The 72089-nt window shown below is 38.8% G+C and overlaps 1 protein-coding gene across 4 annotated transcripts; it reads right to left on the bottom strand.

Annotated features, from left to right (window-relative positions):
* Positions 1 to 11767: 11767 nt before the first annotated feature.
* On the bottom strand, positions 11768 to 55141 carry YTHDF3 (YTH N6-methyladenosine RNA binding protein F3). 4 transcript variants are annotated; one of them, XM_073331025.1, is made up of 6 exons: positions 54852 to 55141; positions 53314 to 53338; positions 44723 to 44808; positions 40216 to 41811; positions 27381 to 27524; positions 11768 to 12738 (listed from the first exon to the last, which is right to left on the bottom strand). In XM_073331025.1, the coding sequence occupies exons 1-5, from the start codon at positions 54873 to 54875 to the stop codon at positions 27462 to 27464; spliced, it is 1794 nt and encodes a 597-aa protein (XP_073187126.1). In that variant the 5' UTR covers positions 54876 to 55141; the 3' UTR covers positions 11768 to 12738; positions 27381 to 27461. The 4 variants fall into 4 exon arrangements, with proteins under 4 accessions (XP_073187126.1, XP_073187129.1, XP_073187127.1 ...); XM_073331028.1 differs by lacking the exon at positions 53314 to 53338; XM_073331026.1 differs by lacking the exon at positions 27381 to 27524 and having other exon boundaries at positions 54852 to 55139.
* Positions 55142 to 72089: the final 16948 nt, after the last annotated feature.

The raw sequence follows: 72089 nt of genomic DNA on the forward strand, positions 1-72089 counted from the left end.
TAAATACTGTTGTAAGCAGCACAAAGATAAACAAGGTTGCCACACATGCACTGCTGATGAGCCTCACTTCCAATAAATGCCTTTTATACCCAGTTAACTCATCCTTGTATAAACTATTTCATGATCCATTTTCCTTATGCAATTATTCTAAGGGTTAATAAGACCAGCAGGGGAACATGAGGAATTGAATTGGAAAGAGGAAAAAAGCTTTGTTGTAAACTAGGAAGAGGGACAGAAGCTAAGTTTACACCCATTGGTAGTGAGAAATTATTGCAAACTCCTGCCCAAGTAAGATTCTGTACATGTGTAAGGGGCTGCAAGATGCAGGTTTATGGTTAGAAGAAATGTCCATCACTATTTTTGCTGTGCTTTTTAAAACAATAAAAAAGCATTTGAATGGCAGTAGCTCATAGCAGCATCAGACATGGATCAGGGCTCAGCTGGGCTAGGCACTGTACAAACATAACAAAGATGGTCCCTGCCCTGAAGAGTTTATAATCCAAGGTATGTTTAGCACTTGACTAATGTAATCATTTAAATTAATGCACAGAGAAAGTACACATTCATAAGTGATGAGGAAAAGGGGTTAGCTTAATGTTCATTGACTAGTTTAGAGAAATTCATATTCAACTAAATAATGAGTAAAACTTCTTTATGGAAAGGCTCTCAAGCTGGTAAATAGCAATGGATTTAGTATTTTTATACATTACATGTATATTTTGTAAGAATTTTCTATAGTTTAATCATTGTGAGAGTCAATATATTTGAAAGGGTTCTGTCAAGTTAATTAAAAAAAATGTTTCTGGGTTACACCTTAGAAGTAAACATTGTGAAGTTTCTCCCCCAGCCCCACTCACCGGTTTCTCAGCTTGGGCAATAGAAACTAGTCAGCTTCTTTTTATTTATAGTCCCAATTTAAATTTTTAGGATCTCATGCATTTACACAATCCTATCAAAACTGTTGCAAAATATTAGTTTAACTGCAATTTAAATTTTAGAACAATGCAAACATTTCTATTTTTCTTGATTTTGCAGAAATTTATTTGTGCATAGAATAAGTTTTGGTCCATATTTCACCACACACTATTGCTTTAAACAACTATATCACTGATTATACAGGCTACATACTGTAATGAGATTAAACAGTCTTTATTATATATTTATGAACATTTGTGGTGTTACTTATCAATTAAATGAACATAATAATTTGATTAATTTTGCCTTTTTCCTTGTTCAACTGCCCATGAAAACATCAGAAAATTCTCAAATCTATTAATTTATGATGATCTCGTTCTGTAGATTCTATTGATTACAAATATCACAAATATACAGACACCAATCCTGGCTTCATGAGGTCTGACTGCACAGAGTTGCAGAAATAAGAGCACAGATTGCAATATTAACTGTTTGCACTGTTGGCTATTTATGGAAATTAATTTAGAAAATTTACACTACTACTTGGACGTCACGAACATTTGTGCATTCAAGTGAATGATGTGCATTTTGTGATATTCAAATGAGTAAAGTTTGGCCATTCAAATGTTTGCAGGAACAAATACATTTTAAAAACTTTTGAGTCTACATTGCCTTTAAAATTTAAAAAATGAATATTGGGGCAATTTTCCACTATTTGCACACTGCTGCATTAAGATATAGTTCACATTGAATAACTTGACAGTACAGTATATAGTACAATAAGTGCAAATGTAATCCCTGTTCTGTTGCATCTGTTCTGACCATTTCAGTGACATAACACATTATTCCAGTGCTCTTTTTGGACACTGGTCAAATTTGGTCCCAAGTTTTGGATTTGTAAATACTGTATCTTTACACATGCCCCCCAGAAATGCAAGCTAAAAACCGTGTGATGTGCTGGATCAGATGAAAATATACTCATTCAGAATCAGATCTCTCAATTACCATTTTCTTTTAATCAAATAGATGAAGTCCTTACTCTCCCACTTTTGCTTCATAACAATGGGTCTCTATTACTTTGCTCTTCTCATTGAGCTGAGAATTATGGCTAGCTGAAGAGAATGTGCATAATATTGTGCTGTGGTCAGCTCCCTGGGAGTCCTTCCCTCAGTACAGAGTTTTGTTTTTTGAAGCAAAATTAATCCTCTTCAGTAATTAAGAGGTCTCTCTTGCAGAGAGAAAGGGTAATGTGACTAAGACCCCAAACTGGAACACAGAAGACCTGGGTTCAGTTTCTGGGTTTGTCTGTAGAACAGGAATAATACTCTACTCCCACTCTGTCTCTTGTCTAAATTAAAAGATACTCATTTCAAGTCCACAAATTGCATTGGCTTGAAGAGCTAGCTCAGTTACCACCCCAGCCCTAGGAACTGAAGGCAATTGCCCTCTGTATGTTCCATCATTGACTCACGTTCAGCTGTCCTCCTGCTCTTTTGAAGAGAACCAACTTAGGTCAAAAATTCACATTTCCCAAGCAGATGCTGCCTCATTTTAGGCAACCCGGGACATGACAAACTATCATCATGATAGGTTTCAAGTAGCAGCCGTGTTAGTCAGTATCCACAAAAAGAAGAGGAGAACTTGCGGCACCTTAGAGACCAACACATTTATTTGAGCATAAGCTTTCGTGAGCTACAGCATGAAGTGAGCTGTAGCTCACGAAAGCTTATGCTCAAATAAATGTGTAAGTCTCTAAGGTGCCACAAGTCCTCCTTTTCTTATCGTCATAACACCCATTTTTGTTATTCTCAAACATCCTGTTTTTCTTGATCTTTTTAAACTATTAATAGTGATTCTTCATGGGAAAAACTCAAGGGAAAATTAAGCTCCTCCCCCTACTGACATCACTGTTATCAGTAGACCAAGCAAATATGAATAGCATTCCTATTGCACTCTCTTTTACTTATACATTACTACATGGTCTTAGTTAAAGGTGTTGTCTCCCACCACAGTGTTTGGTGGAGAAGAAAAACAGACAAAACTCAGATTATAGCCAGTGATTAAGCGTCCATGGAGTTTGTGATGTCACCTCACAGAAAACCAAGGTACATAAATGGCTGAGTGCAAAAGGCTACATGTCCAAAAGGCAAGCTTCAAGAGGAAAAGAAAAGGAAATGTTAAAAAAAATTGTTAGGACTCAAAATATTATATGCTAACATCTGAGGGCTGATCAAGAAATTCTGAAAGTTTTAAGGAGCTCTCTCACCAAACTACATATTAGGACGGGGATGGATGCACGTGCGCGCACACACCTTTTTATCCCAAAAACATATGTACCAGTTACGCTATCCATACTTGATACATGTGATTTGTGATAAAAGGGCCAAGTTGCACGTGTCCCCTAATACACAGTGCACAAGATTTAAGGGTCTATCTCAGCAAAGACTGAAGAAAAAAAATTGATTCCAATTTTTTTGCATGCATCTTGTTGATTGGATTCTCTGATTATTTTGTCAGTTGTTTCCACATAGGCTGTACTGTAGCTGGACAATGGTAGTAGTCTCTCAAGAGCTAGTATTTCATGTTCCTAGCATTAAAAATAATCCTAGCATTAGGTCATTTCTCAAAGGTCCATTACACAGTAACCAGTTACTACCGCCCATTAGGATTATTTTGTAAGTCACTGGCAGTGTTGTATCAAAAGCTTATTTAAAGTTATCATTTTTGCTCTTCCTCCTGCCTGCCTTAAGTTTCTGTCTCTGGGTGACTGGGGTGTGGGGTATGGAGGGGTGTGTGTGGAGGGAAGTTTATAAGATAAAAAATGGGAAAAAAAGCTTAGAACCCTGATCTCTCCTCTTCCAATTTGAGCATTCATTCTAGTTTTTTGCTTCTCTATTTTTGTAGCTTTCAGTTCAGCTATTACTTGATTGAATTATAAACAACTTGGCTCCAGACTGAAGTAAAGTGTCCACAAAATGCATAGTAAAAGATTGCATGGTACATAGGGAGAGAATTTTCTTATTTTTTATCCTAGCCTTGGATGGTTACTTTTCTGTTCCTTGCAGGTGCACTAATCATAAAATTCCATCAGTTTTTCTTCCTTCTTGGACCCACAACCTGCTCCAACCTGATAATCAGACAGCTGATTGTTGATTTTTACTTGGCATAAGTTTGACCAATGCAACTGCAAGGAAGAGGAGAAAAATTAAAAGCCGAGAAACAAAAAAGGTTAAAAAAAATCATGAGTGCCCTTTCATATGAGGGAGATCAGATGCATATAGAAATAAATTTATTGGGTATATATGTTATCTGAAATCATTCAACATTAGTGCCAATTTTAAAAAGTTTACTCTACGGAAAGCTACCAATGTCCAAAAGAAGTTCCACCAGGGAGTCTCTAATATAAACAACGCAGGAGTGTGGTAACTGTTTAAAGGGAAAGAACAATGAGCATGTTTTTTTAAACAAAGGCACAGACCCAGAAATGTACCATAATGAAAGCTAACTAAAACCTGCAATTCTTACACAACTGTCATGCAGTCAAGGTGTGGTCAAACTACAGTTTAGCAAAGAAACTTACAATTTTTTTTTAAATACCAGTAATACAGCAGAAGTTACCCAAGCGTACACCAATATCTTATTTCTAATTGATTTAGTATTAAACAAGGCACAGCTGATGACAGAATTGTGTCTGGTGAACTATATGAAACAAGAAAGCATATTGGTCTTGTTAACTATTAAGATGAATATCAACCCTTAGTACCTGAACTAATTTATCAGACAAATGCCTAGTAATATGACCAATGTAATCCTGGGATATTAGAATAATCATTGACCTTAAGACTTAATGAAGGACTTTAGTAAACTGTGATATCTACAAATACAGATTAGAGACTCATTAAGGGCCAAATGATGAATGCAAATAATCTTCAAGGCTTTTGTACAAATAAGGTTAATTTGAAAAATATAAAAAAGAGATAGGCACTTTAAGTAGCCTGAATTGCATGATGCTGATTCAAGCCCAGAAGGGACAATATCTTATTAACAGTGAAAGAAATCTCTGTAAAACTGAAGTTAAAAGTGACCAAATTAGGAATTTACAGTACAGGTACTAAGTACCTGCATACCTGCTCATCAATCATACCAGTTCTTTACTCAGAAGGAATTCCCAGCATCCATAAGTGAATTATAGAACCATTAAAGAGTGTCTCACAGTATATCACTCTCCGCTACCATTACTCTCCTTTGTACTATAACGTTTTTGGTTTTCTGTTATTCCAGTATCTCATCCTCTTCCTGTTCCTGTCCCAGCCTTTGATTTTGTAACTCAGGTTTTCCAAGAAGCTATCAATACTCACTAGTAATCTACAAAGTCAGACACTGTATTTATTAATATTAATATTCAAAATAAGCATAGATTTAAAGAACTTAAAAGTTTCTCTGCGTCATTCTGCTGGCCATTCAGCACGATCACATTAACTTCTTCCTAGTAAACATTGGAGGAAAATTAATATAACTTAAAGATCTTGCATTACCATTAAATCTGAATTTGAATGGAACACAATTCAAGTTAATAGCAATTTTTAACTTGAAGAAATTAAATGCACAATTTTACACATTTACAGAAAAAACAGCACTATCACGAGACCCAATGAGTATGTCATGAGAAAGAAGCTGTGAACCAGTTCAGCCTGTGGAAAGCAAATTGGCAAGGAAACCTGAAATCGGAAAAATCACACTAAGAATGTAATAGCAACAGCCTTCTAAAGGAGTAGGATCGATTTAACACATATTCCAGACATGTAACACAAACATTCATCTGAATTATAACCAACTTATTTAACAATTCAGTAGCGGTTAGGAGATTCCAACCTTTTTTCTTCCATATCTAAAAACACTAAACATAACTATGTTGCTGCTTCTCGGAGCAGCTGCAATACTCAGATGGTATTGAACAGCAACAGCATATACAAATGTCTGCAAAGCAGATGTTTTATACAGTAGGGAAACTAGAAACTAAAATCCTCCTTCTCCTGCCCTTTTGCTGAAATGCTAATCGCTAAGGTTTGTAAACGGACTCAGCCTCCAAACTCCATTTTTGTTTGTTCAGAACTATTTGGGTTGAAACTTCATAAAAGGTGTTTAAAAAAAAAAAAAAAAGCAGTTAAAGAAATTCCCTGCAGCTATTTTCAAAACAAAGAAGGAAAAAGACTTACGTACTGACAATTCAATATTAAAATATAAGACTTCACAGGTAGTTTGTCCCTCAATGAGGAAGAGTTGCAGTGAATCTGAAGAACACTTAAGTTCCAAATTAAACAATTAAATTAGTTCAGGCAATGTGAAGTAACTGTTTCCCATTGCACAATTGCCTACAGAGCTATAGAATTGCACAGAAAGTTATGCAAGTGTTAACGTTTCCTAGATATGCCAGTGTGCCTACCAAGTGGGTGAATTTAAAACCAACCAAGTTGCAGAGTTCCACAGTGCTGCAGCTCAGGTCTTCCCTCCTCCTCCTTTTTATTTATGTTGCTGAAAGGATACAAAATATGCCACTAATGCAACATTATGGCTATGTCTACACTTACAGCTGTGCCACTGTAGCAAGTGTAGAAGCTTCCTAATGCAACAGAAAGGTTTTTTCTGTTGATGTAATTAAACCATCTCTTCAAGAGGCAGTAGCTAGGTCAACAGAGGTATTCTTCCATTAACCCAGCTGCATCTGCAACGGGGTCTTGGCTGACCTAAATATAGCACTTAAGGCATGAAATTTTTCACAGTCCTGGGCAACATAGCTAGGTCTAGCTAATTTTTAAGTGTACACCAGGCCAAAGACTGCAGTTGCAGACACACACAAAGGAGGGTATGTAAACATTAAAAGTTCTAATCCTAGCATTAACTTACACACATCCATATTAAAAGGGACAACCAAAATTACACAATTCAATTTGGGTTTGGGAAAAAATTGTGTCCCCAAACCTCATCGTAAAAACCACCATCTTCCTTTTTTTAAAGAAAAGCCAATGGAATTATATCCTTTCCCACCTTCCACATCAAAACAGTGGAGTGCCTGTTGAAACAGATGGACACTGTATGGTAATTTACACATGAGCCTGAGTTTATACACACAAGTTATGACAGGAATGCTTCTCTACCCACCTATCAGAAAACAAGTCCTGGGGAAAAAAGGAGGTGCTTCTGTACTGCTATGGATCTGGAAAAAAGCAGATTACACCAGGATCCCTCCACAAAAGGAATATGCAAAGAGCAGCTGGTAATCTTACCACACATCATGAATATAGCAGATGGTAACCAGAGTTGTGCTTCTCTCATCAGATCCTAAACGAGGAGCAAACAAGGATATGAAGAGGAGCCCTCCTGCTCAGGAGTCCCCATTATCTGAAAGTGGGGGGGGGGGGAATGAGAAGCCTCTTACTGTCCCCTTCTTGCACATCTTATCTGGAAGAGGACCCACTTAACCTTGGGGATCCTCTTTGAATTAAATGCTTGAAGCCCCAGCCTGGGTGCTTCCGGTATGGTTGTGGCATGAGTGGCTTCTGATCGGGACAGGGGGAAAATCGGGTGAAGGAGAAATCCAATTAGTTTCTTGTTTGACTTTAGAGTAGTGATTAATGGCTGGGAGGAGGGTAATTCAAATTCTGGAAATATGAACACTTGGAGTTATTAATAAAATGTATTACTGTCCCAATGTTAGAGTGGAGTAGGGCCCCATTATGCTAGGCACTGTAGCATGTCACCAATATAAATCTGTTTCAGCATTTATATAATCTGGATAAAAAACAAACTATTCTCAAGGGCTGAAAACTGATACAGATTTGACAAATCTGTTTTGTTTCTGATATAGATTTAGCCAAAGTTCTCTCCTTATCCACGTTGTTCAAATGCATTTTTGGTGTAATTTATGTATAAAAACGTATAGCCTGTATAGCAATATAGGTTTCAGAGTAACAGCCGTGTTAGTCTGTATTCGCAAAAAGAAAAGGAGGACTTGTGGCACCTTAGAGACTAACCAATTTATTAGAGCATGTAGCTCACGAAAGCTTATGCTCTAATAAATTGGTTAGTCTCTAAGGTGCCACAAGTCCTCCTTTTCTTATAGCAATATAGGAATTTTAAAAGAAGCCAAAAACATTTATCTAAAATTCCTTATAACTCAATTTTCCTCTTTTTTGGAATCTGATGATAAAGCAAATGTTGATATAAGGGAACACAATATAGTTCTATAAATCTGATAAAATTGAAATAGTCAGTCACGTCAACAGGTTCTCTTTATTGAAACCCTCACAAGGATTAAAAAAGGACCAAATGGTGAGTTTTCATGTCAAACAGAAGAAGCTCTCACCTAATTAACTGCAGTCTAATCCACATGAAGGAACAAACAAAATTCAAACACCCATGTTCTACTACGAATGAAGTTAAAGAACCATTCTCCCTTAATCTTTTCCTTAATTTTTACCAGAAAAATAGATAAAGGATCTTTACATGGCAAAAGAATACACAAATGTTACTGAAAACAAGTGTCTCTCATTTCCTTAAAATGAAAATGGCAGTTGAAATGATGGAACTGCTTATATTATTTTTCTAAAATTTTTCTAACAACCATTACCCCCCCATGAACAATGTTATGTATTTGAATGCCTCTTCAATATCAAGTATCCATTTTAAAAAGTCAATGCTTCAAAAAACAAACCCCTTCCCCTCCCCTCCCCCCCACACAGGCCAGTTCTGCATTAGGTTTTCAAACTGTTAGCAAGATCTGGAGAACCATTTAAACATCTTTCTTGCTGCAGAGATATTAATTACTTTGAAAGCCTAGCCTAGACAGGACCAAAATAAGGCAGCTAGCACTGCATTGGAATTTACAAGGCAGTATTTATTTAACTAAATTTCTGCTGGGAAAGATCAACCAGCATCCATACATAGAGAAACATGGTACATTTATTTTTGAATCATTTTTAACATTTGAAATGAGAATTTCCAACTATAAAAAAAGTAACTTCACGAAGGGACTTTACAGGTAAGACTCGGTGAAAATGTCTCATCTTTATTATTTCAGTTATCTGCATTAGACCAACTCAATTTTTTGTTTGGTGCCACAGACCTGAGCTTTGAGATAAATTCTTTTTCCAATGAATTTTGGAAAAATTGCAGTCATGAATTCAGCAGGATGTCAGTGCTACAAGATCAAGCAGGAAGAAGAGATTAGCTCTAAAAGGAGCAAACTTGTTTAAATGCAAAAATGTAATAAGTTACCAAAGGATATGCGGAAACCTAATGAGCTGAAATTTGCCTAAGTAAGACTAGGTGAGAGTCTGTCCCAGTACAGAAGTCCCTCAAAGAAAAATAGTACCCATATTTTGTTAGGCCAGCAGCCTGGGAATTCAAGTGACAAGATGCATTTCTCATTAAAAAAATTACAGTCAAGCTGCACTCAAAAGCTAAAGAATGGCAGAATTATGGCTACCCATGCAAACTTAATATGTCCCTCTTGTATGTATATATTATGACAGTCTTTAGTTACACGATCACTTACTAGATTTTCTACCAGGAGCCTGACTTGATTTATCCTGGGTAACTATTTCAATATTTCATTCTCATTTTGTGTGTGACCTTGTGCCTTACCTACTGCACACCATCCAAACCCTGCACTGACTACAGAATTAGTATTTTCTTCATGGGCTTTTCTATGACACTCATCACGCATCTGAAAACTTATTTTAACAATACTCCAGTGAGATAGGGGATGACAAGTCCTACCTTTGTATAGATTAACTTCTGTGCATCATTTCAAGGCCAAAAATGTCAAGTATTCACGAATTTTGTATGTGCCCAATACCACTCAGGATCTGATTTTATAGAGTATTTAGTATTTTACAGCATTTTCTATATTTAACGTATATTGATTTCAATTTTAGGTGTGAATGCTCAGGTCTCAATTTGGGCACCCAGAAAAGTTAAAACACAGTTAGCGGCCACCTCTGAAAAGTTTGTCTTAAGTGACTTGCCTAGCATCATACAGGAACTCTATAGCAACTACCTTAGCCAGAAGATCATTCTGTCTCATCCTGCAATCCCATGTCATTTTCTTCACATCTTTTAACTTCTGGAACAAATAAGGCATAGCCTCATTTACTACATACAACCTGCTTCATTCTGTGCATTGAATTAGGCTGGGTTCTTGTGGGAAAAAACAGTATGTGATCATATAATTAAAGACTAACAAGGTATATATACATGGAATCTGAATTAAGAGTACACAAACAAACTTGATTCTGGCATTTCCTAATTTTCGAATGCTTGACTTGCAAACTTAACATTCTTTCACTGTAGTCCCCCTGTAATATCGAACATTGTTTTAAAAAGCAAAAGGAAAAACAAATTCCATGGTGTGGAAACATGTTGATGCCCACATGGGTCACCAGCAGGATTAGACCCTTTACACTCACAGCATCAATATCTGCCACTTAAGCAAATAAACTAGCTGGTAGGAGTGGTAGGCTATTTTCCTCTGTAGTCTAGCCAGTAGGGACAGGTTTCAGAGTAACAGCCGTGTTAGTCTGTATTCGCAAAAAGAAAAGGAGTACTTGTGGCACCTTAGAGACTAACCAATTTATTTGAGCATAAGCTTTCGTGAGCTACAGCTCACTTCATCGGATGCATACTGTGGAAAGTGTAGAAGATCTTTTTAGTGTATATAAAAAGATCTTCTACACTTTCCACAGTATGCATCCGATGAAGTGAGCTGTAGCTCACGAAAGCTTATGCTCAAATAAATTGGTTAGTCTCTAAGGTGCCACAAGTACTCCTTTTCTTTTAGCCAGTAGAGAGAGACACAAAACATTCTGCCACTATTTTATAGCTATTTGCTATACAATAAAGGAATGCTGGGAGTCCGGGACTCAGGGTTCCAAATCTAGGTCCTGAAGGGAATTGTGCTCAGTGGTTATAGACCCTTCTACCACAGTCCCCTAGCTTGTAACTCCATGCGACAAACACAGCTTGCCCCTTTCTGTCCAACCCCTTTGTTCCTGGCCCCTCCCCGTACCCCACAGCATTTGAATCAAGCTGCTTCCTTCTCTACACTGCCAGGTGCTATTACCTTTTGAACTTTCAGAATACTGGGACAAGCTAACATTTGTATTCGTAACGCTTTATATCCCATGCTCCAGGGTACTGAATTAAATCTCCACCGAGGGACTGTAAAATGTTTTAAATCAATGGACAAAGAATACTGTATATTCATTGTGTGTGTTGAAGAGAAAAAAGTAGTGCATATATAGTAAAATAGCCTATATTTAAAAAAGCTGTGCTTGTCCCTAAATGTCAGAACTTAGCTGACTAGAAGCTGTTGTAAATGCAAGAGATTCCAAACACAATGTAAACATTTGTGTTGGATAATAAGACACACCAAAGGCATTCAAATCTGCAGTATTGCTATTTTAAGCTTTAACATATCTGTCTTCTACACTGCTGTTCTAAAAAAAGGAAACTATCTCTGGAATTTGTACAGACTGTTCAGTATTTCATGCAGTTCATACAGCCGCTTGATATTTTTGATCATACAAATTCTTCCATCAGGTAAAATTCATGTTACTAAGAAACAGGTTATTGTAAAAAATAATTTTCAATACGTAAATTAAAAATTTAGCACAGAAGTATTCAGATTAATATAGTATCTTAAACACTTTGTTAGAGAGCTCTAGCCAGTAACAGGTACACATGGATGTGAACACAGACTTGATCCACTGATCAGTCTTTTTCCAAAAGTATTTTGAAGAGAGAATGCCTGAATACTGTGATAATAGGAGGAAAAAAGCTGAGAAACAGTATATGCTTGCTAAACAAGAATTATGTTTATTTAGCTAGTGAATCACCTAGAGGAGTAAATTTTCACTTCCATGATAGCAATCTGTCAGGCTTGCAAACACCCAGAAATAGGAATTAAAGGTTTTAAATGTAGTTATAAAGGTCATAAAAAGTCTGATTTAGACTGAGGTACATTTACTCAAAACTGAGATTCATTGAGTGGTAGCAAACAAACAGTTCCTCAGACAAATGCACTTTTTTCGGTATACATATTACAGAAAAAATAAAGAAGTGTGCATTAACCGGTGCTGTCCACCAAGCTGCATATTAATATTCTCTTACACCAAACAGTTTGAAACAAGGGAAATGTCATTCTAATATAATTTCATGTTACGTTTTATTTGGCTAAACTGCATCTTAAAGTTGCTTTGCCATATTAAAAGTTTACTACAATAATTTTCACATGAACATTTAGACTTGAGTTTTACTCCAGGACTAAATATGGCATGATTTTGCTTTTAATCTGTTGAATAGCTAAAAACTGACAATTAAAAAAAAAACTACAACAAAGAAAAAATAAGTTGAAGCAATGTGAATCTCACATCATGGAATCACTTCTAATGGTTAATTGTTAGTATTTAACAAATTCAAAGAGTTAATGAATCCTTGCATTCCTTCCGGCTCCTGTGCCTTAGCTAGGATGCATAAATACAAAAGACAGCAGATACTGGTAAAAGCTTCAGGACAGAAAGTGCTTGACGAAGTTACAGTTCTCAAGTGTGTTTGGTGAGAGAGTATAAGGGCAGATGCACTGATGAGAACCATTACAAGAAGAGTCAATTTCGTGTTAAAGTGTTCGAAGATGTCACCTTAAGCAGAAAAAAAGCTTTAATAACGTCGTCTTAGACATATTAGGCATTTCCAGAGTCTACATCATTAGTGTTGTAATTCTAGCAGGACATCTCCACATAGTTATTGTTTGTTTCTATTTCTCTCCTGCAAAAAAAGGAAATAAAGTTAAAATAAGCATTTTCACATTACATTCTTATATTCCCCCCTCATTAGAACAGTAATAATGTCACTTGTTAAGCATATCAACTTCCTTAAAGAATGCAGCATGTTTTAAAGGAAATCAAATCCATGTTCTGTATGTATTCAGGCAAGTGGAATGTTAAGTTCAGGATAACTTTTTTAAAGTACAGTGGAAATTAAAAGGCAAATCTGTTTAAATGACAATTAGCTGTTGAAAGGAACAGAACACCTCCCATGGTACATTAGGCACCATAGTGGAGAAATATTTGCTTCCACTAAAAAGACATTCCACTGAATGAAATGAACACAGTTGGGGGGGGGGGGGGTTGAGGGAGAGAGGCAGGCGCTATTCAGCATTCATGCAAGAAAAAAAAATTACCCTAAATTTGCTATCTACATTGTCAGCAAAATACTAATTAAATATATAATCCAGAGTGTTTTACGTTTCCTTGAAGCTTTTTATTCCTTACAGTTCTGGAGTCTGGAATGTTACTGAGGTGATAGTCACCAGAGATTTCATCCAAAACCCATCAAAGTCAATGTGAGTCTATTAACTTCACTGTGCTTTGGCTGAATTCTGTGCCACTACTGCTGCACATACTGTACACCGCGCCCCATGAAAACAGCTGTCACAAGTAAGGTCCACATGCACCAATAAATGTAGATAAGAAGGAATTAACAGTAGAGAATGTTGGGACAAAACCTCTCTCCCAATTGTTTTTGCTATTAACGGGCAAAAAGGTGACTGGGAGAGAAGTGATTGTGCAAAATACTGTCTGAGATCAGTCTTGTTTGAATTAGAAGAAAACCATCTGCTTAATTTCATCCCCTTAAGGGAAGGATTAAGTTCCAACAGAGGCAATATCAGATACAGAACTGATTTAAAATTATTAAAGCTAATGTTAAAATTATGTAATACACAGGTTGAGAAAAGAGAGTCTGTACATCTGAGTATAGTGCTTAGATTATCCACATTTGTTTTTAAAAAAAGCCATGATAAATAGAGTACATAATGAGCAATAACCCCAATTTAGGTGAATATATTTAAGAATACAGTTTAGGTATTAGTAGCCAAGTATTCGAGTACATCACTCATGAGAAGCTGTAGATAGATTTGGTTGTGGAAATCAAAATATATCAATGAGTGGAGATTGTATTTTCTAAATGGACAACCTACCCTAATTCTCAATTACTAAAGGACAAGCTATCAGGGAAGTATTTCAGTTACTTTTATTACACTAGATGTTAGCAAGAAGTTATCACTAACAGGACCAAAATGAAGGAGATGCTATCCATTTAAAAGTTTAAAAATAGCTATTTGTGCAATATCTTGATACCAACTGAAAATGTGAGACAAATCTGGAAAAGCTGTATGGGCAATATAAAACTACCAGGAAAACATCTCAATATCTGATAGCTTAACTTGTTCTGCATTGTTCTGAATCTCTACCAGTTTATGACCAAAACTCTCCTTCCTCTCCTGGACTGGTAATAGAAGGAACATATTTCATGTTCTCTATTTCTAACATTGTCCATGTCATGCTTTAATACATATAAACAGACATATATACAACACATATACTGATTCCCTTGGAAAGAAAGCTGTTAGAACTGCCAATAGGGAAGTTCTATTGTTTCAAATATGTATTTCTTAGTGTGATGGGGTTGAATGAAGATTTCTTTTTACCTGGAGAGCAGAAGCAGCAATTGTTTTCTATGACTGACATATCTGAGTGTTTGCATATACACCTATGTTTTTTATAAGTGCATTACATAGTATAATAATTCAGTGATATGTAGTGAAAGTATTTTCAACATTTTAAATACTCTTCTGGAAAAGTCCACATACAGAAAGGCTTCTGCTGTAGTCACAGGTAATTTTCATTACAATTAAAAAGGGGACTAGATTGACTTTGCTACATGTTTCTGGTATTCAACAAAAAAGTAGCATGATGCTAGGATGAGATAAAGAACCTTTTACATCTGAAGAATGATTGTCACGTAACATGCTGAAGCTACACAGTGTTCCCTCACTGTTCATATTAGGCAGGAAAGATTCTGAATGAATGCTTCCAGGAAGACAGACTACAAGAAAGAAGGTACACAGTAGCCATATATGACTGAAGCTGTTCTTATTAAAAGTTCAGAGTATGGCTGAGGCCATAAACTGTTCTTTGTTGCAACACCTTTGCAGCAGCTCACAATGGTGGACAGTTATACCCTCACCACTCAAAATACAACCACTACACACACTGGGCCAGATTCTGACCTCCAAATTGCCTGCTTCACACTGCTTTGACAGTGCAGATTATTTGTATTACAATAGTGCCTGGAGTCCTTAAACAGGATCCCACTATGCTGGATGTGACACACAAAAAACCTACCCCAAAGAGCCTACAATCTAAACAAGCCTATTTTAAATAGTAGGAAAGGTATTTCTTGGTTTTCCATTTTTTCATCATTTTATTAGGACCGACTTTTTATAGCAAAAGAGTATTTCATTGCACTAAAACCTTCAAAGGAAAGGATTTTTTAAAATGGGAAATTGATGAACCATTCATGTGCATTTCTCAGATGGCTGAAGACTCTTGACCTTTGGCCTCATTTTCTCACTGTAAAGGCATGCAAAAATAGCCTACTAATGCACATTTTGTCACAGCTTATTGCTGTATCAGTAGCAGACCTCCTCCACTGAAAGATGCAATATTGTAATGTGAAGCAATGAAAAAGAGCACAAGACCAAAGGATTTCAATTTAGGAAAGGTTTTGTTTTTAAACAATACTGCATTTCTGAAATACTTTACATTATACTTGCAAATGTTGTGAAGAAAGAGCTAACTCATGGAAGTAACCTCAAGTATATATTTGCTATGAAGTGTCTCCCAGTCCTACCCAACCCCTAACATATTAACCATAGAGACCATCCTGATGCTTATTTGCATTTTTATACATAGCTTCTGGACTCAAAACACTTAAATCAAACATCGCCCTTCATGTCCAAGAACTTTTTTCTTAAGAATAACCTAAAAAGTAATGTCATCCTGATGATATCTGTTGCTTTAAGAGACTGAAGTTAGGCATCTTCCAAACTTGTAAGTCTCAGGAAAATCAGTCTTCAATTCCATCAGAAAACTAAAAAGAGGATGTTGTCTTTAAAAACCCTCCTTCTCCACGCCCATACTACCTGCATATTTTCAATTCCTGAATGTATGCATGCACTCCACACAGAGAGAAACAAACTTTACATTTTTGCTGCCTCGTAGATTTTAAATTTTGATATCTCGTTATGAAGTGCATAGAAGAATGTGTCTCAAATGCGTCTGAAATGGTCTTTAGTACAACAAGATGAAAGAAAGAACAGAAAGACGTTTGTACACTATACTGCTTTCCCCCCCGCAAAAAAACACAAAGTAAAATTCCATTTAATATCAATTGCCTTCTCCCATCTTGACGGCCAGGCAGGAGGCAGAATCAAAATTTATATCCAGGTCCAAGGACAGTGTTTTGGTTCTCAAAGAGTGAAGACAGACCAAACAATACAACACCTTTATCCCAGGCTTTCCACAATTAGAACAGAGCATCTTCCTTGGGATCATTTTCCAGTGTACAGTCTGAACTCCCTCCCAGTTCCCATTCATCTACATTCTTTTCTTTACTTCTCAAATTCTATCAGAATCCTTGCCATATCTCGCCTTGATACTCCAGGATAGGAAGTTCCTTCAATCAATTCAAGTTCTTTACCAAGGGACAACAATGCAGTCTGTTTCACTTTAGAATTTATCGCAAGCAGTGATGTTACTGGGCTTTGGGTGGAGTTTATTAACAGCATATGGAGAGTAATTAGCATTTGAATTAAAGCTACAGGAGAATGCAACAGCTGGTTAATGATAACTGCTAGCTATAGACCACATGGTGAGCAGATTTTGCTACACATACTAACGAAATAAAATCCCTTAAAGGGGATGAACCTGGAAAACACCCAGGCTTTGGAAATGCATGCATCAATCCAGAATATGCAAACATGTGGAACTGATAATATACCAACTTATGTTCAGCTCTTCCATATTGCCTTATATTTCATGCAATTTCAGTTCTTTCTAAATTCAGGTACCAACTGAAGGACCACCAGATGAAAAATGCTCTACAGGAAATTACCCTCAGAATTATGAATTCAATGATGTACCAAGAAGTCATTTTAGCTTCCCCCCTATTTTTCCAAAATCCATGAAAATGAGTAGTTGGTTTAACTTGAAACTGCTTTCCATTTTGAGATCAAAATAACCAATGAAAGAAATGGGCAATATAACTTTAAATGCACTTCTTAAATGGAAGGGGGAGGAAAAAGTCAATGGGTAATTTTGGATGAAAAAATTAAAGCAGCAGTCTGACAAAAAGCAGCTGCAATGTAAACAGAACATTTTATTAGTTCAGGCCCAAAAAGATCTGTAAAAGTTCAAGAGGATGGGGGATTTGTAAAATCTATTAATGGAAATTGTGAGAATATATTTATAGAGCCCTGCAAATCTGCTGGTATCCACGGACTACGTTTGCAGATCGTGGATTGGATGTGGATACAAATTTAGTATCTGCGCATGGTTCTTTGCATTTAGGTTTTTAATCTGAAAGTTTACCACACAGTGTGTTGTGACTGCTTGCATTTCCAACAGGCCTACACATAGAAGGCTTTGCTGGTATACTACACCAACAAAATAGTGCAACAGCATCTATACCAGGGGCTTTTGCTGACAGCTATATCAATTATAAATCACCCCTTGTCACACCCATAGCCAACACAGTCATGCCATCAAAAGTCTGGAGTGTAGGCCTGGCCTCAGTGTGAGAGAACAAGGAAGTGAAACTGACCTGACTAATGAACAAAATGCAGAAATATAACAGACATTATTTACAATGTCACCTGAAAGCGAGAACAGGCATTCACAGGGTACTTCTGTAAATAAGAAGCAGGCAGCATTATCTCCAGTAAATGTAAACAAACGTGTTTGTCTTCATGACTGGCTGAACAAGAAGTAGGACTGAGTGAACCTATAGGCCCTAAAGTTTTCACTGTTGTGTTTTTGACTGCAGTTATATACAAAAAATTCTACATTTGTAAGTTGCACTTTCATGATAAAAAGATTGCAACTACTTTACTACCATAAGATGAATTGAAAAATACTATCTTTTTTCCAGTGTAAATATTGCAAATAATAAAGTGAGCACTGTACACTTTGTAGTCTGTGTTGTAACTGAAATAAATGTATTTGAAAATGTGGGGAACATCCAAAAATATCTGAATAAATGGTATTCTATTATTGTTAAACAGTGCAATTAAAAATATCAAGCACGAGATTAAAAAATAATTACAATTATTGCTGTTTTAATCGTTTGACAGCCCAAATCATGTCTCACTAATCTATTAAAATTATTTGGGGGGGTATCAATAAGAATATGGATACAGGTGATCCAATCTATACTGTACTTGGACTTTCAACAAGGGCCTTCACCAAAGGCTCTTGAGCAAAGTAAAAAGTCATGGGATAAGAGCTAAGGTCCTCTCCTTGACCAGTAACTAGTTAAAAGATAGGAAACAAAGGGTGTGAATAAATGTAAAGTTTTCACAATGGAGAGGCAAATAGTGGGTTCTCCAGGGACCTATCTTAAGACCTGTGCTGTTCAACACATTGATACATAAATAATCTGAAGAAAGGGGTGAACAGTGAGGTGACAAAAATTTGCAGACAATGCAAAGTTACTCGAAGTAGTTAAGTCCAAAGCTGAGTGCAGAGACTTACAAAAGGAATTTCATGAAACTGGGCGACTTGAGCAACAAAATGGCAGATAAAATTCCATGTTGCTAAGTGTAAATAATGTAAAGCAGAAAACAATCCCAGCTATACACAGCTAATTTAGACCCCAATTTTGTATAACCCACTTAAAGATCTTGAAGTTATCATGCATAATTCCCTGAAAACATCTGCTCAATGTACAGTATCAGTAAAATAAGCTAACAGAATGTTAGGAACCATTAGGAAAGGGATAGATAAAACAAATTATGATAATGACACTATATAAATCCATGGTATACAAACACCTTGAATACTGCATGCGGTTCTTGTTGCCTCATCTCAAAAGAGATATTAGAATTGGAAAAGGTGCAGAGAAGGGTAACAAAATGATTATGGTGTGGAACAGCTTCCATATGAGGAGAGATTAAAAAACACTGGGACAGTTCATCTTCAAAAAGAGACAACTAAAGAAAGATATGATAGAGGTCTATAAAATCATGAATAGTGTAGAGAAAGTGTTATTTACTCCTTCACATAACAGAGGACACACAATGAAATTAATTGACAGCAAGTTTAAAAACATACATAAGGAAGTTCTTCTTTACTTAATGACAGGTTTCAGAGTAACAGCCGTGTTAGTCTGTATTCGCAAAAAGAAAAGGAGTACTTGTTAGTCTCTAAGGTGCCACAAGTACTCCTTTTCTTCTTTACTTAATGCACAGCCAACTTGTTGAACTTGTTACCAGGAGATGTTATGAAGGCCAAAAATATAACTGGGTTGAAAAAAGAATTAGATAATTTCATGGAAAATAAGTCCTTCAATGACTATTAGGCAAGATGGTCAGGGATGTAACCCCATGCTCTGGGTGTCCCTAAACTGCCAACTTCAGAAGCTGTGACTGGACCACAGGGGTTGGATCACTCAATAAGCGGCCCTGTTCTGTTCACTCCTTTTGAAACATCTGGCACTTGCTACTGTCAGAGAAAGGATACTGGGCTAGAAGGACCATTGGTCTCACCCAGTATGGCCATTCTTATATCCGTTGTATCCTCCTGAGATCTCAGTGAAATATTCATGGAGACACTCTTCAATCTTTTCACAAAGGTTTCTAGGGATGGCAGTCTTATTTCTTCCTCCATGGTAGGATACTTCCCCACACCATTCGATTTAGGTTTGGCTAGCACCACTGCAGGCACCAAACAGGCTAGCAGCATTCAGGCCTGGGCAGTTTCAGGATGCCAGCAGCACCTGTGCTCCCTGTGCTTTTGTTACCTCAAGAGTGAGATATCAACTGCCTGGGGAAACTATCACTGCCTGGGGAAAACAGTGTCAATATTCAGTGCCATAGCCCTATACTTGTACCATGGAATAGGTACATGAAACAACAAAATTTCGGTAACTGAAATTCCTTTCCTTGCCCCCCATATCAGCCACAGCCATGGTAAGTATGGCACAAGAGTGGTGCTGCACAGAAGCGTTGCAAAGCTAACGTGTCAATAAGCACGCCAAATGTTTTTATGGCAATAAGGGAAGGGAGTTTTGATTACCTTTTTCATTCCAGCTGAATCCTAAATCTAGTGATACATCTGTTTATCAGCAGCTGCTGCAGTCTTGAGGAATGCCCCCTCCACAACTGACCCTCACGAGGAGAAAGAAGACTAGAGATAAAATGTTCTATAAATACATTAGAAGACGAAGACCAAGGACAGGCTAGGCCCGTCACTCAATGTGGGGAAGGGGCAGACCAATAACAGAAAATGCAGAAATGGCAGAAGTGCTAAATGACTTTTTTGTTTCCGTTTTCACCAAAAAGGCAAGCAACAATTGGACATCTAACACTAAACATCAGTGAAAATGAGGTAGGATCTAGAGCTAAAATAGGGAAAGAACAAGTTAAAAATTACTTGGACTCCTCATTGTTTTAACTTGTCTTTGTGGCACCTTAGAGACTAACAAATGTATTTGGACATAAGCTTTCATGGGCTAGAACCCACTTCATCAGAAGTTAGATGTCTTCAAGTCACCAGCGTCTGATGAAATACAACCTAGAATACTCAAGAGCTGACTGAGGAGATATTTGAGCCATTACCAATTATCGTCAAAAAGTCATGGAAGATGGGAGAGATTCCAGAGGACTGAAAAAGGGCAAATATAGTACCAATCTATAAAAAGGGGAATAAGGACAACCTGGGGAATTACAGACCAGTCAGCTTAACTTTAGTACCCAGAAAGATAATGGGGCAAATAATGAAGCAATCAATTTGAAAACACGTAGAAGATAATAAGGTGATAAGTAATACTCAGCATGGATTTGTCAAGAACAAATTGTGTCAAACTAACCTATTTACTTTCTTTGACAGGATAAGAAGTCTTGTGGACAAAGGAGAAGCAGCAGATGCTTGACTTTAGTAAGACTATTAATACAGTCTTGCATGACCTTCTCATAAACAAACTAGGGAAATACAACCTAGATGGCGCTACTATAAAGTGGGTGTATAACTGGTTAGAAAACTGTTTCCAGAGAGTAGTTATCAGTGGTTCACAGCCAAGCTGGAAGGGCATAACGAGTGGGGTCCTGCAGAGATCAGTCCTGGGTACAGTTCTGTTCAATATCTTCATCAATGATTTAGATAATGACAGAAAGTACACTTATAAAGTTTGTGGGCAATACAGAACTGGGAGGGGTTGCAAGTGCTTTGGAGGATAGGATTAAAATTCAAAATGATCTGGACAAATGCTCTGAAGTATATAGGATGAAATTCAATATGGACAAATAGAAAGTACTCCACTTAAAAAGAAACAAAATCAACTGCAAACATACAAAATGCAAAATGACTGCCTAGGAAGGAGTACTGGGAAAGCAATCGGGGGATCATAGTGGATCACAAGCTAAATATCAGTCAACAGTGTACCACTGTTCCAAAAAAAAAAAAAAAAAAAAGCCAAAAATCATTCTGGGATGTATTAGCAGGAGTGTTATAAACAAGACGAAACATAATTCTTCCATTATATTCTATTCTGATACGACCACAACTGGAGTATTGTGTCCAGTTCTGGGCGCCACATTTCAGGATAGATGTGGACAGATTGGAAAGTCCAGAAAAGAGCAACAAAAATGATTTAGAAAACATGACCTATGAGAAAAGATTAAAAAATGAGTTTGTCTGGACAAGAGAAGACAGGGGACATGATAACAGTTTTCAAGTACATTTAAAAGGCTATCACAAGGACGAGGGAGAAAAAAATTGTTCTCTTTTCCTCTGAGGATAGAGCAAGCAGCAATGGGCTTAAATTGCAGCAAGGGAGTTAGAAAAACTTCCTAACTGCCAGGGTAGTTAAGTGCTGGAATAAATTGCCTAGGGAGGTTGTGGAATCTCCTTCACTGAAGGTTTTTTAAGAGCAAGGTAGACAACCACCTGTCAGGAATGGTCTGAGAATACGTAGTTCTGCCTTGAGTGAAGGGGATTCGACTAGAAGACCTCTCGAGGTCCCTTCCAGTCCTACAATTCTAGGTTCAGCAAAATTCTGAAAGCCAATGTTGTCACAATGGCCCTCTAGTCTAATGCAGACAGCATGGAGAAGGAAAGTGTGACAGGAGAAAGGTTCAGAAGTACCAGCAGGAAGAGAGGGAGATGCACCAAAACAGAAAATCAGGCAAAAAATCCAAATGCTGCAGGCCCTGCTTAACCTACAAGTCCAAAGGTCACCCACTACCCACCCTTTGCATTCCTCAGAGGGCTGAATGGTAGCAGTCCCCTGCATTCCCCAACATACCACGATCATAGGCTACATCTTTACTCTTAGCACTCCATACTGGGGGACAGGAAGGAAAACCTCAGCTTCACATACATTGACTTGTGAGAACTATGGTTGGTGTATGTGAAGCCACAGCAGACTAAATTTGTACACTGAAATGGACAAAAAGGTTTGCTGATTGTCCAATTTTAAAGTCCCATTCTTGACGTCTACAACCACATTTGCTCCAATCCCTCAGACAGAGACAAACACCTACAGGATCTCTATCAAGCATTCTTAAAACTACAATACCCACCTGCTGAAGCAAAGAAACAGATTGACAGAGCCAGAAGGGTACCCAGAAGTCACCTACTACAGGACAGGCTCAACAAAGAAAGTAACAGAACACAGGAGCTGTAACCTTCAGCCCCCAACTAAAACCCCTCCAGCGCATCATCAAGGATCTACAGCCTATCCTGAAGGACCATCCCTCACTCTCACAGATCTTGAGAGACAGGCCAGTCCTCGCTTACAGACAGCCCTGCAACCTGAAACGAATACTCACTAGCAACCCACACAAAAAAACCCACTAACCAGGAACCTATCCTTGCAACAAAGCCCGTTGCCATCTCTGTCCACATATCTATTCAAGGGACACCATCATAGGACCTAATCACATCAGCCACACCATCAGGGGCTCGTTCACCTGCACATCTACCAATGTGATAGCAATGCCGCTCTGCCATGTACATTGGCCAAACCGGAGAGTCTCTACGCAAAAGAATAAATGAACATAAATAAGATGTCAAGAATTATAACATTCAAAAACCAGTCGAAGAACACTTCAACCTCCCTGGACACTCAATTACAGACCTAAAAGTCACAATTCTTCAACAACAAAAAAACTTCAAAAACAGACTCCAATGAGAAACTACAGAACTGGAATTAATTTGCAAACTGGACACCATTAAATTAGGCTTGAATAAAGACTGGGAGTGGATGAGTCATTACACAAACTAAAACTTATTTTCCCATACCAGTTTTTCCCTTTTTGTTACTCACGCCTTCTTGTCAACTGTTTGAAATGGGCCATCCTGATCATCGCTACAAATGTTTTTTTTCTCCTGCAGATAATAGCCCACCTTAATTGATTAGTCTTGTTAGAGTTGGTATGGCAACCCCCATTTTTTCATGTTCTCTGTGTATATATATATATATATATCTTCCTACTGTATTTTCCACTGCATGCATCTGATGAAGTGGGTATTAATCCATGAAAGCTTATGCCCAAATACATTTGTTAGTCTCTAAGGTGTCACAAGTACTCCTCGTTATTTTTGCTGATACAGATGAACATGGCTACCACTCTGAAACTTGCATTATGATGCAACCCCATGAGTCAATGCTCATTTACTGGGTCCAGAAAAGGTGCCCTACCAGCCACAGCTGCTTTGTAAACACCAGCAACCTTGAATTGTGTTTTGCTATGTCCTTTAATATGTCCTTAAAGAAATCAATATGTCCCACATTGCTGCAGTACTTATTGTGGGTCTGCAAATTCAAGAGAATCAGGTGCTCTGTATTTGCAACATTAATGCAAATAGTGTAGAGCTTTGCAGGCTCCAGGCTTCTGTCTGAGATGGAGGTGTGCGGGTTTGTGAGAATTTTTTTTTTTTTTTTAAAAAACACAAAAATGATGAGATACAGATGGCATATGGGATGGAGAAAGTTGCATGCTGGGAACTTGATCCCTAGCTCCAAAGATCCTTGTGCAACTTATTTCTACCCTACAACACATTGTGAAAAGTTCCCACAAGGCGTCATGCCAGATGATGGACCATGGCACACTGGGATACCCACCCCTGGTGAATTGTACTTTCCATCAACAAATAGACATCTCAACTTTCTATGCACAAAATTTCATGCATTTTTCTACAATTTATTAATGTGATTACTAATTCCCTATCTAAAACACTTGAAACTACTAAAGTTAAAAACAGAAAAAAACACTCTTGTTTTCCTATACTTCTGACTCTGCAATTTCCCAGTTTCTTTCACGAGTCTAAATCATTAGAAGTTCAACTGGATTTCAGATCAGTATTCTGTGGATAGTTTAAAAACTGGATATTGGTCAAAGTTTATTCCATACCCATGCTCAAAAATACCAAGTTAAAGACTGCATTTGTAGATTGTTTTCTTTAATGAAAGTGTACTACATTTTGGTAAAAACATTAAACGGAGCAGATATATAGGTCCTGTAGTTTCTCACCTCCAATATGCAATATGCTCAGCAACAACAAACAGAGGTACTCTATTTGCTGTATTAGTGTTAGAATTGCAACAAACAGTGCCAATGCAGAGGGGAGAACATACACTATGTGTTTATTATTGCAAATACCACATATCAACAAAGTACAGCATTGACAGATTTAAGCTTGCTGTCCTTCTTTCAAGAACTTTTAGTAATCTGGTACAACAGCCTGGCATCTTGCAGAGAATTAAGATAAATAAATATTGATGGATAGTTTTGCTTAAAGACCAACTGCTCACAAACCACCACAAAAAACTTCAAGAAATAACCAGGAAAGGAGCATGGTCTTCCTATTTTTAAACCACTCCCCCAGTCTCCCTTTTCTTTTTTGTTACTAAAGATTTTTGCATAAAAACAGACTAAACGACCTAGGCTAATGTGACAAGGAAGAAAGAAGACAGACCAAGCCCAAAAAGACATGAACTACCCCCTTCTCCCAGACAGCCTAAGAGCTGCTGAAGGAGGACTACTCTCAGCACACTCTGATTGAATGTCTCATCACGATTTGGCCACATGCAGCACATAGTTTATGGCAGAGCACCTGGATAAGGTACTCTGGAGAGTTTGTTCACAGACTTTTGATCCAGAAGGCAGCAACTGCAAAAAATTTAACAGGTAAGGGAAACCATCAAAGGAGCATGCAAACCAGATACAAGATGGGATCTAGTGGGAGAGACACTTGGTATCTAGACATTTGAGAGCATGCTCAAAAAGGAGGACAGATATAGGCTCCTTAATTGGTATCTGAATGTCTGAAAGCCACCAAATAACAGCCTGAACATACGAGATGCATAAATGACTATGGCAATTTCCACTCCACCTACAAAGGTCTTCCTGTCTATTCCTTTGATCTTCCTGTCCAAACGGCCATAGAGGAAGATATTAGCATCCAAGAGAAGATCAGACTGCTTAAAAAGGGAGGCCAACTGCCAAAAATACTCTAGGCTGAGAATTCAAGCATCTATGGGTGCCTATGAGCACCTAAAAGACTTGGATACTGACTTAGGATGAGAGATGTAAGTCTTTCCGTGGAGGCCAGCAGTAAGTAGGAGAAGAGAAAAGACACTACATAAACCCCATTGCTCCATCAGATTGTTCAGGCATCTAGAACTTTGTACTTTCCCTGAAGGAAAGCAAGAATGCATGTAATTGCCCCCCGACCCCACTAGGAGATATGGGAAATCCATGTCATTTTTCTTCTCTAGTTTGTCTGGAGGAATAGTTGGTACTTCAAGCATGGCACAATCAACTGGCTTGACCTTGCTCCTGGAACCTGATTCAAGGAAGGCTAAATCCAATTTACTATGCTCACAGCTGAGGGAAGAGCCACAATCAGGGCACTTAACTTTCGCCTGGAAGATTTCTCCTGTTGCTCTTCTTAGGCTTGATCTAGAGAACATACCAAGCCAAATGGAGAACACTGGCATCACATCCCAAGATGCTCTGCTGCAGTTTCAGTAAGAGACAAGTAACTCGCTAAGGCTATGTCTACACTACACAGCTTTTAGCAACACAGCTGTGCTGCTACAGCCGTGCTGCTAAAAGGCACGCAGTATAGCCGCTGTTTGTCCGCAGGAGAGAGCTCTCCTGCCAACAAAGCCAAAGTGCTGTTCACACCGGCGCTTTTGTCTTTCGGGACGTGGGGGTGTTTTTTAACACTTCTGAACAACAAACATTTTGTCTTTCACTTGCCAGTGTAGACAAAGACGAAGTTTGCTTGTGTAAGTGAGGTACAGAGGAGGAGATGACAGTATGTAAATTCCTTCAGAAATAGCTAACACATGCATGAACCCAGAGTCTGTGCTTGCAGCAGCCATGCCATAGATTGGTACTGCCACAAAATAATGACATTTCTTGTGACTAAAATTTAAACACAATGGTACAATTAAGTTCCAACCACTCCTACTGGTTTATAAGAACCACATTTAAGAGAACAGCTTGTTGTGCATTAAAGTTTGGTTTTTAAATCTGACATTAAAATCCAAAAAACTAAATTGGCACATGTTGATTTAACATGTTGGATGTAGCTCTGGCATAGCAGTATCAATTTATAATGGTGGCCTTTACACTGTGAAAGGAATGTCTTTAACGGTACATCTTCACTACCTGCCGGATTGGCAGGTAGTAATCTATCTATGGGGGAATCAATTTATCGCGTCTCATCTAGACGCGATAAAATCGATCCCTGAATCAACGCCTGTACTCCACCTTGGCAGGAGGAGTAAGTGGAGTCGACAGGAGAGCCGCTGTGGTTGACTCACCACCGTGAGGACAGCCAGCTATTCGCATAGCTGAAGTCGAAGCATCTTAGTTCGAAACACACACCCCCAGCGTAGCTCAGGCCTAAGCAAGCAATAAGGAGGGAAATAAAATAAAGTTCTGGGCTCTGTGGAATATGTAGGCTTTTTCTAAAAACTGTTATGAGAAATTTTCCCACTAAAGAGGATGTTAAAAATAGAGTTCTAAATATTTCTGAAGTATGGAGTAGCTGTCTCAAAACTAGAAGAAAGGGCCCTGTAATTCTTAACTTTGCAACTGAAATATAAAAATTTACACATGCAGTTGTACTCTACAAAAAACAAACTCTTAATTAACCTCTACTACATACAGAGCCATTATTACACTGTCATACACAGTAGCTTTTCAAAATAAGTTTATCCATGTCTTTATCACTTGATTTGGCTACTGCAATTCCTTTTTTGTAGTCTTTCTACACTTCAAGCAGTCCAGAACACCATAGCCAAGTTACACCCTGAATCTCCATTTCTGTTACCTGAATTGGCTCCCTATCAATTTCTGAATCCAATTAAAACTTTGTCACTTCCACCTCCCTCCATAGAGATGTTCCTCCAGTCTATTCCTCTATCTGGACTCTGATTACTTCATCATTTCCTCTTCTCTTCAATTCTATAGGCTTCTGTTAGAAGTGAAAAAGAGCAGGAGACAATGTCATTTATGTTGTCACAATCAGATACACCATCTGTATCTGAATACCTCCTATTTTTACCTTAAAAACCTTCCTCCTCACCTTAGCACCTAGCCTCCTCCCTCTCTCTTGCATCCTTTTTATAAATGTGCAAACATGCTTATTTGCTACTTAAATTACCACTTAAATTAGCTGTATTCTGGCTTATCTCATTGTGAAGTAATGAGATACCTTGCACTACATGAAAGATGTATTAAAATAAAACAAACTGAACTATTCAGCTACAGTAATAAACAGCACCAGCTTGACCTGCAAAGCGATAAATTCTTGCTACCCAAGTGGGTGGCATTCCCAGGTCAGGAAGAAGGTCAATATTAATGCAGGAAAATTTGCACTGCAGCTGCCCACTCTATACAATGTGTTCTGTTGCCCTTAAAATAGTATACAGAAAAATCTCAGCCCGGGTTGTAAGCAAATATCCAAAGATTCAAAGCAACATTAACAAGCTGGAAGCTTTCTCTAGTAAGGGGACCTAAGCGATCAATTTCAGCACAGTTTTATCTTTCATTTACTCCACTTTTTAAAAAAAACAAAAAAACACACACAGCTACAGGTAACTTTCCAGGTGTGATCCAAATGTTAATTGATGCAGTGTTGCTTTACTACATCTGCAAATAGCTAGTGTATGTGCATCTGCTGTTGCTCAAATCTTTGCCACGCAGAAACTGAGCAAAATTAATAAGACCCCGGCCAGATTCACTGATACTAAATCAGAACCCTCTGAGACAGCAGTAAAATAAAAATAATCAATTTCATGCTTCTGTGCTGGGGAAAGCAATAAGCAGCAGCCACAGCCAATGGTGTTTAATAGGAAGGACCTCCCAAACAGTGTCCACAAAGAATTTCTCAAATAGCACATACTTACTTCATTGTCATTTAGAATACAATTAGACAAATCAACATGAAAATTTACAGTACTAATATTTATTCTGATAGAGACTGATGTAACTGCAGATGTGCAATAAACATATTGTATTCATGATAACAATGTTACCAAAAGTTTTAATTTAAGCCAAAGCTTGTAACTGAGAAGTTTGGCTGATGGACACAAGATTCAGCACAGCCACCACACCACCAAAGTTTAAACACATACAGCTGGCCTCTGGGAATTCAGCTCTAAAAATCCATTGTGAACTCAACAAAAGCACAGTACACTATGTGATCAAAAGCAATCCTCTGCAGTACACATCTTGTCAAGCACCACTGAATAAAATTCTAAAGTTTGTAAGAAGCCATTTTTGAGATATGGCTTGCTTGAAACCAAAGCATTTTTCAAAATTGAAATCCACCTAATTTTCCAAAATACCATATTTTAGTTATATTTCAGGTACAGCCTTAGCCATGATGCCTCCATAAGAGTTACGGGTTAACTCAGATACTACAATGGAGGCTGTGTAAGTATATACATAGAAAGGGCTTACCATTTCCAGTTACTTATGAACACTTTCACCCGTATACTTTAAATCTATCTATAAGAAAAAAAGACTTTCCATCATGTCTGTCTTTTCACAGAAGCAGCTGGGAATTTTTTTTTTACATAAACAATTAATAATCAGAACAGATGCTGCAAGCTTAATTTTACACTAATGTATTCCTTGAATTAGAATACTGGAAAGTTAAAACATTTGTAGGTTGTAAAAGTTATGGAGCTACTTACTTATATTTTCTAATTATAAAGTATAATGCCAATTTATATTTGTTCTGTACTATGCATGCAAGTGTTTAGATTAAAAACTTTTTTTCCTGCATATTTTCCTACTGTACACTGATATGTAAACCTAGATTATATATTCTTTGCATGCATAGGCAAGTTAGTGCAGATGACTTGCTTAGAGAAACTTTCTTGGAAGAGTCAGCAGAATCAGGAAAAAAAACCCGCTTACAACATGCTTACCTGGAAAATATCCTACTGGCCCAAGAATAACTTAGATTTATTAAAACAATCCATATTCATAGTAAATCAGCTATTTTAGGAGTTGTGTGTATGAAGTTTTTATTCCTACCACTACACAAGTCCAAACTGTGCCAGAATGTAGTCTCATATTACTGACCCTAAAGCTGAAATGTTTTGCTTAGAGAGGGTTTTTTCCGGACCCACTAAAAACTTTCTAAAGCACCTTCTTGCAGATCAAAATATCTCATGCTTTGTTCCGTGTAGAGTTTTATTTTTAAAGTAAAAAACTAAAATAAATACTGGTTTTGTACCATGTTTATCTCCCACTATGTATAGCAGTTTTCCACATATGTGGAGATGATGTAATCTGGTGGATAGAAATGTGATTTATGATCTCTTTGCATTGCATGTGAGCCTGAAGCTAGGGTGGAAGAGTAGATAATCCCTCTGTTTCACTATCTGAGTTGCTCAAATGCCCTGTAACCTGAGTTGCTCAAATGCCCTGTAACCCCATAACCTCAGCCGTGCAGAACACAATGCCATCCACAGCCTCAGAAACAACTCTGACATCATAATCGAAAAGGCTGACAAAGGAAGTGCTGCCATCATCATGAATAGGTCGGAATATGAACAAGAGGCTGCTTGGCAGCTCTCCAACACCACTTTCTACAAGCCATTACCCTCTGATCCCACTGAGGGTTACCAAAAGAAACTACACCATTTGCTCAAGAAACTCCCTGAAAAAGCACAAGAACAAATCCGCACACACACACCCCTGGAACTCCGACCTGGGGCATTCTATCTGCTACCCAAGATCCATAAACCTGGAAATCCTGGGCGCCCCATCATCTCAGGCATTGGCACCATGACAGCAGGATTGTCTGGCTATGTAGACTCCCTCCTCAGGCCCTACGCTACCAGCACTCCCAGCTATCTTCGAGACACCACTGACTTCCTGAGGAAACTACAATCCATCGGTGATCTTCCTGAAAACACCATCCTGGCCACTATGGATCTAGAAGCCCTCTACACCAACATTCCACACAAAGATGGATTACAAGCCGTCAGGAACAGTATCCCTGATAATGTCATGGCAAACCTGGTAGCTGAACTTTGTGACTGTGTCTTCACCCATAACTATTTCACATTTCGGGACAACGTATACCTTCAAATCTGCGACACTGCTATGGGTACCCGCATGGCCCCACAGTCTGCCAACATTTTTATGGCTGACTTAGAACAATATCTATTCAGGGGACATCATCATAGGGCCTAATCAGCCACACTATCAGAAGCTCGTTCACCTGCACATCTACCTATGTGATATATGCCATCATGTGCCAGCAATGCCCCTCTGCCATGCACATCGTCATTGTCAAACTGGACAGTCTCTACGTAAAAGAATAAATGGACACAAATCAGATGTCAAGAATTAACATTCATAAACCAGTCGGAGAACACTTCAGTCTCTCTGGTCACTCGATTTCAGACCTAAAGGTCGCAATATTAGAACAAAAAGACTTCAAAAACAGACTCCAACGAGAGACTGCTGAATTGGAATTAATTTGCAAACTGGATACAATTAACTTAGGCTTGAATAGAGACTGGGAGTGGATGTGTCATTACACAAAGTAAAACTATTTCCCCATGTTTATTTCCCCCACTGCTCCTCAGACGTTCCTGTTAACTGCTGGAAATGGCCCACCTTGATCATCACTACAAAAGGTTTTCTCCTCCCCCGGCTGGTAATAGCTCATCTTAAGTGATCACTCTCCTTACAGTGTGTATGATAACACCCATTTTTTCATGTTCTGTGTGCACATAAATTTCCTCACTGTATTTTCCACTGAATGCATCCGATGAAGTGAGCTGTAGCTCACGAAAGCTTATGCTCAAATAAATTGGTTAGTCTATAAGGTGCCAATAGTACTCCTTTTCTTTTTTCAAATGCCATAGTGAAGACTGGGGCAATATAAGTACAGCTAGATAAGATTAGGTAATGTTCAGCTGGACCTTCCCATCTATTTGGAGCTGTGAAGCCTGAATATAGAATTTGGATTTGTGGTCTTATGGGAAATATTAGCAACTTCTTTGAGTTTACCAATATGGTGAGTTTTTAAACCCCTTTTGCAAGTAGTGTCTTGTTGGAAGGAACCAGAAGCCTTTATATTCTTAGAAGGTTTGAAGAATGTCTGCAAGCTACCTCTCCTGGAGAGTCGAATTCCGGAGAGAAAATTTCTGGTTGAAGACAATGACACCAGTGGCTACATCTCTTGGTGTAGAACTTGTTTCCACTCATTCATTGCAAGTGACAAAAGCTAGACAACTACTTATGTTCCACCCAGCGTCTGCTCTTAATACAGGTGGAACTATGAGAAAAAGAGGATGCAGCAGGGAGCAGAAAATGCCAAAGAAAAAACAGTTGCATGCTGTATGTGCGTGTTTTTAAGAGAGTTGTTCATATGATTGAGGTTAACTTCCGTACTTGTGTTTTTCTCCTGTAAGACACACTTTATTTAAGCCTTCTTTACTTAAAGTGCAGCCATCTTCTGACCATAACCACAGGTTGTAACATCACTGAGGAAATGATAGTCTCTCTCTCTTTCAGATTTAAGTATCTGGGCTAGAAATGTCGAATTCTGATATGCTACATTTCAGGTCAAATATCCTGCATCTGGGAATTTTATGGACCTGTCTACATATAGCACTGACGCATGGCTAGAAAGGGTTAAGCATCCTGCAAAATAACCCTCAAAAGACATGTGGGGAGACAATATTTGTCTTTTTGTGTATTTACATATATATGAGCAATGTAATCAACAGTTTCTGTGTATGCTTTATTCTGATATCATTTAAATTAATTGTACTGTGAATGGTGGAGGAACAAATGGCCTTATGTTAATTTGTACAGCTAAGTATCCATGATGGAACACCTTCAAAGTTATCCTAATTACCTTTTGTTCCCCGAGGAAATCCCAGCTTGTCAAAGACAGACATGAAATTGTACAAAAGATTCTTGGGCCTTGATTCTGTCATCTCAGATCTGCTTAGACTTCATCAGGGGAAGTTTGAGTTGCAAGACTGAGGTCCCAGTTATGCTGGTATGCCCTGAATATGAGAATTGGGGAATGTCTACACTACCCACATTACAGTGTGGCCGCAGCAGTGCTATGACGTGGGCAGTGTAGACATGCTTTATCTCCAGGGGAGAGCTCTCCTGGAGATAAAAAAAAACACGCCCAGAAGGAGCGATGATAGCTTTTGGGTAAGATCTGAAACATTCATTAACCTGGGTGATAATGTGTCCAATCCTTGGGATTGGTAGAACCTGTTCTTTTATGTGATGAAATAAGATTTACAGAAATTTATCATAATATTTGATGTAGGTACCTGGATGGAGGCCTGAGGCTGGATCACTTTAAGGGAACTGTGTTGTTTGGACTTCTGAGTAACCAGTAAGGTAATAAAGAAGATGTTTTATGCTGGCTTGGTGAATCTAAGTATTGAAATAGCCACCAACTTTATGGGGATTGTCTGCCCCATTCTTTGCAGTTCACCCTAATTGAGTGACCATAGCTGGCTCCCCACCGAGACCCCAGTCACAAGCACCTACAACAACTGTGTCCCAACACTGACTGCAGGTCTGGGCACTACATTAATGTAAGTAACCAGCTGTGTTCCTGGCTTACCTATTAGGGTTCCAACTTCCTGCAAACTCTTGTAACATTCCCAGTGAAACAAGAAAAAATTTAACTTCACCCAGAGGACTCCTCAAGCAACTGCTCAGCTGTTGCTTCTCCTCCAGAAAGGCAGTCCAGGCTGTAAAGGAAAATGCCAATGCTAGGAATTCTTGATAGAGCGGGTGACCACTTACTTTAATAGCTGGAAAAGGGAAAACAGCAACAAGACTATATCCTTTGGAGAAACTGCAGGCAAGCAATCCCCAAGAAATTCCTTTTATTGAACGGAACACTGGAAGTGGAGTCTTTTAGTTTGGGAACTAAAAAGCCCCTTTCTCCTCCACAGCCTCAACAAATTTGGTGTTTATGCAGTATTTTCTGACTTGAAGTACTGAAACAATTTCAGTTTACAGATGCTCCCTGGGTTACGCAAGACCCAACTTATGCAAATTCACACTTACGGAATTTTTTCCGTAAGCCAGAAATAAGATTTTCAAGTTGTGGAAATATTTGCGTAACGTACAGGTATACGTTTCAGACTTGCACAAAATTCGAGTTACACAAGGCTTTCCGGAATGGAACAATTGCATAAGTCGGGGGGTGTCTGTACTACCACCCTGTTTTGTTAATATTCTATAATCACTTGGATCCAATATCAGGGTTTTCTACTGCACACTGGTAATGAAATTAGTATTCCCCCCAAAAGTTACTTTAAAAAGCTCAGATTTTACACTGTGCAGCAAGGAAGAGCAATTGAAGATTACAGGGTAAAAGCCACTATCAGATGTTAGAAAACAAAAGATACATGATGGACTATCTGATTTAGGGTTAGGAAGATAAAACTTGAGAGACATGATCTTAAGAGTACTTAGAAACATTGCTCAGAAAATATATTCATTTTAACAGTTGTGCCTTTTTATGCAAAGATTATTTCTGTTTTACTATCTATGTATTTGCTGATAAGTATTTACATGGCCACTACAGAAAATACATGACAACTCTTCTCAAATGGTGCAATTAAATTTTTTGAAATTTGTCCTCGTCTCAAAAATTGCCAGTTTTAGAAACATCTTTACCACTTTCAGTCGGAAGTCTGTCCCCAAGTGTTCTATTTTCTGAATTGTTTGTATAAATGCACAAGATTTTATACAATATTGAACAGTACAAATAAATAATTAAAAAGGCCTCAGATGATTTCACATTACTGCTGACAGATCGCATATGAGAAAGATAATTTTTACAAAATTTTACATATGTACAATAATTATTGTACATATGTAAAATTTAAAAGCAAAATCTGTTTCCACCTTTAATGTTTGCTACCTTGCCCATAATGGAGTAATGTCAAATAATGCTAAAATGTAATACATCGAAAGGGGATTTATTCAAATTAATTTAGAGATGGCAAATAATCACTTAAAAACTTTACTAAACATAGGTATTTCAAAAGATTACTTTCATCCTGGTCAGATAAAACTGCGTGCACTTCAATAGAGATACTGCCATATTTTAATAGAACAAAGTCAAGTCCTATTTGAAATTAATTATTGATCATCCCAAATTGTTAGATTAAACTTTTAAAACCAATTATTCTAAAATAAGTTAGTTGGAACAGTCAGTTATAAAGGTAATTAAATCCATAAATAATTTGCTCTGTTCAGATAATTGACTAAGGAAATTTGTTATTACATATGCACAATAAAATCCTAATTGAACTTCAAGAAATTGCAACTGACTACTGCTATTTAATGTATTTAATATTTTATTAACAGCAAAAAACAGCTTTTTTATGAACAGTACACACACTGTTAAAAAGAAACAAAGCAATTATCACAGCTGCTATAGAAAACAAGCATGTACTTAACCCATATAACATCCAGAATGTGTAGTTCTTACTGAATACACCAATTTAGGTATGATGAAAATAAAAATCTAGCCTGGCACTAGAAAGAAAAGGATTATCCAATTATCTATAAACAGCACACAGTTTCAGAGATATAAATTACTGCATTTCTGAAACGGTTCTCCAATTAAAAAAAGAAATGGACTGTATCATATATTTATAATTGAAAGATGAAAACAAAAAATAAAAGTTACGCCATAGAAAGAAAAAAATAATCTACCAATTTTAAGGCAAAATTCTATTTGCCCAGTTAAGTTAATGATCAAGAGTTTGGATCTTTTGGTAGCCAGTCTTATATTTTCATTAGACTTCCTACTATGTTTTAAATATACATTAAATCCATTTTAGCAATACTTCAAATGCATGTACGATGAAGAATTAGTGGGATAGTTATGCAGTTCTAAACTTGTTTCTAAATTGTCACATGTCTCCAACACTTTTGAGAGGACTGTGAAAATGAATGCAAAATATTACACACTTTTTATAAAAGCACCATGACAAATATTTAGTTCTTTGTTAGTTTTCTCTCAGTTAGCCTGTCACAGAAATACCATTGAGAAAATGCAACTAAATTATTTACCATACTAGAATTACATATGCCAGTATTTGAGCCATATGGATACTATATATTTCCTATTAAAGCCAACAACTTGGAAAATGTTAATTACACGAAATATATGCATAATCACACAACTGAATCCAGTCTATATTAAACTGTAGAACTTTGTGGTTTGGATTTTAAGTTGAGAGAGTACATAACATCACCGTACTGACAATCCAAGGTTCTTCCACTACATTTTATGGTTTTCTTTCTGTAATTAATGAAAAAAACAACACCATAACTAAGACCCATGGACTAAGGTCAGAAGGGACTACCATGATCATCTAGTTCAGGGGTAGTAAATAGGCAGACCGCAGACCAAATCCAGACCGCCAGATGCTTTTGAAAGGACCCCTAAATCTTTGTACTTACTTATTATTGTTATTTTTATTATTTTCTCTGGGGTCTGAACCTTCACAAAAAATAACTGACTACCCCGATCTAGTCTGACCTCCCGCACATTGCAGATCACAGAACCTCACCTATCCATGCCTGTAATAGATGCCTAACCTCTGAGTTACTGAAGTTCTCAAATCATGGTTTCAAGACTTCAAATTACAGAGAATCCACCATTTACACTAGTTTAAACCTGCAAGTGACCTGTGCCACGTGCTGTAGAGGAATACGAAAACCCCACAGGGTCTCTGCCAATCTGACCTGGGGGCAAATTCCTTCCCGACCCCAAATATGGTGATCAGTTAGACCCTGAGCATGTGGGCAAGACCCACCAACCACATAGCTGGGAAAGAATTCCTGAAGTAACTCCGGGCCCTCTTCACCTTTTTAATTTCCTCAGTTCTTAAAGCACTGGTTTTTGAATTACTAGCTCCTTTGATAAATGTGCCCACAAAGTAGTAACTCTCAAAATTATCAGTTTAAGCAAATACAATAAGGGCATGTCTACACTTGCCATTTAAAGTGGAAAAAGTCCCTTTTTTGTGCAAAAACCATGGGAGCGTCTACACTTGCCAATGACTTGTTGCAGTGCAACTCAGAAGTTTCACCTCAAAAAGAAAACCACCTCCACAAGAGGCATACAGCTCTTACCGGTGATGCATTTATGGTGATGTGCAAGTGAAGACATGTTCTTCCTGTTTACACAGTTTTTAGCCTTTGGAGGATATCCCACAGTGCCTAGGTGACCACTCTGGCCAGCAGCTCTGCTGCCAGGTAAACAGACATCCACCCTTCCCCTTTAAAGCCCAGGGAACTCTGAAACTCCCCTTCCTGTTTTCTTGGCAAGTGCTCACTTATCTGGCCAGGTGACAATGCCTGCTTCAGCGAGCAAATGATCCCCTGCCTGGAACAATGCTGAGCTACTGGAGCTTATCAGTGTTTGGGGAGAGGAAGCTGTGCAGGGACCCAGGATCGCCCCCCGCCCCCGCCACAAGACCCATCATCAAACGGGAGAGCGCTGCACTGTGGGATAGCTGCTCTAGACAGTGAAGTGCTACTAATGTAAACACTTTTTGATCCCTGAGGAATTAAGTACGTACACAAACCAGCGCTTCACTTGTGAAACTTAGGGCTTGGCTACACCGAGAAGTTGTCGACAAAACATTTTGTCTTTCACCGGTACTTAAAAAAGCCCTCCTGAAAAAGAAAAGTTTTGCAGACACAAGCGACAGTGTGAACTAGGCTTTGTCAGCAGGTGTGCTCTCCTGCCGACAAAGCTAATGCCGCTTGCGGGGCTGGAAGTATTTTGTCAGTAAAAGTGCTGGCAAAGTATCAACAAAGAGCGTTTACACACACTGACTTTCAGTGACAAGGCTGCATGGTGTAGACAAGCCCTTACAGCGCAAAAACTCTACAAGTGTAGACATACCCTAAATTAAATGTATATTAGGGCACCAAAAGAAAAACAAACCGAATGTGTCAGAAACTTGGTAACCCCCCTCGATAAACAGAACATAAATCTTTCAGAAACTGTAAAAGAATGCCCTAAAGAGATGATAAAGTCTACAGATATATAAATCTGACAAAATTTTCACTGTATTAATCTCAATTGATAATCCATTTAAGTAAATTTCACGGAATTAGTAAAATGTGCATTTCTCCCCCTTTAAATTTAATATACACTAAAAATTAAACATTTAAAGGCTGTCTCACCTTCTCTATCTTCTATCAACCTTTAAACCACCTTCTAGTGACAGCCAACTGCAGAGGCATGCAATATATCTATGTACTGATCTCAAATAAAAATACGCACCTCTGGCCCACCAAAACTGGCAACCCAGAGAGACTCATCCAGCCCACCAGATCATTTTATTTGGCCTGCTTATAGGCAGAGTTGCAGTCCCAGAACAATTTTTTTTTAAGACCGAGGCCAGGTCTAAACTAAAAAGTTAGGTTGACTCAGCTGCATCACTCAGGGGTGTGAAAAATGCACACCTCTGACCAACGTAGTTAAGCTAATCTAACACCCAATGTGGACAGTGACAAGTCAATAGAAGAATTCTTCCATCGACCTCACTATTGCCTCTCAAAAAGGTGGATTACCTATGCCTGTGAGGGAGGTTCTACATAGTATAGCGTTTACACTGAAGCACTATAGCGGTGTTTTAAAGTTTAAAACTTTCATTATGAAAAAATAGTTTGTACTCTTCTTGTTGTAAAATAATAGTTCCAAACATTACATTCATATAAGTCAATACAATTTTGTGTGTCTTTACACTATTACAGTGCCTCTGCAATCACTCAGCTATGGTAAGGAGAACTAGAGTGAAATTAACAAGACAACAGTTGGACTACTGCTATTTCAGAAACATATGGGTAGCACTGGAACTGTCAAGAATCATGCCAATTTCAAGATGAACCTGATGGATAAAGCAGTAGCAAAAGAAACAAACAATTGTACTATTCACCAGAGAGGAAGACAGAACAGAGGTTAGGTAGAAAGCACTGTAGTAGAGGCCCCCTTCTGACAGCAGCTTGGAGGCCACTGAAGAGGGGAAGGTAGAGGTATTAATTTCATATTTAAATGGAAATCCTCCTTCACAGCTACCAGGAAGCCCTTGAAGTGGACAAAAAGATAAGAGTACTAGGCAGCCAGTATGAGGTGATGCATCAAGAACTCCTAGTAGCCAGGGACAGATACAAAAGACTGAGCCCCTTGAGCAAGGTGCAGAGAATACCTTGGTATAAATTCCAGGACCCTCATTTTACCGAGCAGCTCGTGGTGGCAAAAAGAGTTAAGGCTTCAAACCAGAGTGAAGTCTGGGGACTTTGCTGATGCAGGCTCTTCACAGTCTTTCCAGATTCTTGCACCCATCCCTGCAATATCTGAGCACATGAGCTAACAGGCTTATAGTAGTATTCTGACTAGTAGATCTGGTAAATTTTTCAAGCCATCAAATGAACCTTCCATAAATCCAACTACTACTCAGCTTTGACAGAGGAAAATAAGTCTAGCACAACTGGACTGCGAGGACCAGCAGTAAATTTAAAAAAAAAAAAAAAAAAAAAAATCAATGCAAGGGAAAGAATCTTTCCTAAAAATGCAAAAACAGAAATACCTAGTAGGGCAAAGGGGGTGGGAGGGAGGAAAGACAGGAAAGACAAAAGCAGGTGAACACCATAAAGCAACTTTAAGAGGAAAATTTATATTTAATATTTTTCAAGTAAATTTTCTGAAATTCTGACACCATGAATAAAAGCACAATTTTTAGAAATTTTCCCCAATGAAATTATATTGCTGCAGGCACATATTTCTTCTACAGACAACACAAGCATTGGCCTGCTATACCCAGGGTTATGAGTTCAGTCCTTGAGGAGGCCATTTGGGATCTGGGGCAAAAATTGGGGATTGGTCCTGCTTTGAGCAGGGGGTTGGACTAGATGACCTCCTGAGGTCCCTTCCAACTCTGGTATTCTATGATAAGTTGATATATTTGAGACAACATTACTATTAAAGAGCCACTATTTCTAACACTGTAAAGGTGATCACTGTGCTGCTTACACATTTTAAAACTTTAAAAACTAAGACAGACAACACAAACTGACCTAAGCACAAATTTTCAGATTAGTATTCTGTTAGAATCTTGATTTAAAAAAAAATAAATCATATTTTACTTGAGAATTATCTGTTACAGAATTCAATACCTTTATTTTCCTTGTAATTCAATGACCTAAATTGATTGTGGCACATCTAATTTCAATAAGGCACTAAAAGTTGTCAAAAAATTGTTAACATTGCACTAAAAATGAGACTCCATTAGGAATGTTATATTACACTGAAAGTTTTTTTCACTTTGTAACAATAAGTAAAACATTTTAAACATCTTCTTACACATAAACTTAGGTTAGGATTGTTCTGTTCATGTTAATCCACAAATAAGTTTGGTTTAGCCACAAGAATTAAAACAATCTAAATAGTAGGAGCCAGTTACATCAACTACCAAAGAACTATAACCAGCTTCGAACAAAGTAGCATTACTTTCTGCTTCAATGTATACTGCACACTGAGTTGTAAGAAATAACTAGCTTAAAAAAAAAAATCACAAAGAAACTACAGGAAAAATTACTATATGATATTGGATTCTTACCCTACGCATGGCTTCCTCCTCCTCCTGACGCTTTTCATAGTGTGCAAAGTCATCAAAGATTGAGGTGGTATGCTTGAAAGTAGCAATTATTTTAAGCACTTGCTTAGCTTTTTCTAGGGGTACCTCTTGAGTGTCCCTCGAATTGGTAACCGGTTTGTTGTCATTGTTTTCCAAACGAATGTGCCGCAGCTGGTTATTGGGAACGTCTTTGACAAAGATCCACTTAACATCAAACTTCCCCTTCCACTTATCCTGAGACCAGACTCCAGCATATGCATTGTAGTCCACAACAGACTTCATCTCAGCCACTCCACAAAAATGTCCACTGCCATTCACACTGAAGAGTAAATAGAGTGGACCTTTTCCATTCAGGGAACGGTAAGCAGCATCCAAGCGTTTATTACCATGTTCAGTACTACACCAGATAGAGTATTTAATGGAGCGGTGTATATCGTCCTCCGAATAGCTTTTGATTATAAACACACGTCCATTCTTCAGATTCCAATCAAAGTCTTTGGGATTATAGTTGTTTATGGCCTTTAGTTTCTCCAGTACTGGGTGCACCTCTATACCGGGTGAAGAGCTGACAGGTACAACACCTAAGCCAAAGTTTTCGCTGCCAGCTCCTCCATTGTTCTGGCTGAAGCCCACGCCCCTGTTACGAGGAGCTACCCAGCGGTTTTGCAGCTGCTGTTGCTGCTGCAACTGGTGAGGCTGGGACTGCTGCTGAGGTCCTTGTTGCTGCTGTGGTTGTGGTGGCTGAGACTGCTGTTGAGGCAGTTGGCTTTGCACCAATGGTGGTGGTTGAATTAATGGCTGAGGCTGCTGTATTATAGTCTGAGGAGGCAGTATTGGCTGGGAAGGGGGTGCTTTTACCACCGACCCTTTGTCATCCCAAGTTCCAATGTTCATGTTGTGTTTTATAGGAGGTGGTGGTACAGCAGGGCCCCCAATTCCCACATTACCCTTAGGCTTGAGTTTCGGCTGAGGTTTAGCAGGCTTCCTAGCAATGGCAGCCCATGAGGTTGGTTTAGGTGCTGAACTGCTAACTGGGGGCACACTATTTGCTGCAATGCTGGTCATACCTGTACTGCTCAGAGCTGAACCTACAGTTTTTGTCACAGCAGCTGTCATATCCCCACCAATTTTCAATCCCGTCATGCCTTGCTCAATGCTGCTAATCCCAGGCACCTTGCTCAGAGTATCATTGCCAAATCCAGCCTGTCCATCTGCTATGGCTCTACCAAGAGAGCTAGGTGGATAGCCATAGCTGCTGCTATAAGCAGAGCTTTGTGTTGATTGTCCCTGAGATCCACTTGTCCCCCATGTAGAGAAATCTGCATTCCCAGGAAAAAAATTAAATCCATGCTGACCAAGGAATGGAGGGGTATTTCCCAAAGCCCCAGGTTGACTAAACACACCATCAGGTATATAGTGATGTTCACCATTGCTCATCTGTCCATAGGTTGTCAAGTATGGCATTGGAGGGTCACCTGCAGTGGACCATGCTGCTTCACTTAGAGAATATGGAAATCCAATGGATGGAGCATAATAACTAGGCATGTATGGGTCTGACATTGGTGGATAGCTGTTACTCTGCAAGAAAATAAAGTAAAATCAGCAGTGGAACTTTCCATCATCAACATAATTCAAGAGAAAATGGCAGGCATCAGACAACAAATGTTGATGCTCTGTTTACAGCATTCCCTTTTACTTTTCCTTTAAGGCTACAGAAATCTCAAAACACATTTTTATCTGAGAATATCGAAGCCCTTGAGCTCCACACGTATCAAGTCTCTTTTTTCAAAGTTGATTTTAGTGTAAATCCACCTTTTCCTCTAGTAAAAAACTGCATACAGTAAAACCTCAGAGTTATGAACACCTCTCAGAAATGGAGGTTGTTCATAACTCTGAACAAATCATAGTTGTTCTTACAAACGTTTACAACTGAACATTGACTTAATATAACTTTGAAGCTTTAATATACAGAAGAAAAATGCTGCTTTTAATCTTAATTTAAATGAAAAAAGCACAGTTTCCGTACCTTGTCCAATCATTTTTTAAACTTCTCTTTTTTTAGTACTTTACGTTTAACCCAGTACTGTACTGTATTTGCTTTTTTTTCCCCTGTCTCTGTTGCTGCCAGATTGCGTACTTCCATTTCCAAATGAGGTGGTTGACCAGTCGGTTCATAACTCTGATGTTCAAAACTCTGAGGTTCTACTGTACATAATATCAACCAGAGTATTAACTGTCATCCTAAAGGCTACCATGGGTATGTTGATGTTAACCTTTAATTATAAATAGGTATGGAAGGATGAGATTTTTTTATTGGTAAATGTCGGTAAGCACTGATTTCACTGTGTACATACAAGTCAACAAAAAAAATCCTTTTGATAACAGAAATTTACAAATAAGCAAAGGAAAAAAAATGCTGCTTGAGAACTTAAGAGTTTGATTTAAGGATATTTATATATTTTGACATGTGATGTTGACAGTGTTTGTTTTAATGGTTATTATGTTTTAACCTTTTGAATCTCAACATCTAGTGTCATTAAATAGTATGATCCTACCAGGGTCTGACCCTCCCAATAATATCCCATATCTAAAAAAAATGCTTAAAAAAAAAAAACCACTGGTATCTGTCAATTTGAAAAAAACAAAACTGAATTCTGCCATACCTAGCTATAGACTGATAAAGAACTTTAGAAATGTAGTGCTTAATATATTAAGCAAGATTAAAGATACTCAAGCGTGAAGAAGAATCTATTCAACTAACATGAAGTAGAACTTCAGTAGAGATGGAAATGCTACATGCAATTGCTGAGAGACTATTATAACATAAGTACATACAACTAATGTAACAAGATGTGAGTTTTGCGAATTGTATTTGTTATAAGCAGCTCTTTCTTCAAATACAAACCCATTCTCAATATTATATATTACTTAGATACATGTGAAACCATTTAACATTTTTCCTAAAATCCAACTGGTAGCAAAAGAGATCTCAGAATATTCAGTGTTTTACCAACTAACACCTTAAGTAACACATTTAACAGAAAGCAATAAATTATGACAAGGTGTGAATTCCAACATGAATCCAAATATTGGACATTCCAAGGCCTAGTCATGTGTTGCTGCACTTTAAAAAAAAATTAGAAACGCTTAAAATAATTAAGTTTACTGTGTTTTAGAAAATAAGTTTCAAACAAGGGCCTTATCCAATCCTTAGAATTAGAATCATGCTAGCTATAACTAAACAGAAACAGAAGGGTATTTTCAGTAAACATCTACATTATGTATACCATCTAAATTTAAAAAGTTCAAACCTGAGCATGCCATTATACCACCAAATCAAATTCATTCTCAACAGCAAAGGGACTAAACTAAGGTATTTTTAAAATAAAAAGTAGCTCAAGAAATTAGTAAATAAGACAACATAATTTGTAAATATGACTGCAGTTTTCTTATATTTGTTTCTTGCTGAGGTTCTCATTACTATTAAAATGAAAGTATTTTCAGTGCTTCATTGGAGGACAGCAGGATAAGAGATTATAAAAACTACTCATGTATCTCATAAAAACAGCCCCACAATATTTAAGAGTGGATAACATCAAACATATGATTCAATTCAATTGTCTAGAGAAGTAATGCAGAATTTGCATACTGTGTTCACTCCTAGAGCCCAGGGCTTATGGAATAAAAGTTCTCAGGAAGCAAAGCATTCAGCCCTTTGAAAGGTATAGCTCAAGTCACTTTAAAGATTCCCTGCAGATGACTCAAGTGGCACTGATTGGTTTGCAAAGATGGCACTTCCCATCTTCCTCCCACAGAAGACAGCCCAGTATTATAACATCAAAGCAGATGGGCAGGCAAGGAAAATCCCCAAAGTCATTACAATCACCTTCATTCCCTCCTCTCTTCCAAAAAGAGTATTCTGGAAGTTTCAGGTTTATCTTAATTATTGAATTAAATGTTTCAATAAAAACTGAATTTAGTATTATGAAAGATGGAGGATCCACAGCTTCAGAAAGTGAAGTCATCCATTTACTGGCAGAAAACTTACACAACAGGCAATATTAAACTTCAGGGGAATGGATTATGCTATCAATCATGTATTAACAACTCCCGTGGACTTCTGTGGAAATCATGTGTATACAATTACTACTACATAGGAACCCAGGAACTATTGTCTCAACGATATAGCAGGGGTATACTGAACTCACTTAAAGTTAGAAGGCAAAAAAGTCCTTTGAAAGTATAATTCTGATTCTAGAATGCATACATATAGAACTGATTAAACTTAATTCCATCCTTTACTTGAAGTGTCACAAGAATGTTACTATTAAAAAGAGGACATGTAGACCCATTACATGCTAAGCATTAAGTTATATTTCAAATATGCAAGCAGATACATAGTAAACTTTCTTAGTTTGGTGTAAGATAAGGAAATCTTAGCTAGACAATTAAATTCTGAATATACGTCAAAATAGCAACGAATGCTCACCTGATTTGTCTGGCTACTTAGATATGGCTCAAAGTCATCATCATTTACTGCATCCTTTTGATGAATCGAACCGTTTTGTACTGAAACTGAAAAGCGAGCTTGTATTAGGCACTCTTTTAGAATTATTGTGTTGTAATTTTAATTCAAAACAAAAACCAGTTCAGTCTTAACTACTAAATTGTCATATGTACGGTGAACTGCCTATTCTCCTGGGTTCTTCTGAGAAACAGAACATCTTGTATTGATTCAATTACCAGGACTTTGTCACATTTGAGATCTCATAAGTGTTTAAAAGCCAGTACATTATATTTCTCCTTGTGAGAGACCACCATCTAAAGCCTAGGCTATTGAATCAAATGAGGTAACAAATTTTGATGACAGATAAATACATACAGTCTTCACAAAAGCACTGCAAATAAGCTTCGCTTGTAAAATTTCAAGATAATCATTTCATTAAACAACTATATATGTTATAAAGTACTTGTTACAAGTAATCAGGCAGACAGGTTCTCTTCTATTTAATCCTACACTGCATTGTTGCATCAATTTTAATGAGTGCTTAGATGACAGTTGTTGTTAGAAAGTAATCCAATGAAGAAACAACAGTGTTTTACAGCTCAGCTCAAGCTTTACAAATACTTGTTAGAAAAGGAAAACTTATGTTTCATGAATGACAGAGGTCTGATGGTTTACAATTCACTTTTTTCTGTGATAAAGAACCTGCAGACACACTCACTTGGCATAATTTCACAGTGCAGGACTGTGTCAGAGCAAAACCATTTTTCCTGCAGTCATAAGAGGGAAAAAAATCAAACAAATAAATTCAGCATTGTCATCTGCAGAAAACCTGTACAATGAAGAACAAACCAAACTACCGTGTCACAGCTCAGTCTATAACACTACTACATTGCTTAACTGTTGAAATGTCCTGTTTCTCAGAGCTTCCCATTTATACTACTATGGTCATAGTGCTATTTCCACTTTTTTTTTTTGTTTTGAGAAATCTGAGTTCATTAATATAGCTATGTTACTTTCACTGCAAGAGGAAATTTGCCATACCAAGTTTGTATAACAGTTTTAAAAACTATGTTTACTGAGTACTCATTATGCTATACATTATACAAAGGCATAGGAAGGCAAGTTCCATGACCTCAAGAAGTTCACAATCTAAGGGCAAAATCCTGTAGGGAAACACATGAATATTTCGGAGGAATGAATACATTTCCCAGTTCCTCCCAGCCATCAACAGCTTGGAACCAGTGCAAAGTGAGTGGCTCAACAGGCGGATGGGAAATTCATGCAAATGAGCTTCTTACCCACCCCCTTTGGCTCCTACTCCTCTATCCCCTGCAACCTTGTAGTAACACTTGCAACGAGAGAGGAGAAAGAAGCAGGAGTTGAGTCCCTGAAGTGATGTTACCCTCCCTCCCCCCACACTTCCTGCTACCAATTGGGATACCTTTCTCCTCTTTCCTCTGGGATACCCTAGAATCAGAAGGGTGAAACACACGACCACAATATCACCAGTCTCTCCCTCACAAATTCCAGATTGTTCTAATTTTTTTAGTATTTTATTTAGAAACAACAAATATTATGAAGTTTCCACCACTTCCAATGGGAGACAAGTCTAGAGCCTAATACTTTCTTTGCTCTTTCTTTTTCAAGCTATCACTTGGGATTTCCATGTGAAAGGTGGGCAGACCTTCCATGACACTCCACAGCTGCATTATATAGCATATCTGCTTGCTTCACAACACCAAAGCACGATATTTACGCACAACACTTCTCCAATGTTATACCCAAGGATAGAGTTACATCCCATTCCCCAGATAGGGTACGGAGGCTACCTAACATATAACACAGTCACTCTCAAGTGGATGGGAACTGGAGCAAGTATCCCTCTTCACGATACCAATACCACTTTCCAAGCAGATTCAAATTGTCTTGACACAGCTTTGGTTGAGCTCCATGCAAACAGAATATGGACCTAAATTAGACAAGCCGGACAATATTACAACAGATAACTGACCAGTCTCAAAGCTGTGTGGGTGCTTTCCTAAAAGCAATTATTTTTATAATTATCTACCATTGATAGACTTAGTGAAAGAAAGGTGTTTTAAGGTTGTCATGTGGTACACTATGGAAGAGGAAGTTCCAAGCATAAAGAAAGGAATTTTTGTCAAGTTGGAGTCAGAAAGGAGAGCTGTTTTCCATGATTTCCCCCTTTTTGGCAAAAGCTTCTGAAGAGCATATACAGCCACGAAACTAATAAAGCTGAGGATTTACAACTAATGTTTAGTGAAAGCTACGAAGTTTAAGCCTGCAAACTAGTTGGTGCCTGTGCCCAATAATTTTGCAAAGTTTTCATAGTTTTTATGTAAGTAAAGCCCTAAAGAGACTCATCTTGGGGACAAATAACTATACTGTCAGTTGAACTACGATGACTAAGAAGCAGGAGTAATTTAACAATAGCTACGGTTCTGAAAAATATATAGCAAAAACAAACTACTCTAACAGTTCCAAAAGGAACTGACAATTCATATCCTACAACAGGGCTTCAGCAATAACACTGAGCACATCTTCACTAGTTACAAAATAAAAAGTTAACAAGTTTGTCTCTTGTATTTCTTCAACAATCAAGGGAGTCAACATCAAAACCCCTGATGCTATAATGGTTTATAAAGACATATTATGATACAGCAGCCAAATATTTATGACCATTACAAACGGGAGGCGATAAGTGAAGAACAAGTTATCTAATGTAGAAATATTTAAGTTTAAAAATTAACCTTAAGCAAAACAAATATTTAAAAGAATTTTCCCAAAAATAGATGGCTTGAATCATGAGCTAACAAAAAATCTAAAATAGACATACTCCAGATTAAACCAAGTCTGTAGACAATGAGAACATTTCGATAACCTAAAGAGTTCATTCCTTCTTGTGTTCAGCTGACACACAGGGACAGTACTCCACAAGTCTTGCTGATGTCATTTAGAAGGAAGGGTTCATTGCCTGATCCTAGCTAAATGGTATGGAAGGCACAACAATTTTCAGGTACAATCTTTATAAAGAAACAAAGTATACTGAGAAACAAATTCCTCAAAAAACATACTATAAAAATAGTTGGAGAAATTAGATGTGTCACATCTCCAGAACAGAATCCTTCTATTACGTGTAATTCACTTATAACATCTGCATAACATCTGAATGTACAGAAAGGACATTTACTGGTTTCAGAGGTATTAAGGATAAATCAAACCACTGAAAACAGATTTGGCCAATCATTAATTCCTAGCTCAGATTTATTTTTAAAAAGTGGTTGCCTTCTTTCTGTTGGTATCGATAATCTAAACCACAATGAGACCAAATAGTTCTGGATTGCCACACTGTCAATTTCCTAGTGATGAAGAATTCCAGCCCTGCAAATGTTTTATTTAGGCTCTTTGCTTTAACTTGAACTGGCTTATTATTAAAAAAAACACACACACAACATAATACAGCACCACACATTTAGTCAGTACTTTTCAAACAGAGCCTACTTCACTTTCACCTTGCTTAAAATATTAACTGGTAATTAACCAACAATTCCCAAAAGCGCCATTACCTTAATGTTACCCTGAAAATAAAATTCTGTTGTCTACTTCTGTAAATAATTAGTCAATCTACTGACTAATCAAATTTACAGTATATTCTCTTTACTATCATTTTGCATTGAATGAAAATTTGTAGCAAAATATTCACGTGTCCTTTTTCACAAGTGATGGACAGAAAAATGTAAGAATGAAATTTGCATTTGTGATGAATGGCTAGAAAGGGTTAAACATCCTGCAAAATAAACAACCCTCAAAAGACATGTGGGGAGATAATGTTTGTGTTTTTGTGTATTTACATATGTATGAGTAGGGCTGACAATGTAATCAACCGTCCCTGTCTATGCTGTATTCTGATAATTCAGGTTGCAGAGTGGTAGCCAGAAATCAAAAAGAACATCCTAGCATTAAAATGAATTGTAAACACTCGATATCTCTATATACATCTCCCTCTGAAAGGTATAGCAAATAATCTGTGAAAGGTGGAGGAACAAGCAAATTGCCTTATGTTAATTCTGTAGCTAAGTACCAGTGATAGACTTCATTCAAAGTCATCCTAATTACTTTTTGTTCCCGGAGGAACTCCCAACTTGTCAAAGAGGACATGCAATTGTATAAAAATTCCTTGGGTCCTGATTTTGTCATCTCAGATCTGCTTAAGCTTCATCAGAGGAAGTCTGAGTCACAAGACTGAGGTCCCAGTTATGCTGGTACGCCCTGAATAGGAGATTTGGACATTGGACTATAACCTTTGAACTGAATTCTAAAGGAACTCTTTGCAACTATAAAGCTCATCATCTCTGCTATGAATCTAAACCTCAATGAAATGAACTCACGTCTGTATGTGCATTGATCTTGTACCCATTCTCTCTCTTGTTTTTTAATAAATTTTAGTTTAGTTAATAAGAATTGGCTGTAGTGTGTATTTGGGTAAGATCTGAAACAGTCATTAAACTGGGAGGTAATGTGTCCAACCCTTTATGTTTGGTAGAACCTTTTCTTTTATATGATGAAATAACACTTTCAGAAATCACCACATTTGACTTAGGCACCTGGACGGAGGCCTGAGGCTGGATCACTTTAAGGGAACTGTGTTGTTCGGACTTCTGAGTAACAGTAAGGTAATGAAGAAGCTGTTTTATGTTGGCTTGGTAAATGTAAGTATTGGAATATCCATGCGCTTTATGGGGATTGTCTGCCCCATTCTTTGCAGTTCACCCTAATTGAGTGACCTCAGCTGGCCCCCAGTCACAGCATTCAAAGAGTGAAGCTGATTTTTCTTGACTAATGTGCAAAATACTCAATAAAACAGCCTATTAAGCTGCCATTCCTATGCTTCATTCTAGCTGGAGACCTCACAGTTAAATTTAACAGTTTGATTTCAGGTAAGAAAACATAATACAGTGGAAGATGATAGGAAAGTACTAACATCTGCATGTCTTGTAATTCTAATACTTCTCAATCTGCATGTTTTGATGTAAGTGTTTTGGGAAAATTAATAATCAAACACTTTCATAAGAAAATGCTCCTTTTTATAGGTCCAAGCCTATTCCAACCAAAAGCTCTCTTAGTAATGTCTAAGAGTTGACAGTTGTAACAGACAAAACCTTCAGAGAAACGTATATTATTCATTCAATTCTTGCAGCAATTCTTGGCTCTTTCACATAAACCCCGAATTATATATTATATATTACTACTCTGGATCTCTACTTTTGGTTTCCATAGTGTCTATGTTCCCTCAATTTATAATTAATTGTCAGTAACATGTCGGAAAAGAAGTCTCACAAGACCACATAATTTAGTTACTTTAACAATATTGTTTAAGGTATTTTACATTTTCAATGTTAACTGCTCTCATACAATATCTTACTACTGTTCCTACTTATCCACTTATACCTTACTGCATACTTCCTTCCCGTCTGCCAAAGATGCCACCCACAACTACCCTTTTTTCCCCCCATTTTCTTCCATGTATGGAAACATATATATTCCCCAAACTAGTCTGTCAGCTCACTACTCTATCCTGCTTCAAAGACCACTTCAAACAGGAACCCTATCATGACCCCTGCAGATTACCAACTGTTAATGTACAGCCAAGTAGGGACTACCAATATTTACTTTATTTATACACATAAAATAAGTAAAGTCTCTGAATGACTCAAAACCATCTAATTGTGTATATTAACTAGTCTATGTAACCAAGCACTCCTATCACTGTTCCCTTCATCCTCCTTCCCCATTCCCTTTATCATGTCATATCTTGTCTTATTAAACTGAGCTATTTAGGGCAGGGATTGTCTTTTACTATACGTTTGCACAGTGCCTAGTGCCGAAGGTCGGTAATACAAATAAACCATTTTCACTAGCATCTAGTTATACACAGTTAACAAAGTATTTAAACAGGATGCAATCTAAAATAGCCTAGATCCAGTAGTTTAGGCCCAACATTCATGTTTTGGAAAAAGAATCCAGATAAAGCTCTTAAGTAAAACCTAAGACTATGCAGTGTTCATAATGCACCTATCACAAAATTATGCTAGTGCACATAAATCAAAGTAAAATTCACTAGGCTATTTTCATCATTAAATAATTACATGCAATCCATGCATCAAAATGTTTAAATTCTAATTCAAGTACAGACAATACAGATAAAGCAAAATACTGGATGAAAATCAAATTGGTGCAGATCTCTGTGAGATCACCTTTAAATAGCTTAGAAACAGTGTAGTTTAAGGAAAAAGTTGAAGGTAGAGACCTCTAGGCATAAAAGAACAAGAGGCAGTGCCATGCACAGGGGTAACAGGAAGACAAGAGTAGAAAAGGAAAAAAGCAGGTGGTTAAAAGCCAGGCTTGAAAAGAGTGCAATGAGTGTCAAAAGAATAAGACATGAGAGAACAGAAATGGAGGAAGGAATGGAGTTGTGCAGGGCTTTGACAGCCAAGGAGAGAGTATTTAGGAGGTAAAGTTCATTCAGTGTTTCACCACAAAGACTGAGGTTACCATGGAACACTTTGAGAGGTCAAAGTTGGGAAGGTAGATTTGGGAGGCACCTATAAGGAGCTGTGTTGATGAAACTGCAGGTAAGGTTAATATTGGCTGGGGACAGAGCCGATATGTAAGACAAGACTGAGAACAAAATCCTAAAACAGTGACAAGTTTACTGCTTGATTAATTAAATGCAGTGAATAAGAAATTCAGGTAGTACACAAATGATACAAATGGTGAAACCTTTCTGTTGGATAATTTTTAGTAATAAATATGGCAATAAATACAGCATTTTAAAAAATGATTATGAATTTGATGGTATCGTTTTCAAGCAAACACTTTACAAAGAATATAATGTTCATAGTTAAGTGACAGAATATTTTACTGCTATAAAAAATTTGAGTATCATCCATCAGAGATGTTTCTTACACTATGCATGAAGATATCAGTGAGAATGCAGATTTGATCTACCACAGATTGCATTCTGTGTGTGTGTTATTAATGTAATACAACTGCTGATTTCCCAGGAAAAACAAACAAACATGAGAAAACTGGAGAGGAGATGGGAGTGGGGGGGAGGGTGTCACAGAATAAAATCTGATTACTGTATTAAACAAAAGATTATAAATTGCAGGACCGAGAGAAGTTTCAGATAATAAAATATGATCTGAAAACTCACAATCATTTAGGCACAGGCTTTTCCAGGTACTTTTAGCAGGAGGAGTGTTAAGGAAAGTGAGTAGAGTTTTTGTGGGGGGAGGATAAGCTAAGAGAGTATGGAATTTAAAGAGCATAAGTAAGTTGCTAACAGATAGAGGGAAGAAGTGAAGACAGAATCTGGATAACTGCTAGAAGGAATACTCTGTACTGGATTCTGAAATGAACAAGATACCAGTGAAGATTTCTCAGAATAGAAGTGGTGATGTGTTCTGTTCATGAGTAGGAGTAAGAAACTAAATGAACACACATGATCATTGTTCTTTAGATCAAATGACCCTCATTAGACATTAATAAGTAACAATGAATAGGGTTGGTGTAAATGCCTACGGTATACTCAAGGACATCATTCCAACATTTTCACTGAAAGATAGCTAAATGAAAAGAACTACATCTTATCCCTTGATTACTCATGACTATTACTTTGATAAGCATATTCAAGCATTTTTACAGTGATGTATCATGTTAAAAATACTGGAAAAATACGCTCAGCACACCACTTCTAGTCATGCTGGTGTGATAAATCAGGGTGGCATGGTATTTACCAGAGGTGGTTTTTACTGTCCCAGGAAAAGCTAGTTAGTGCCAGTATAAGGTATTATCTATTTTTAAAACTGCTTCTTTAATAGGCACCACAATATATTTAGTTTTAGTTACATTTTCAAACTGTGATTACATAAAGCAGTAGATTTGGAGATTAATTTAGAGTCATACAAATAAAAAGTCAAACTGCAGTAAGCATAATACTAATATATGCCAGTATAACTGTGAACATTAGAATGTCTGATTTGGTATTTTCTCAAGCAAGTCATTACTCACATTTCAGTTTTCAATATTACATAAACAAAAGTCCAAAACATTTGATTATATGAAAAACGACAATACTGCAGTGTGAAGCATTAAGCAATCAGAAGCATGCAGAGTTTCAGACTAGCAGTCCAGATCCATTTGGCCATGCAACATTCTGTAGCACAGGACCAACTTTGATGTAGTGGACAGACCAAACCTATCCCTCAGTTTTGAATGGATGTATCTAAAGTTTGAAAAAATTCATTCTCCACTTGCTGGCCACTGAAGCAATTATTCTTCCCAATTTCCTGTCTAAACCAGGGTTAAGCTGGTATTTACCAACATCCTGTCGTAAATTAGTTTTTCCAAGGAAATTGCCAACCTTGGATAAGATGTATTTTTAGAATATCTTGTAGTTACATTAACTTTATATAATTGGTTGAGGACATCTTTTCCCATATATTACAGGATCAGGGCCTCAGACATTATAAATAAAGGAATCATCTTACCTTTATTTCCCTGTCCTTTAGGTCTCTGTATATAAAAAGGTAAAAAAAAAAAAAAAATGGGAAAAATATTAATAGGGAAATTAGCAAAAACTAAAATCCTTGAATTTTCCATTCATGATGGTTTATGTTTGCTGATTTTATCATTTAAAGTAAGTCAACTTAAATTACACCCAAAACTTAAAATACGGTAAAAACAGATTTTAATAAAATCTAAAACAAGTAGAAATGTCTCCACGTCCAAGCAGCTCTAGTGAAAACCAGTTATTTTTAATCAAAAACACTCCTTTGCAGTGTTTGAAACCTAACAGCTGCAACACTGAATCTGCAAGGTAAATTGTTTCTGTTTTTTTAGATTGTCCAAGGTGAGTGAAAACCATTAAATAAAAGTAAAATAAAATGTTAAGAACATCTTTCCTTTTAGTAGGCTACGGCTATTGCAAATACAGAAACTTGTTTACAGCATGTGACCTTTTAAACTGACAGATGGGCACTACTGTTATGGAAGAATGGACCAAAATGTACGTGTAGCTCATGAGACACTTTATATGTGACCCACAAAAAGAATGGGATGAAAGAAAAAGAAGGCACTTGCAAATACGAATGAAGAGCATAGAAAATACACTGCTAAGAAGCAGTATGGCAGCCCACACAGGTAGAGGAATTATGGAGCACGTACAGTATACAGTACAGATGCTAAGAGGCACAGACAGGATTTGAGAGGGGAGAGGAGGCGGCAGGGGCAGAACATTTTGGGGAGTGGCAGAGGCCCAAGAAGGAGGCAAAGGCCTAGAGGGAATAGGGGGTCAAGAGGTAAGGATGTAACAGAGGCCAGGTGAATAGGCAGAGAAGGGGACAACTGAGGCCCAGGGCAGGGAAGAGTGGAAGACAAGGAAGCACAAACCCAGGGAGAGGGGGCGTATGGGGAAGAGGAGGTCATGCAAGAGAGAACTTTGAGAAAGAGGAGAAGTCAGAGGCCCAGAAAGAAAGAATAAAAGAGGACCAAGGACAGGAGAAGGGAAAAGAGGCAGCACCACAGACCCGAAGGGCGTCTTCAGTGAACAAGGGAAGAAAAGGCTCAACTGTGACCCCAAGAAGGGGGTTGCAGAGCCCCAGATCCAAAGAACCGTTGGGGATATTGGGGGAAGACAGACTCCTAAAGAGGACGTGGGCCCAGAGAGAGGGATAAAGGGGAATCAGCGGCCCAAAGGAGGAGAAATGAAGAAGGACGCATCAAAAGACAAGATGTTGGGAAGCAGAAGCCCTGGGATGGAGGGGGTGGTGGTGGTGGTGCAAGGAGGCTCGGAGCGGGGGAGGGAAACTGGCGCGGCTCAGATGCGGCTATAAATAGGGGGCTGCGGCTGCCTGGATCGAGGTGAGGATCCCACGATGCTGAGCGCGAGGATGAGGCCCGGGAAGCCGCGCTGGCCGCCCGACGGCGGAAAGGGCCCGGCGGGATTCCGACCCGCCTGGCCGCGCAGGCCCTTCCGCCTGGGGCGCCTCCTCCTCCCGCCCTGCGCCCAGGCCGCGGCGGCCCGTACCTGGTCGACGCTAGTGGCTGACATTCTTCACGGGGAGCCGCGATCCCCTCGTTCCGCCTGGGCCTCGAGTGACTCCCGCACACACGGACCGCGCCGCTCTCCCCGCTGCCGCTTGATTGTCGCCGCCGCTGCCGCCCGGGCTCGCCGCCGCCGATCGGGTTCCCGCTGGAAGGAGCCGGCCGGACGCAGCGCTGCTTCCCCACAATGGCGGACAGGCTCCGGCTCCCACTTCCGCTCCCGCCCTGACCTTCCGCTCCGCCGACGTCGCCACTGACCTTTCCCTTCCTCTCTCCGCCTCCATGTCACGTGAGGGTGGAAACGGTCCCGCGCGCGCACCATACCAGGGACTCACAGAGCTGGGGGGGGGAATGTAGAGGGAGGGGAAGGAGAAAGTGGCGCCGATAGCGACTGCGCGCTCCAGCTGTCCAGGATGCGCACGCGCACAAGAAAGGAGGCTGGTGGAGAATCCAGGGAACGCTCAAGTAGGGAGTTGGAGGCATCTCAATTTACTCCGATGCGCATGCTCGCTGTGAGCTTTAAGGGGCAGCCTCCAGGAGCTCACGGGCTGCGCGTGCGCATATGAGAAGCGTCTCCTCTCAAGGGGTTTGGGCCAGCTGATTCCTGTCACTAGTGGGGTGGTCAGCCAGCTGTCCCTGGTGGCAGACGGGCTGGGGGCTTTTTACAAGTTCGGGGGCTGTTTGCTACAGATCTGAATTATTCCCCGTGCAGCTCGAGAGGCTCCCAAAAAGGAAATGGAGAGAGATGAAGGGGACAATTTATTAAAACTTGCTGAACTTACCATTGTGTTTATATACAAATCGTGCCCAGTGGATCAGGGACATGATCGGTGCATGTGTGCTTGCGCCCCAGTAACTACTTAAGTCGTCCCCCTCTGTGTGCACGTAGCTAATGTTGATGCAATCCCTCTGTGCCCCAACATAAACCGGTGTGCCCCAACATAATCATGTGTGTAAGTCCAGTGAGCAAATTTGCACCCTGGTGAGTGTATGTTGAGTTTGTGTATCCCAGTAATGTGTGTGTGTAATTCCATGTAATTACATAGGGTCCCTCTTTCTGTGCACCTCACTAATCCTACATGTAATCACTGGTTTCAGAGTAGCAGCTGTGTTAGTCTGTATTCGCAAAAAGAAAAGGAGGACTTGTGGCACCTTAGAGACTATCCAATTTATTTGAGCATGAGCTTTCGTGAGCTACAGCTCACTTCATCGGATGCATACCGTGGAAACTGCAGCAGACTTTGCACCTGGGTAATTGTGTGTGCAATCTCCCTGTGCATGTGTCTGTGTAATTGTGTTCAGTACCCATACATCTGCACCCAGGTAATCATATGTTCATACGTATGGGTACTGAACACACAATTACATAGACACATTCACCCAAGTAATGTGTACAAACCCCATATGCTTTCGTTGTGTTTGCAGTTCCTGTGTACGTTCATATATTGCTGCTGCAATTTAGGTCCAAACGTTTTGAAAATAGCCTCATTATGCATTTGGTTAGCAGTGGGTTTCGATCCTGGCCCTTATAATGTGGACTAAAGACAGTCACACTTCTAACTGAGCTATGCAGTGTTGCAGCTGTGTTGGGCCTAAGATATTAGAGAGCCACGGTGTTTGAGGTAATAACTTTTATTGGACCTACTTCTGAAATGATCCAATAAAAGACATTGTCTCATTCACCTTGGCTCTCTAATTGAGCTACACCGCTTGAAGAGACTACAGGTTCTAAACTTCAATGCACCATCTGGATCAAAATGCCCTTGGTTAATCATGCCAACTCTTGTGATTTTTATCATGAGTATTACAATATTTGGTGTTTTTCTTAACATGATTCCAGGAGCTGAGTCTTTTTATTACATGAAAATATCAACTTTTATTTTAAACCCCCCCACATTATTAGCCCTCATGGTTGTGAACAAAGGCTCTAAAAGAAGGAAACTAAAGACTCAAGAACTAGATGGCGAACAAGAGAATCCAACACCTACTATTTTTTAAGATTTCGTTATCTTTAAGTCATTTAGTGATTTTGAGGGGGCTGACTGGTCATTTTTGAATACTGGTGGTTGCAAATATTGCTACTGTTTGTAGTTAGTCACTGGCTGCGTGTATGTGTTCTTTCTGTGTGCTGTGCCAGCTCTGTGCGGATAGCCAACACAGCAGACATTGATCAAACTACCCACAAAGAGCACAAGACTTGGTTTGTAGCGAAGACACCCGGCCAGGTTTATTGGAGACTAAGCAAAGTCCTCGCTCCCAGGATCACTGTCTACAGTTACACTAGTACATGTATGCCCACAACAATGGACCCGTGAATGGCGGGACTTTCCTTTCCCCCCTTGGCTAGACAGAGACCCCCTCTGTGACCCTTCTTGTATACCCTGATACAAATAAGTTAGGTATTGCCCCTCTGACGTGGTTAGTTAACACCCTTTACCTTGTACATGTTGGTTCAATCAAAATATCTCTATTCATCACCCTGTCATCCTAACCTTATCTTGGAGAGGGGTCACTCTGTCTTTGTATCAGCTTTGGGGAGAGTGTTTGTACAGTACTTGGTATTGGGTGTTCTGGTAAACTCTTTTGGAATGTGTTTGTGTGAGTGTCCTGGACCTAGTACTTCTCAGGAATGTGTGTGTTTTTGCAATACCATCCCTGTTCTTGCCGGGTTCTGTGAACTTGCAAGCAGGCATATTTTATAACAGGCCTGACTTCTGCTCCCAGCCTGAATTTGCTAACTGTGCATTTTGCTTTGTAGCAACAGGGCCTGACTACTACTTTAGCTCAGGGCTGAGGCCTCATACCCAGCCTCATGTTTCAGGCTCCCTCTTTCAACTATACTGTTATCCAAATGAAGCACGGTTCAGTGGTACTTGTTCAATACAATGCAGCAGTAGGAAGATAAGAGAAAATGGTCGGCGCATTAGATTTTTTTTTTTTAACTTTCACAGAAGCCAAATTAATTGTGACTAACCACGTGCCCAAGGTTGTAATATTTTGATGGGTTAGAGGTTGTGCTGGGAAGGAACTCTGCGCCCCTTCTTCTTATCTATATCACTAAGAATGAGGTAGAGTGAAAATTATCCTTTAGAAGAATGCAAGTTCAGCAGGATCCCAATCTATACTACATGCCTCACAGATTCTTAGGCTCAAATGAACCCTTTTGATGGGAATATTATAAGACTCTGAGGACTCACCAGAATGCTCTATGGCAATTAGTCTGTAATATAATGGGTCAAGCATTAGGTAGCTCTAGAGATTTTTGCAGATATGTATTGTTCATTCTTTGAAGTGCATTAGGCCTATGTGTAAACTTATTTTTCTATACCATTATAATTTTTACAGCAAGAAAATTACTTTACATGGGATGTGAACCATTATATTTTGATTCCAACATCTACCAGTATTATACTATAGACCATAAGATTTGCATTATAGATGTCCATAACATACACACTCAGTGCAAATGTAGTCTTGGGGAATCCACTAGACCATCAAAAAGCTGAGGAAAAGAATAGTTCCCTTCATTTAGTCATGAAATCACTAGGTTGTATCAAAATCTTTCCTTTGGCCTCCAGAAACCTTTTGGATTCTTCTGGTCACTACTGTCAGCCAATTTAATGGCTGATTTAACTTACAGAGTAAAAAGGTGTCTAAGTTAGCCTCAGGAAACATTTTTCCCTTCACAGCTAATAGACAAAGCTACTATACGTACACATACAGTAAACAAACATTACTGTCAGTAGCCAGATGGTTTTAGATAATTTCTTCTTAAAAAGAAATACATTCATAAAAGCAATATATATATACTCAATACAAGGGACGCAACAGTACTTACTGAGTGCATAGAACAGAGTAATTATTAAGGAGATAATAAATAGTACTTTATAAACAACTAAGTTAAATTACATCAGAATATGCTCTAGTGTATCTTCCGCATTTAGATATTTGCCATGCTACATTTGTAACTGGATATCATCTTGCATTCCTATGTTTCTTCCCTCAGTAAACTTAGAAAAAGCAAACGGAAGCCTTTTACACTGTAAACCAGATAGGAAAATAATAAACTCATTAAAATAGGTCATATTTAATAATGTGTTACATCTTTCCATGGGTTTAGCTTTAATGGTCTGGACCTAAATTACACCCTCTAAATCCTTGCATAGAGGAGAAACTAGACATAGGAGTGATAGGATTCCCCTGCAACAGCTCTTTGTGTGGTTTTCAGGTGGGATGGAAGGGGACAGGGTCAAGGGGTGTGACACAGAGTGTAGTCCTCACTGCCAAACTGGTGCCTCCTCCTGGTCGCTCTGAGGATTAGCTTAAGGTAGACACCCCTGTCAGTGGTCTGCACACTGTCACTCCATTTCTGCTTCCACTATGGCCTCTCTCAGCTTCCGGAAGCTCAATGTCCTCTTTGCATCTCAGCCCTTCACATCGTCTGCCAGACGTGTTTCCCGCTTCCAGGGGTGCATATTACAGTCCTGTTGTCTAGCCACTTCCCCAGTTACCTCCATTGCTCCTTCTGAGGGCAGGGCATGGTTAATCCTTTCTGTGCCTGTGTGGGGTAGGCACACATACTGTCAGGTATGGATGCCTCTGGCCCTGCGTCTCCTGCAGCTGGGCTTCTAGGGGCTTGTCTACACTTGCCGGGAGATCGAGGAGCAGCGATCAATGCATCGGCGGTCCATTTAGCGGGTCTAGTGAAGATCCGCTAAATTAACCACAGATCGCTCTCCCGTCAGCACCTGTACTCGATGGGATCGAGAAGAGTAGGGAGAGTCAATGGGAGAGCATCTCCCATCGACCTCTCGTACAGTGGACCCTGCGGTAAGTAGATCTAAGCTACATTGATTTGAGTTACGCTATTGGTGTAATTCAAGTTGCATAGCTTAGATTGAATTTCCCCTATAGTGTGGATATCTTATTTTAGGCGAGTAGTGTACTACATTATTTGCCTACCTATTGTACCTCTTAGTCTCAAAAGCTTCTTTAGTACTGTTTGGCCTGTGACATTTGGTACTCCTGCACAGCAGCTCAGGCTTTCAATTCCTGTTTCAGTAACGTTTTGAGGAATTATAGGTAATTGTAGGCCGGTCTGGTCCCATTTGGGCACTAACTCCTTAGGCTCCTTTGAAAATCCCAGCCTTAGGTGGTAATGTGTTTTCCTGAGAAAAAGCTTAGAGGTGACAGTTCCAGCTCACAGAGAAGCATGACCTGAATTTATTATTTCCTTTGTTACTCATGAACAATGTCAGATGTCAAATTTCATGATCAGCTCAAAGAAAAGCTGTCTGAACTCTCTCTTTCCCTGACCTCTGAATGAAGGATATTCTCATAGTTATACCAATATTGTTACATCAAACTAGACAACAGTCCCATTTAGCTACTTAATCTATAAATTTACTGTGGTGCTTTATTTAAAAAAAAAGGGTTAAAAAATTATTGAGCAGATAAATCTTTCTACCCTTAATAGATGGGGAGTTCCTCATCATGCACAATCAGGCAGGCTAACAATAGCCATAAAACATTTCTTAAGTGTTGCCTTAAATGTAATAGCGTCTCTCTTTCTGCCTTCGTTTGGTTCATATTGACATCTGGACAAAAAAACACTCTTTTTTTTTTATATTTTGTGACAGTTGCCATGGCACAGAACTGACTTGTGGGACATTTTCCCCCCCAAAATAATAACTGATTATTTACAGTGTGCAAGAGACTACCATTTTTTTCCATTGGTACCTCCTTTGTCCATTCTTGCCCTTGAGTCTGACAAGGACAGTCCTTGGTAGAATAATGTTGTTGGCTCAGTTCCCAGCATCTATTTCACCTCATGTTGCATTAAGCTGATTTCTAAACTTGGGAAAGTTTGATCAGTTTTATAACCTTGTAAAACTCGTTAAAAAGCTCTGTCCCTGATGCCTTTCTTTGCTAGGTACTTTAGTTTGTTAGTGGTCAAATTCAGGGGTCATATGTTGTACTAGATGTGCTATATAGAATAACCTATCAGGTAACTGGAAGAACATCAGTTCTAAAGCAAGCTCCAAATTAGCTTATTGTGACTAATACTTGAAAAGTAAAAATAATTTCTCATCCCACACTTTATCCCTATTTATAGACACTTTTCTGTGCGGGTGCTCTGACTTCGGATGGGCATTCTATTAAAGTTCTGAATAAGTCAAACCTTTTTCGTAATTATAGGGCTAGTGTTTAAAACCTTGTTGTTAAAGCTGCATCCCAATTACCTCATAATTCCTTTTAGGGATTTATAACACCTTATTTATAGAAGTATGTAATATCAGTCAAACCTCTATAAAAATTCACTCCAGCCTGAACATCAGATAAATCGCAGGCCAGAAACAATATATATATATATATATATATATAGTTGTTTTTTTTTTGGTCGTGGTTACTTTTTTGAGAGGGAAAAGGAGATGTTACAAATACTGGTCATTTAAGTGACAAAATAAATAAAAATAGGTCAAGAAAAATGTTTCCTATTTGAGTGTGTCCGTGAAAATATTCATATTATCCACCATTCTCTAGGCCAGGGGTGGTCAACCTCAGCCTGAGAAGGAGCCAGAATTTACCAGTGTACATTGCCAAAGAGCCACAGTAATACGTCAGCAGCCCCCCATCAGCTCCCCGCTCCTCTCACCCACCGGCAGCCCTGCTGATCAGCACCTCCCCTGCCCTCCCCATACCTCCCGATCAGCTGTTTCGTGGAGTGCAGGAAGCTCTGGGGGAGGAAGGGGGGAGGAGCGAGGGCATGGAAGGCTCAGGGAAGGGGGCGGGAAGGAGTCAAGTGTGGGTAGGGCCTGTGGCAGAGCCAGGGGTTGAGCAGTAAGCAAACCCCCCTCCCCCCCCGGCACATTGGAAAGTTGGCTCCTGTAGCTCCAGCCCCAGAGTCGGTGCCTATACCAGAAGCCACATATTAACTTCTGAAGAGCCGCATGTGGCTCTGGAGCCACAGGTTGACCACCCCTGCTCTAGGCATTTATACTCACTCCACTCATCAGGTACTTAAGCAGACACGTATGTGTGTGTGTGTGTGTAAAGATAAAATGTATGTGATGTAGTGTACAAACCCTTCTGGCTCAACAGGGAAACACTCGTAGACCCATTACCACCCACTTTCTCTGCAGTGCACTGTGGCAAATCTTGTATTGGAGAACATGCTGGAAAGTACACATCCTCCTGGCAGCTACTACTCCCAGGGAAGTTGAAGCTTTGCTAATAGATCCTGATCTGGATTCTAACCAGGGTTTCTGAGTCCTTGGGAGCACAATCCTTGCAGAGCAGATGGCAGGTGTTTGTCCCTCTGTAGTTTGACATGGACTGGGAGGTCTCATTGTACACAAGGCCTTTAAGGGACTGTTTCCCCTTTTTGACCCTAGTGGCTAGTCAAAGGTCAGTGCTCTGGTGATGTTCCTGTTAAATTTGTTAGTCTCTAAGGTGCCACAAGTACTCCTTTTCTTTTTGCTGTTAGGAGGAGAAATTGGTGATAGTCAGGTATTTCTTTGATGCAATCTTGTTTGTTTCCAAGGAATGTATGAAGTCCTGTGTCTCTAAAACGGAAGGAATCACATAGCAGGAGACATCTTCTTTTGCTTATAACACCAAGAACTCATTTCAGCCCGCACCTTGATCTAAAAACCTCTCCCCCGGTTTCTTCCAGGGTCAGAAATGATGCGTCCAGCTGCTCCTTCCGGCTATTTGTCTGTCTCTCCCAGTTTTTGTTCTGCCTCCCGCAGGCACACTTAGTCATAATAACCAGTGGAATCCTCCACTGACATCGTGCTAGTTTCTGGGCATATTCTATTACTTGTTATGTTAGGTATGGTCCCTTAAATGTTCTTACAACTCTCTTAAGTGAAGGGTGCATTCACTCATCAGTTTTAACAAGGGTTTCACCCAGCTCATAACAGTGCAATATCACATTAAACAGGCTAGTCTTCTTTCAGAAGAGGGCAGAGAGGAACGCCCTGGTGTCAGTGCACAAAATTAATGGAGTTGTGACCACTGACACAGGGGCTGAATTTGGCCTGCAAAGCACGGAAGATAGAGTAGGAGATTTATCATTTTAATATGGGCTAAATGTATCAAAACTGTCATTAAAATATGTCAACCCATGCACAAAATCTATCCACCCACCCTTTCATCATTATGATGATGGGTAAAAATTAATCACACTGGGTACATAGAATTTTGCAAGGCTGGTTTAGTTTCTCTACGAAACTGTTTCTCTGGACCTGTCCGTGTGGGAGATTGTAGCTTATGACTCAGGATTTTTGATATTTTTATTTGAGTCACTTGACTATAGCACCTAGGAAAGGGGCTTAGCTTTTTAGCCGTAAATCTTATGACCTTTACCTATTTGGTGATACAGATCCAGAGCTTCCCACAAGATGATCATTAAAATAACATTTTCAGCCACTAAATAGAGAGAGACTTTTTGGGTGGGATTTTGGCATTTACATACTTACAAGCGAATATTATGAGCAAATGGACATAAAAATATGATTTTTCCATTTTGATAAGGATAATAGGAGTACAACTTGAATTCTGTTTTAAAGTGATAATGTATTTTAATGCACACACCCAGACACAAATATCTCTTCTATTAAGAATCAAAATAAAGAAGGAAAGCTAGTGATTCAAATTTAGAAGTAACCATACACTTAACAGGCATATCATTTAGTCATTGCTGCTCAACCAAATAAAAATACCTACCTGTTTTGTGTTTGACAGACTATGATTTAGGATTACTACTATGTAATTAGCTACACCTTCCTGACAAAGGATGCACAGGGTTTGGCTGGATGGGGGAGCAGTTCCCCATACAGTGACCCCTCTCCCCACAGCTGAGGAGCGATGGGGGGCAGGAAGCAAGGGGGTGGGGGTATGGAGCTTCCTTCAGTCAGGGAGGTTTCTGGAGGTGGGTCTGATCTGACTCTGGTCACTCCTTGCAGGGGAAGAGAAGTTGAGCCTGGTGCTAGGTAGGAGCCACCAGCGAGGGCGTCCCCATCCCTGCCCCCTCCCCCCACAATGATTTACCTCTCTGCCAGCTGCTCTGGGCACACAAAACAACATGCAAAACAACGTGCCCGCACTGCTTGGGAGGGGCACATGACCGCTCTTGTGGCTTGTCTTTCCTTCCCCATCAGAAAGTCATTTTTCTTCAGGGAAGCAAAGAAAACTGCAAGGGATATGACTCCTGAGCATGCACAGTGGCACAGAATTCCCCCAGGAGTATTATATGCTTTTCATTAATAAAATCCAGAGATCTCAGTATCTCTTGCTGTCTCTAGTTTTAAAAGAACTTTTTTTGCTAGCTTCCTGCATATAAATGTTTGCATTAATTGAACAATTTTAGATTAATTCAAAACAGCTCATTAAATTTCATATAATTTTTAATGTTTGGGACACTGAGTGGGAAGGGGAACATTTTATTTTGAGGTCCAGTATGAAATATTGCAAATATTTGGTGCATTGAACATCTAAAATAACATTGAACATTTGGTGCATTGAACATCATATTATTTGTCTTTTACTAGTAATTGCAAGGACTGGCTTGATGTGTTGTACAGGACCAATCACACTAGCTGAGGATAGCAAGAAATTAATTATAATACTATTTAGAGATAAGAAACTGGTCACTGTTATGACTGGCTTTGTAAACTGACAAGATTTTTTTATATCAATTCTTTATTTTCTCAAACAGATCCACTAGGTGGTGCTTGAACTAAGCTACTCTACTCTGTGCTTGTTTTGAATTACCAGGCCTAACTCAGAAACTTATAATTAACAGTAAATTGATTTTCGATGCTCAATAATAAATAATAATTAATAATAAAATTAAGCCTTTAAAGATCCATATGTCCTACTACTCCATTTCTGATTTTACTTCAAGGGTGAAATCCTGGTCCCATTAAAGACAATGGAAAAAAAACTCACATTGACTTCAATGGGGCCAGGATTTTACCCTAAGCCCACAAATACACACACAACTATGAAGATGACTCTTTAAATGCATTTCCCACTGCTGGGAAGACTCAAGGAAATGTGCCCCTCCGATCTACAATTTAGGTGTGGAGGAGGAAGAAAGAATATTTGTCCCCTAGCTTCATGCTCCCAGATCAGAGGCATCAGATGCTATCCTTCTTGAATCAGCAGGGTAGTCTCACTGGCGTTCCCTCAGAAACAGAATGCTGTTCTTTTACAGCAGCAGTGGAAGCTTCAAAACCCCATTCACAAGGTGTGTGATGGTGTAGTCTTCTGCACTCTGTTTTGATGAAGCAAGCACCATTAGAACTTTCACCAGCACCATTTCCTCCCTGAATAGCAGAAATGGGTAGCAGCAGACTTCACACTGCCTTATGCAAAGAGGTTGGCAAAAGCATCTTCACACAAGCATACCCGTCCTGCTTCTCCTCCTCCTTTAGAACTAATGTTGGGGCAGGGTATGCAGGAAAAAATGTGTCCAAGCTGGCAGTGGGGCAGACCACAGACAGAGAGTTATAAAAGTCCGGAGAGCATGCAAATCTAAACTCAGGGTCGTAGACACATGTTCTGATGCCATATAAAATGTGTCATTTAGGATTAAGAGCTTGTGTTGGAGGTCTCTGAAGCACATAAGCTCTTTTCCACACATAAATCTGGAAGCAGAGAAAGGTATGTAAATTCTGAGTTAAGATTATGCATATATGAGAGGTTACTCTGAAGCTGCTAGAATGCCTGGAACATTCAGGTTCCCATTTTTATGTTTACAACATTGCCTTTGAAAAAATTGCCTGAGAATATTGATCTTGACTAAAAAAAAATGTTTATTTAGGGCTTTAGAAAGATAACCACCTATAGAGAAGAAATGAATCATTAACTCAGATGGCATTACTTGAAAAGGGGAGTTAGAGGCTAGAGAGAAAGAGTGGAAAGAGTGGACACATTTGATTATATCTGTAATACTTTTTGGAACAATATTGTATGCAGGATTAGACTATATAAAGGCTTCATCTCAGTCAATATTAAGTGATGGTTCAGTATCTTCCATCCACCTTCTCGCTTTCTCGATCATTTTGAGTCGGACCAAAATGTATACAACTGTTTTCTTTCCATGATATGTATGCAACTGTTTTCTTTCTTCATTTTATGTTGCTGTTGTGACAACATAATAAAAAATTGAACATTAAAGTGTGAGTTCCATGCATTTCACTTTGATAAAATTGAAGTCTGTGTGACCAAAAATCTCAACTGGGTTTGATGGGTTTATTAATTATTTCAAGATCTAGTTTGCTCTTTTCTAGTATCACTTCAGTTTCCTGGAGTACTGCTATAGTGACATCTGTAGCAAAAGCATCTGAGCAGCACCCAGGTAGAATCCTAACCTCTGCAATTTGTATGCCTCTACCTTGGCAGGGGGCATTTATATCCCTCTAACATTGGAAGAAGAGTTTATGGGGGACAGAGTATTTGGGGAGCTGAAGAAAGGAACCTCCAGTCTCAGATTTGTGAGCCATTACAAGGAGAAGGGAGCTGTTGGTTGTACTGGCCCACTAGACACCACTTCTCCAAATCTGCATGGGTAATTCAGAAGGGGCACCCCTGGACCAGGCTATTTCTCCTGCCTGTGCCTCCCAGAATCACACTTATTGTCATCAACTGCAATTTACTTGGACTAGTGAGAATTCTATATAATTCAAGTTTAAGTTAGCCAGGAGACAAAAAGGGGACTAGCAAAATTTATTTGCCTTACATTTAATTTCTGTGGCAGTCCTTTAAAAATTCAGAGATTGATTTCTATAGTTCCCACAGAATCCCAACTGAGTCACATGGAGAAGCTGCATGTATAGTTCACTCACAGAAGTGAACACAAGCATTCATTGGTGTAAGCCAACTTACACTCTTAGTTTGTTGCTAAAAGAAATAAAATAACTAATACAGCAGCGAGTAAGTTCCTAGACTATAGAAGGAAACCTTGCTGTCTTACTATTTTCTACTCCTGGGGGGATTCTGCACCAAAAAATGCAAAATTCTACAATATTCTGTGTACTTTATTTGTCAAAATTATGCAATATAATCACACCAGTTTCAAATGTTTTGGTAATTTATTTAAACTACAATACAAAAAAAGTCACAGTAACTATTTAGCATTTCCTAAACACATGAGAGTTAATTTACAAACACTTGATAACTATTACCCTGCATTCCAGTTACAATCCTGGATTTTCATTTAAATTACATTACAGAACACCAAACAGGAAAAAAAACGTAGAATGTCATTTTAAATTAATCAGACTTTCACACATGAAAGGCATACACTTTTGCTAATTATTGTCCTGAACCTGGCTGGGTACTTTGGGAAATGCTTGGTTCTGATTGTACTGACATTTTATTGACTGTTTGGAAAATATTTTATTTGCAAAGTCTTTCAAAGTCTTTTTTATTAAATGGGTAAGTAAAATAAATCCTGAGCTGTAATCTAACCCCACTGTGCCACTTTGGCACATGAAAAAAGTGAGAAAGCACATAGATCTTCCTAGCTGAGGATTCCCTTACTGTCATTTATAATAAGGCTCCTTTACCTCACTCTGGCAATGTAAGGGCCTTAAAACTTTCACAGGTTTTATGCTCCTGGGAGAATTGACTGAGAATGGGAACAGTTAACTAACTCTAGAAACACTAACAATGTTAGCAGGCTGCTACATTTTTGCCTCAGAGAATAAGGTCAATTAACTCAGGCAGGCTGCTACATTTTTGCCTCTAGCCTGCCTCATGCATAATAAAAAGCCCTATCTGTCCATGCCAGCAAGCTGCAGTCACAAGAGATACGCCCAGCACGTATGCCCAGCCCTGCACCCCCAAAGGTGCTGAACCACACAAGGCACGCACGCCCAGCCTTCCTCCCCCATCTCTGTAGCTGCTCCAGGCACCCTGGAACAGACGCGCTGCCTGGGCTGTCAGGGAACAGGCATGTGTCCCCTGGCAGATCTTTTTTTTTTTTGAGTTTTTCTGCCCAGGGACACAGAAAAATGTGACCATATGAATCCTGCGCCCCGATAGGGGTGCATAATCCCCCCCCAGGAGCAACTTTCTGCGTGTTGAAAAGAAACAAGATTTGGGAGAGGAGGAGAGAGACTAAGTATGTTTCTATTTTCTTCCCGGTTAGTCACAATAAGCAACAAGTTTTCCCATCCCTATGTACAGGAGTTGCTATTTGTTATTAAATGTGCCATATTCGTTCCTGATGCAACTCCACCATGTATCACAGATATTAGGCTACACTGAAACAACTTATTTGAATGGCATTGTAAAAAAGAAGTACAGATACTGAGTAATCTGATGCAGAGTCTAGATAAAGGATAGAACTGAATAAGTATAACTTGAGAGATGGCCAGACCAACACAGCTTCTGTAAGAGAAAAACTGTGCTTTTTTAGATGGCATTTGACAAAGTTAATGAAGTAGAAGATAAAGATGACCCCGTGGGCATAATTTATTCAGTTTTCTGACAAGCTTTGGAAAAGGTTATCAAAGAAAATAAATAACCGTTGGGTTTTTGCATGACGTAAACAGTGAATATGGGATGGAAAATAAAAAGCTGGATTGAATGGCTGCTTTTCCAACAGGAGAGAAGTTAATAATGGACCCACCAAGGGTCTGCATTAAGACCATATTTTTTCTTATTTTAGCAAAAATAATTATGTATGTATTCTAAAAATAAGTGTATATGGGATGGGAAGACATCTGTTAGAAGCCAAAACTATTTCAGGTCTAGTTCCCATTGGGAAACATGGTATTAGTTCACAACCAGATATATTCAATTGAGAAATGCTTAAAGACACTACAATATGAACATGTACAGTATTTTAATTATACTGGACTGTCAGCTAGTGCTAACCTTAGAGGAAGTACAAGAAATCCTTCTGGGTTGGGCCAATTTTATTAATTCAGCTTCTCCCTTCCCTTCCATGAGGCTCCTGCTAGTCTCATTTTGTTTTTTTATTTCCTTGCCATCACATCCAGTTCCAGTGCTCTGGTGGCAAAGAGGATGTGTCAGGGAACAGATTGACATGTGTGACCAGTGTGGGTCGCTCGTGAGCTTCACAAACTAAAAGGAAGTAAAATGTTTATAGAAGTCACAGAGGGAAACATTAGGCCATCTGTACATCTCCTTGAATATTACCATACTATAGGCTGCAAAGATGGGAAACAGAGCTCTGAGAATCAGAAAGTAAGTACTTAAGGCACCTTCATTAATTTTTTTAAGTTGAATTCAATTAAGGAATCTTTAAAAAAAAATCAATAACCGACTGTAACAGCTGCGTAATTCACTTTTTATGAAATCAGATGAGTCAGCAGTTAAAAAACCCAACAAGTATAAATCTTGGTGACAAGTTTGTACAACATTCATGGACCCAAATACTATTTCATATTCTAGATCGTGGAACAAAGGTATAAGTAAACAAGGTGTCCCTAAAGGTTGCAAGTCGGGGTGATGCAATCAGGGTTATTTATTAGCTTTGGTTTTGCTGTGTTGAGAGATGAGCAAATATTGCATTAAGTCTCCTGCCAGTGGTATTAACCAGAAATGATTGCCAGGGTGATTGTTTGGCTTCCTCTTGCTTTTACTGAGAAAACATTAAAAAATAATCACTGCTGGAGACCGATGCAGTACAAGAGAGAGCATCAAATGATGCCAGCCAGTAAATGCTTGCTCTGCACTGAAATCACTCTCTGTTCTTTAACATAATGTTGCTATTTACTATAAATGAATTCAAAAGTAGACTAAAAGAAAATTTTAAGCCAAGATTTTCAAAAACAAACAAACAAACCTACAAATGGGTGCCTAGGCTCCTAAGCAAATGGCCTGATTTTCAAAAGTCAATGGCACGGCAGCTGGTGAATACAAGCACTTTTGAAAATCAGACCATTTATTTAGGCATCTAACTGTGGATGCGTTCAAGAGCCTAGCTTAAGGCACCCATTTTAAAAAACTTTGGCCTTAATTTAAAAAATTCCAGAACTATTTCGTCTTCTTGTTCTTAAAAACAACTTAACTGGCAATTTGGAAAGACTGGGTGAAATGCTGGGACCTCTGAAGTCAATGGCGAAATTCCCAGTATCTTCATTGGGGCCAATATTGCACTCTCTATATGCATTCTTCATCCCAGTGGATCAGCACATCATAATATAATCTCTTTGGAATGAAAAGTTAGACCCTCTGCATAAATCACAGTGTAAAAGCATTGCTGACAACACCACTGCCCTTTGTTATTTTAAAGTGCTTTGAAACGACAGGACCTGATTCAGGAATAGGAAAGGCCTTGTAGGTTATTCACTTACTCAGAGGTACTGAGATCCGAAATCCCTTAGGTGCTTTTGAAAAATTTTACACTCAAGTCCTTATGGCAATCTCCATCACTTATAATTTTAAATGCCCTGGGTGGGATTTTTAAAAATGCTTAAGGCTCAGATCCTTAAGGTGTTTAGGCACTAATTTGGGAGTTAGGTGCCTAAACACCTTTGGGGATCTGGGCCTAAGTGACTTAGGAACACAGGTCCCATTGAAAGTGACTTAGGGCTTTTGAAAATCCCACCATCAACCTTTGAGTCTTGGTCTCTCACATGATTTTTTTATTCTTCATATCTCCAATGGGGACTATACCACGTACAAAATTGCTTTCCAGATAGATGAGAAGAGAGAGTAAATGAGGTGCTTACCACATGTTCTGAAAAAAGAAATCATAATTCATCATATAATGCCTTCGCTTTCTGAGTATGCATCAGTACTATACTCATCACTTACGAACTTCGAACAGCTCAACAGGGAACGTTTATAAGCAGGGCTTCTGATGAATACATCTATTTTAAATCATGAGGGATGAGTTTCCTCATATTGCCTCCACATAATCATTTCTTCAGTATTAGCAAGTTCTGTAGCTGTTCTTTGGATCTCTCCTGTTTGCCAATCTGAATGGTGAAAATATTGCAGCAGCTGTACGGAAAGGTTTACTTCAGCAACTACGATGTACAAAACTCTCCATGCTAAGTCTGTTCTATGACATGCCACCCAAGATGAGATGCATTGCAACCTGTTCTTAGTTTGCACTGGATAACATTTCTCTGCCTCCAAGGTTAGTATATTCATCGTCTTGATCTGGGGTTATCAGTCATCAGCCAGCAGGGCATATATGGTATCAACAGGAAGCAATGGAATTCATATCCATGACCCTAGCTCTAACATAGTATCCCAGAAAGGCAGCTCAATGTCTTGTGTCCAAGCTGTGTCATGAAGGCAGAAGGCAGTGATGATGTATGCATGTCAACACATTCATTATAAAGCCTATTAGATGCAGATGATCTTTCAGCTAGAAGCAGAGAATCAGGGGACTCAACAGGATTAAAACCAACTGCCAAGTGCTCATCTGAAAAAATTGGTGACTTCATATATAGAAAGTACCAAAAGGAGGCAGCACAGACCAGGTTTTTAATTTAGCATTTTCCATTCCAGAAGCAAAGGTGTGGTAGAGGAACAGCTTGATTAGCTATTAAGAGAATGATTATAGAGCACAGTGAACAGTGCTACACTTAATGACATTGAATGAGACTGTTTTTTCTTGACACCAGGCGCTACTGCCTGGTTCCTATGTACAATGCCCAGATCATTACAAGATAAATATTATGTGATGGAAACTAATTTTTATTTTGCTTTTTCAAAGGTCATGACACTATACGATATCTTTCTATCCCCACCACAGAAGTGTTCAGGTCAGTTATAGCAGTAAATCTGAGAGTGGGAAAACATGCTACATTGTCATTCTTTAAAGTGAAAATTCTTAGGAAAGTGAGCAATTAATGCCACTGGCTTGGTCCAAGCATAATGCAATAGGTGTTGTACAAAATTCCACACATAGCTTTACTGTGGTTGGTGGATCTTGATCATGGCATTTCTGCTGTCCCAATCAGGAACCTCTCTTGAGAGCAGAATGTCCATCAAACCAAACTGTGTTGAACAGAGCTGTAACTAAGCATTTTAAGTGCCTGGGTGAGCAAGTATATTTACACCCCCTAGGGTCATGTGCCCTTGTCCCAGTTTCTGCCTTCCATTCAACACAGAGGTTTCCAAACTGTGGGGTGCACCTCCCACCAACCATAGTAAAGCTATGTGTGGAATTTTGTACAACACTTTTTGCATTATGCTTGGACCAAGCCAGTGGCATTAACTG

This window comes from Lepidochelys kempii, chromosome 2 (genome assembly GCF_965140265.1).
Source record: "Lepidochelys kempii isolate rLepKem1 chromosome 2, rLepKem1.hap2, whole genome shotgun sequence".
In the NCBI taxonomy this organism is placed as follows: Eukaryota; Metazoa; Chordata; order Testudines; family Cheloniidae; genus Lepidochelys; species Lepidochelys kempii.

What these genes read in the sequence shown, in the direction of transcription:
- YTHDF3 (XM_073331025.1), bottom strand. Translation starts at nt 54,875, where the DNA reads ATGTCAGCCACTAGCGTCGACCAG. An exon ending in CAGCCACTAGCGTCGACCAG is followed by an intron (nt 53,339 to 54,851) that starts GTACGGGCCGCC and finishes TTTTATATACAG; the next exon opens with AGACCTAAAGGACAGGGAAA. An exon ending in TAAAGGACAGGGAAATAAAG is followed by an intron (nt 44,809 to 53,313) that starts GTAAGATGATTC and finishes CTCGCTTTTCAG; the next exon opens with TTTCAGTACAAAACGGTTCG.